Source organism: Ostrea edulis, chromosome 8 (genome assembly GCF_947568905.1).
Source record: "Ostrea edulis chromosome 8, xbOstEdul1.1, whole genome shotgun sequence".
Taxonomy (NCBI): Eukaryota; Metazoa; Mollusca; class Bivalvia; order Ostreida; family Ostreidae; genus Ostrea; species Ostrea edulis.
This window is the reverse complement of record NC_079171.1, coordinates 6,575,950-6,648,038: the sequence shown is the minus strand read 5'-3', so window position 1 is coordinate 6,648,038 and position 72,089 is coordinate 6,575,950. Positions and strand designations below refer to the sequence as shown.

At 34.7% G+C, this 72,089-nt stretch overlaps 1 protein-coding gene across 3 annotated transcripts; it reads left to right on the top strand.

The window, feature by feature from the left end:
• The first annotated feature begins 28,164 nt into the window (after window positions 1-28,164).
• LOC125661151 (tripartite motif-containing protein 45-like) lies at window positions 28,165-61,841 on the top strand. Of its 3 annotated transcripts, XR_007364691.2 has the most exons (5): window positions 28,173-28,241; window positions 32,199-32,357; window positions 55,017-55,095; window positions 57,440-57,550; window positions 61,781-61,841. XR_007364691.2 is itself a non-coding variant. In XM_056148060.1 (2 exons), exon 2 carries the CDS (start codon window positions 28,532-28,534, stop codon window positions 30,182-30,184), a length of 1,653 nt encoding a protein of 550 aa, XP_056004035.1. In that variant the 5' UTR covers window positions 28,165-28,241; window positions 28,502-28,531; the 3' UTR covers window positions 30,185-32,076. The 3 variants fall into 3 exon arrangements, 1 of the variants encoding a protein (XP_056004035.1); XR_007364692.2 differs by lacking the exon at window positions 32,199-32,357 and having other exon boundaries at window positions 28,180-28,241; XM_056148060.1 differs by lacking the exons at window positions 32,199-32,357; window positions 55,017-55,095; window positions 57,440-57,550; window positions 61,781-61,841 and adding an exon at window positions 28,502-32,076 and having other exon boundaries at window positions 28,165-28,241.
• Window positions 61,842-72,089: the final 10,248 nt, after the last annotated feature.

The window sequence follows — 72,089 nt, the reverse complement described above, 5'->3', positions numbered from 1 at the left end:
ATGATACTTACATTTCAATTATCATTTGTTATACATTTCAATGAACTTTCAGTATTAATTTAGTAACCTTTGAAGGATAATTCAGTCGTATTTCAGTCTACATTCAGTAACTATTCAGTCACATTTTAATTACCATTGAATGACCATTCAGTGACCATTCCGTCACATTCTAATGAATATTCAGTTACCTCGTAGTCGTCATTCAGTTTCTTTCAATGACCATTCAGTCACTTTCTGGTACATTCTAGTGAACTTAAGTATCATTCAGTTTCATTTAGTGATCACTCAGTCTCATTTAGTGACCACTCAGTTTCATTTAGTGACCACTCAGTTTCCGTTCAGTAATCATTCCGTCAGATTTTAATCATCACCTATTTCAATAACCATTCAACAATTTGAGTGACGTCACAGCATACACAAGACCATTAAGTAGCATGTCTAAAAACCGTTTTACAATTTATAAATGATAGTAGATGTGTTGCGATATCCCTACGATGTTTTTATTGTTTGATATTTAATTTATGTAGTAATTTACATCCTTGTAATTTACATTTCTTCGAATATTAGGAAAATTGATATCATTACTTATAGAAGTTATGAGATTGATCACAGTTCAATTAAGATTGTGTTTCAGGGTCTGTGTGTTCTACTGATCTTCTATATTATTGTCAACATCCCCTTTTCATCACAAGAAATAAACCGCAATAAACATTATCATCCTTGTTATCCCCCAACGCATTTCACATGTATTCATATTTTCATTTCATTACGAAGGGGCCTCCGTGGCCGAGTGGTTAGAGCATCGCACTCAAAGTCACACGGCCTCTCACCTCTGTCGGCGTGGGTTCAAATCCTGCTCGCGGCGGTAAGTGAGAAAATTTCCCAGTTTACTTTCGGAAGGTCGGTGGTCTCTTCCCAGGTACGTTGTATCTGGGTTCTCTCTTCCAGCAATAAAAGCTGGGCGCCACCAAATAACTAAAAAATTGTTGAGTGTGGCGGAAAACACCAATCAATCAATCAATCATTACGAACTCAAGTGATGCACGCTCTCTGATAATCTTATAACAAAGTTCATGATGTACACGTTTTACGAAACAAAATATGTTGATGTTACAAATTAAAAACATAACTTAATTAACATTGACAACCTAAATTTGGACTTTCTGAATGCAAGGAAAAGAACAATGTTTTAGCTTTATTTTTGTGTTATGTAAACAAAAACTTGGATCTCTTTATGTAAACAATCAAATCAGTAAAATGTTCATTTTATAATGTAACGAATTTTAATCCTCCATTGTCACACATTTCACTTTATCATGACACATTTTACCTCAGTATAATGTGATAATGTGATATATATATAAGCTTGCATCAATGTCCATTGATTTTGAAAACTTCGTAAACAATAACACACCTCAATCTTTGTTTTGAAAACAAATTCACTATCTATAACAACCTTATGTCGTGATATATAACCTTCATTTTTGTGAAACCTTTTAAACCTATTAGACTGTAGATTTTCACCATTTAAAGTAAAAACAAATTTGGAAGAAAATCGTGAATCAGTGCCTTAAAGGTGCTCTGTTGCTAATCATGTCAGGCTCACACACATCATATTTTTACATGACGTATGCCATTAAGGTGCTCTATTGCTAAGTATGTCAGGTTGACACACAGCAGATATTTATCTGATGTACATCATTAAGATGATTTATTGCTAAGTATGTCAGGTTCACACACAGTATACTTTTTACCTGACCGATATCATTATGAAGCGCTATTACTAAGTATGTCAGGTTCATACAAAGAAATGTGTAGTCTCCCAGACTCAACAGTTACGACAATTAACCGGGAATGTTTACTCTTCATGGATATCTGTTTTCACTCCTGAAGTTTTAAGGAATCCGTGGTTGCTCTACTCCGAATGCCGTGTTCTTTGTGGAAATTATAAGATATATCACCGTTCGTTATCTTGAAATTATATTCATCACATCCCCTATCAAACATACACACAGATAAATTGAAATACTTATGAACCGTTTATACCGGGACACTATTTTGTATAATTCTATACCATACAAGGTCAAGAAACTTTACAATACGTATAGTCTTGTCTACAGCAAATCTTTAAGAGTTATTGTTCTTGGAGTTTAGAGTTTATACATGTTTACACTGATTTGCCTCGATTAAACTGTGTATGCTTTTTATGAAGAGTGGTCTATCAAATACGTTACTGTAGATATGGTTTTAGGATAGAAAACCCAGAAAAGGCGATATTGTATTGTTAAATCATAACATTCTTCAATAGCAACAAGTCCCTCCCTTTTTCGATAGTCTTCCTGTATATCATATATACATATAAAACCAAATATGTACCTTGAGATAACTAAGAAATTTTCAATCCAGTTCTTAAATATTACCATACCTGTTATATAACATTGTGAATCCGCAAATTATCCATCCATATAACCGATCAATAAGATCGTACGGGAATTTTCTTTATCGCATCGAGTAACTTTATTTTGTTTTCCTTCAAATAATCATGTCCTTAGAAGCAATATGAAACAATTAACAATGAAGTAGATACTCAAAACCACTTGATACGTAAGTCATCACACTACACTTGTAGTTATAATTGAGTGAGAACTCTTCAGATTTCTACACCAAGTATCCGTTGTTCTTTATTATTAGGATGGCTGTACAATACGTTTATACGGTCACTTTAAGTCTTGTGTGTTTAGAAGTATTGTTGTTCTAGTGGTGAAGCTCAAGACATTACAGTACTGTGCTGGCCATCATAATAAGCACCGATAAGAAGCATTTCGCTGCGTGAATATTTCATGCCGTATCAGCTTTACCATATAGGGAGTATTTTCTTTGGAATTCTTCTCAGATTATAAAAAACAATTTCACCCTTCAATAAACACCGTGAATATGTCAAACAAAAATACCAATGTAATTAAATACCAGTTTAAGTGTAAATGTACTCTACAGAGTTCTACATCTATTTCCGGTTGTTATTAAGATGAATACGTTTATTCGGCCAATTAAGTATAGTGTGTTGTATTTTAGAAGCACTGTTTTTTCTAGTTGTCCAGCTCAATGATACAATAGTGATATGCGTCTGGCTGCGTGACCAGTTTCCTTTCGTCTGAATAGATTAAGAAGAAGAAAAAAGTTATACTTCCATGAACACCGTATAGCTGTCGTACATAATGTGATTGTATTCGACTGGCATACCTGTTTATTGAATTAAGAAAACTTTAGAAAAACAAATGTTTTTGTAATGTCCTTATGATAATAATTTATTCACTCTGAAACTTCAGCAGTATACAAATATATAGAAAGGTAAAAGGTTTTGGGTTGTAACAGTGAACATTCTTCGTTTTCATATTGGAAATAACAATAACTTTACCCGAGTGCTTAACGATGGATCTATAAATATATATTTCTACGTATATTTTTTTTTATTTCTATCCATAATCGCGAAGGGTGTGTCTATTGACGAAATATGTTCAAAAGAAACCGCAATACATTATCGTATAATAACACAAATACAACTGATTTAGGAGTTAGATACCAAGAAATCATCCCATCTTGTAAATTTTACTTCATTTCCTCTTCTTATTATTGTTATGGGTTTATGAAAAACAGTTGTTATATTTTTTTATTACTGTAGCATAGACACAAGTTAGATTGGTAAGGCGTGCTTGCCTTCAAGATTTAGATGATATATTACATTAAAACCACTTTAGCGATAGGTAACTAGAGGAATATATGATAAGATCTCCGGACATTATTTTCCTCCTCCTGCCTCCTTCTTATGAAAGGTGGAGATAACGAACAGTGATCAATCTCATAAATCCTACAAGCAATACAAAATAGATAGTTTGTCAAACACGGACCCCTGGATACACCAGAGGTGGGATCAGGTGCCTAGGAGGAGTAAGCATCACCTGTCGACCAGTCATATAAATTACATTCACTCATTCCCAAGAAATATGAAACGTCTAGAAAGTGACTGTCCAAAAACACGCACAGAAGAGACATGACGATTTTATTTACAAAGCGTCTTTAATTCCGAACATGTTCCGTACCCACTTCCCCTATGTAACTATGAAAGGCGAAGATAACGAACAGTGATCAATCCCATAACGTCTATAATCAATACAAAATAAGGATGGGATCAGGTGCCTAGGAGGAGTAGGCATCCCCTGTTTACCGGTTACACCCGCCGTGAGTCCTATATCCTGATCAGGTAAACGGAGTTATCCGTAGTCAAAATCAGTGTGCCAGGAACGGCCTAACAGTAGGTATGAAATTATAGGTTGTATAGATGAACTAGATCGTTTTAACAACCATATAATTTAATTGAGACTGCTGAAACCCATCACCATCGACCTCTTTGTCATTAGCTTGCATTGGTTTTAAAACTTACCTTAAGCAGAACAAGCTCTAGCGTATCGAATCATTTAAGATATATAAACACCATATGTAGTTAATAATGGATTATTGCTACATAAATATGAGAAGTTGACGATGGAGAGGCTGAAATCACCCCCTTTCTGATAAAGTAGATTTGTTTGTATCGATTTATAATCAATATCTAATAATATAATTGCAGTGCAATGAAGAAGACAACAAATTGGTTTGTTTTAAACAAACAAAGGTAAATGATTTAACCGAGTCCGTATTTCAAAATAATGAGCAATATTCATATAGCATCAAGCTTCCAAAAGTATGCTATTCTATCTATAAAAGATACATACTATTCTATCAAAGAGATTAATAAAAAGGGGCACCTGTAAATAAATGAATAGGCCGAGTCCGCGATGGGTTGACTTTGTTAAAATCCGAATTTGTTATAATCCTACTCCAGTACCCTTTGAAACTTGTTTGTAGAAACCTTTTTTAATGGATTATGCTTATTGGTATGATGCTTATTGTTCACCGTTCCGTATCTTCACCTTTTATTAAAGAACCGATGGAATACCTATTGTATAAACACTTACTCTTCGTTTATGTATTGGCTTTCTGTTCAATCCTCAACTGTGACCACACATACATACTATGTACCAAAAAAGAAAGCATATTGTCATCATAGGAAAAGTGTAATTCCATCAATGAATATACATAATAAATCAATATAACACTCACGGAGTGCGTGGGGATTAAACATATCTGCCATTGATAAAATGACAGATACAGATTCTCAATTAACTGACTTTAAACTTTGTGTAATTTGATCTTCCTGGTTATGATTGTGTACTTTGAATGATAGATGCGGATAACGAACATAATTCCTACAATTTATTTGGATTTTCACCATCTAATTAACTCAAAATAAGACTCGTTTAGTGATTAGAGTTAAACAAATCGGGCAGAGGCAGATCACTCGATTTAACAGTTGATTCAAGTGCAATTTAATTTTTTTTTTTGCAGAAACAGGATCTTACTTTCGATGTATAATCTGAGGACTGATGGGATAGCGTAATACATAATACATACACACTGTTTCAGAGTTACCTCTCTTTGTTTATGAATTCACTTTATGTGCAGTCTTCAACTGTGACCACACATTAATGATATGCACCAATAAAGGAAAGATATTGTAATCATAAGAAATGTGTTAATTCATCAGCTAATATTATTTGTCGAAATGCGCATCTGGTGCATCAAAATTGGTACTGTATAAGTTTTACATTATGACCCCTGGGTCGAGGCCTCTGCTGGTGGACTGTTAGTCCTTGGGGATCTCTACAGCCCAGTAGCTAAGTGCTTTGTTACTAGTTTCAAAATACGAATGTATATTTAATTGCTGTTATAAAATTTAGAAATTATTTTCAAAATTAAGGATTATCTCCCTCATGCATAGCTCTTATCCTTGGACGAATTTGACTCCACTATTTGGCACACTGTGTTTTGGCTATAATATCTCTAAAACTTCATTGTTATTTCGGATTTCAAACATTTCGGTTGAGCACCACTGAAGAGACATTATTTGTCGAAATGCGCATCTGGTGCATCAAAATTGGTACTGTATACGTTTTACTAATACACATAATAAATTAAACCAGGACTCACATAGTGAGTGGGTGTTAAACAAATCGGCCTTTAAATATAAAAAGTCAGATACAGGTTCTCAATTTACATACTTTAAACTATGTGTAATTCGATTTACCTGTTTGTGAGTGTGGACTTTGGGCATTGCTTTTATCATGTACTTAACAATATCTGTAAAACTATATCAGAATTACTTATTAGTGCTACCAAGTACTTTAACATTGTCATTGAATTTTCACTTGGCATACTTGATTCTAAAGATCCAGCGCCCCTAATTAATGACCGGCGACAAGCTTGATTGTGTGCTGGAATTGCGCACGTATCCCGCCGGATGCGCAGATCGAGCCGGAAAATAATGATGGAGGAAGGCGGCTTCAAGATGGCGTTATTGGAAACAGTAGCAATCGGAACTCCTCGAATGTCTCACGCACTCGACATAGATATCGGATGTAATACAATGCATCGAATTCACTCATGGATGCCGCCGTATTACATCCGAGATCTATGTCGAGTGCGCGAGACATTCGAGGAGTTCCGATTGGAAACAGTAGTATTGAGAGTTACTTATTCATAGACAGAAATGTTTTTGATTCTAGATTTGTAAATATGTTGGTCATTTCTATGCCGAATAATGTTTATATAATAGAAGGTCAACAATTCCATTACTGTACAGTAGCCGGGTCGCTTGATTCATAGCGCGTCACCGTGTATACCCGGTTTGGTTAATTTGGGTGGATTTTATCAGAATCAAGAATGCTAACTGTCCAGTTTTTCTCCCAGACAATATGCTAATTCTCAACAGGTTTTAATTTAAAAACTTGTTTCGATCGGATTCTCTCTCTCAACAGGTTTCAATTCAATGCTAACTATCTAGTTTTTCTCTCAGACAACATGAGAATTCGCATTGACGAATTTAGATTTAACAACGCATGGGATTTTAGCGCTCAAATAGTACGTTTGAAAACTTCTTCCATCGGATTGCCTGTAACGGCAGGTCTTATTTATATTCCATATCAAATAGAATTATCTTACTGTTCCATGAAGAAATGGAAAGGACAGTCAGTAACTAATTAAGGTAGCTCATTACATTATTTTTTTAATAGCTCGTTAAATCATCTCTTATGTAAAATTTATACGGTACCAATTTTGATGCACAAGATGCGCATTTCGACAAATAATGTTTCTTCAGTGATGCTCAACCGCAATGTTTGAATTCCAAAAAAAACTATGAAGTTTTAGAGCTAAATATAGCCAAAAACAGCGTGCCAAAAAAGTGTGATTTCAACATCGAATTAGTGATGTAAGCTCTCAGATATTTTCTATTAATTTCTGTGATTTATCCCGGAATGATAACAAATGTACTTTGTTTGTAAATAAGATACTCTAGAGTCCTGATTTTGCTGTGATTTGGTTCCACTTTCCATATAATGTTAACAATGGAAATATGTAATTATCTGTTAAGAAAATTTAGATTTATAAACGTCGGCTTATTTCTGATAATGATAACTACACGTTTATATAACTAGATAAATTCATCAAAATTGAGTTCATTGGTTGATTAACTACATATGTATTTATACTGTATATATCACAGGCACTTGGGACATGGGTCATGATCATCCCAACTCCCTCCCCCACATACAGAGAAGTGAATACATCCCAGATCAAAAAAAAAACAATATGTGTTGGGTGGAATGATCTGTTTCAAGTACATGACGATAAAGGTTTTCTTTGTGTTCCTAAAACAGCGGACAAAACACCCGAATCACGTGATATCGTCTTTTGTACAGAGCGTTCTACTCCGGGTAGGTCATTGAATTCTAAAAGGTGTCCATAATGGCGAGGCTTCTGCTAGATTTTTTGCTGATCTTCTTTTTAAAATATCGACGACGTGGGCTACATTCATCGTAATACGAATTTTAAAAGTTCTTTAATAACATAAATCCATATTCTCTCCATATCCCAAATTATCTAACTGTACCTACTATGGTCTATACATGTATATACCCAGATCTGTAAAAGCATGGGCGGGGCCAAATGTCTATGGACATCTGATATAATGAGAAAGCTACAAGCTTAGACGCAGAATTGTATATCGTTTGTGGCGAATTCATGGGTCGTGTAACATCTAAATTATAAAATTGCAAATGTTATAATAATTAGTTGAACCATATACATTTTGATATGAAGCAAGAACATTTGTTTTTATAAAAATGTTAGGGACCATTTCATCACTTTTATTAGGAATTTTAATTCTATATAAACCTGGTTAGGACCGTAACGTGTTTAGACGTGATTATTTAAACCAGTCTGGGACAGGAATGTTTATTGATCAATGGACAGGAAAATAAACAGGAACCTGTAAAATGAAAAGCGAATTCTTAATTATGTTAATCAAAAATAGTATATCACACCACAAAGAAATCAAATTCTCCCTCCACTTCCCTTAAATTTTCAGGTTGAGTGATACAAACATTTAAAAGTTGGAAGGAAGTGAGTAAGTGCAAAGTACAAATCCAAAGTTTATTAGATTATTAATATCATGTGCAATTATTTTCGGATCCAGAAATTTCAGAACGGAGGGTTACCGTTCCTTAGTTGAGAGTTTCAATATATTTTACTTTAAAGTGTGGACATTGTGTGCTTGTATGAAATATATCAAACCGTAACTCTTCCTGATCTCCGTAATCCATGCTTCCCTTTTTCATAAGCCTTTTGATTTATATGCATGTCCAATGCCGAGACAGATACTTGTCTAATATGTTCGTCCTATACCCAGACAGATACATGTCTAATATGTGTGTTTTATACCCAGACAGATACGTGTCTAATATGTGTGTCTTATACCCAGACAGATACGTGTCTAATATGTATGTCCTATACCCAGACAGATACGTGTCTAATATGTATGTTCTATACCCAGACAGATACATGTCTAATATGTATGTTCTATACCCAGACATATACCTGTCTAATGTGTATGTTTTATACCCAGACAGATACGTGTCTAATATGTATGTTCTATACCCAGACATATACCTGTCTAATGTGTATGTTTTATACCCAGACAGATACGTGTCTAAGAACACGGCACGGTATTGGCCGTATATGGCCGAGAAAATTGACGATTTTTCAACTACGGTATTTTTACGTTTATCCCTTATGTTTTGTTTATACGGGGGCCAAAGCTACATGTAACATCAACTGGTATTAAAATGACGTAATATTTGATAGTGACGTCACAAAAATCACGCCAAACAGAGGGTATTTGGTGAAATTCGCTTATTTTCAATGTTATATCTGTAAACTTTGATTAAATTAAAAAAATGCACATATATATATACTAACCGCTTTCAAAATTTGCATACATAATGATAACATACACATCTTCCTCCATTATCAAATTTGTGGGGGTTATTGCGTGTGAAAGTTATTTATTTCTATAAACAATGAGTCCGGAAATGAAATTGCAACATGATCGTTTACGCGTTTACGTTATATTTACGAAGGAAGCTAACACAGAACAGCTTTTGATCATATGGAGGAGAAATTGTATATGTTAGGGAAAGGATCTTGTTTTGATTTTTTTAAAGGGGGGGGGGGGTCCTGATTCTACTTGCTTGTTAAAACAATATTGATAGAACATCCGGTTATTTTTCATGTTTTTTTTTTCTTTAATGTCTCTAATATTGGAGCCCAACACTTATGTATACGATGCACAGTACCGGCCATGATTATTCCCCGAAAAACATGGAGCCCCGTGCACCACGCTTTAGCGTGAGTCTAAAAAACGTTGGTGCCTTTGAAATTGCTGTCTATGTGCCATGGCAACCTTGCATCCGAGAGTCCTCCGTGTAGCGCAGTGTTTCACGGTGTGTTTTAACCGTGTCATGCGGAGGATAAAATTTCGTTCTTCAATATAATATGTTTACATAATACTAATATAATGTTGATGCTTTAAACTATCAGAATCTATATTCCACGTCCGATTGTAATTGTTCGAATGAAGTGATTTCGTTGTCAAATTAGTATTGTTGTAGATTGTCAATTGTGTATGCATGTGTTTTATTATTATATATTTATCTTTAAAATTGAAGGGAATCAATACCAATGTTTCAAAAGTTCCTAACTACCGATTAAACGGGTTTTTGACCTCATACGGTTACCTGTGAAAAGGGCGCATAATTGACCTTACATTTACCTGGAGTACTCTTACTACTAGACGAAAAGAGTACCGGACCGAGTGTTCATTGTTATTGTGTTGTTGATACTGCTAAGTTCTGGTGTTCACTGATATTTTTACTCTCGGAACTGATAATATTTGTTGGTGTTGAGAAATGCTGACATTTACTGTGGTTTGTATTGAGGACTCTGGTATTTACTGTGGTTTGTATTGAGAACTCTGACATTTACTGTGGTTTGTATTGAGGACTCTGATATTTACTGTGGTTTGTATTGAGGACCCTGATATTTACTGTGATTTGTATTGAGGACTCTGGCATTTACTGTGGTTTGTATTGAGGCACCTGACATTTACTGTGGTTTGTATTGAGGACTCTGATATGTACTGTGGTTTGTATTGAGGACTATGACATTTACTGTGGTTTGTATTGAGGACTCTGACATTTATTGTGGTTTGTATTGAGGACTCTGACATTTACTGTGGTTTGTATTGAGGCATATGACATTTACTGTGGTTTGTATTGAAGCATCTGATATTTACTGTGGTTTGTATTGAGGCATCTGACATTTACTGTGGTTTGTATTGAGGACTCTGATATTTACTGTGGTTTGTATTGAGAACTCTGACATTTACTGTGGTTTGTATTGAGGACTCTGACATTTACTGTGGTTTGTATTGAGGACTCTGATGTTTACTATAGTTTGTATTGAGGCATCTGATATTTACTGTGGTTTGTATTGAGGACTCTGATATTTATTGTGGTTTGTATTGAGGACTCTGATATTTACTGTGGTTTGTATTGAAGACTCTGATATTTACTGTGGTTTGTATTGAGGACTATGACATTTACTGTGGTTTGTATTGAGGACTCTGACATTTATCGTTGTTTGTATTGAGGACTCTGACATTTACTGTGGTTTGTATTGAGGCATATGACATTTACTGTGGTTTGTATTGAAGCATCTGATATTTACGGTGGTTTGTATTGAGGTATCTGACATTTACTGTGGTTTGTATTGAGGACTCTGATATTTACTGTGGTTTGTATTGAGTACTCTGGTATTTACTGTGGTTTGTATTGAGGACTCTAACATTTACTGTGGTTTGTATTGAGGACTCTAACATTTACGGTGGTTTGTATTGAGGACTCTGACATTTACTGTGGTTTGTATTGAGGCATATGACATTTACTGTGGTTTGTATTGAGGCATATGACATTTACTGTGGTTTATATTGAGGCATCTGATATTTACTGTGGTTTGTATTGAGGACTCTGATATTTACTTTGGTTTGCATTGAGGACTCTAACATTTACTGTGGTTTGTATTGAGGACTCTGACATTTACTGTGGTTTGTATTGAGGCATATGACATTTACTGTGGTTTATATTGAGGCATCTGATATTTACTGTGATTTGTATTGAGGACTCTGATATTTACTTTGGTTTGTATTGAGGACTCTGATATTTATTGTGGTTTGTATTGAGGATTCTGATATTTACTGTGGTTTGTATTGAGGACTCTGACATTTACTGTGGTTTGTATTGAGGTATATGACATTTACTGATAGCTGTACACTGTATGTGTTTAGGTGTTACATGGATGTTATTTTTTTATTTCTGTAATAATTGGTGTAGGCCTAGCTTAGAGTATAGCATTATTTCAGTAGATACAAGAGGTACATGTTGGTTTCCTTGCAGGAGGTGTATCAATCACTACTATACTTTTACAAGAACTCGCTTTCGTATATTTCTATTATAATTCTACTTCTTAAAACTTTCATTAAAATAGTCTTAGATTCACTCTTTCATAAAAAGGTAATGATAAATCAACTCTCTCTCTCTCTCTCTCTCTCTCTCTCTCTCTCTCTCTCTCTCTCTCTCTCTCTCTCTCTCTCTCTCTCTCTCTCTCTCTCTCGCTTTCTGGCAATTGCGGTTTTTTTACGAACAGTACTGGTTTCATTATACAGAAAGTAGTCCAGATTGAAACTCGGAATCAGTTGGTAATTACCAAATCAAAGTTATTCAATAACGACCGAAACTGACATTATATATAAAAATAAAACAATCTTGTATGCATTTTAGTCATAAAATGTTTCTCAAAAAAGCTAAAAGAATTGTTAGCAAAGAATGGCAATTTGAAAGGTAAAGACGACAGCCACCCCACCCCCACCCACCCTCTGATTTCAGGAAGTTTCGGGGGAGGGGGTAAATCGAAACACAGTCATGGGTGAAGACTCCAACCCAACTCAACCCCATCCCCCCACCCCCTGAGAATTTTATAATTCGGGCTAAACACCGGGGCGTGATTTTGTTTCTTGTCAAGACTTTTGAAATGTCAACTCCCCCCCCCCCGACACACTCACTTTGAAAAATGATGATGCGTGTCTGGGGCCCGTTTTACAAAATAATTTATGACAAAGTCGCAAGTCTTAGATTGTATTACACTGTTATTAGGTTGGATAAAGGAATTAAAATGTTTCTGAAACTTAATTTTCAACATCATTTCTTCATTACTTTACATTGGAGTGAATCATCTGAAAATGAGCGGAGTAATTCCATTAGGCAGAGTTGGTAGTAAGTCGTAAGTTCTTTTGTAAAATGCACCCCAGAATCAAATAATCACTTTTTGGTAACATCCTGGTACTGCAACTACAAAATGGGATTGCGAGTTGTAAATTGTTCTGCCCTAGTGGCGATTTGCCATACGGTAGACACCAACACAAACCTTTGCTGGGCGTTCGTGACTGGGTCGTGCATTTAGAGGATGTCGCTTGTGCCTAATAGTGACGAGGGAATCGGAACAGAAGAAAGACATAAATTCGTTGCGAATTTGTTTCATATTTCTTTTATTTATACATTCATTTGCGGGTGGGGGTGGGGTGACGAAATTACAATTCATTCGCTTCGTTTGATAAACTTGTACATGAATAATGCATTTAATGAACTCCGATACCTTTTTGAGTAAATACGTCGCAGCAGTGTATGCATTCTTTATTTTGATAAATAATTTTGATACTGTTACTCTGACCAGATCTCTCACAATTATGACGCTTTGTTTCATATTTATTAACAAAATCAAACGTGCATGTTCGCTTATGAAAAAAATGAAAATGCAAACCTCAATGACATGTATTTCAGTTATGTTTATATGATATATACACTATATTTGAACATATTTCATTGTATGAATATACAAAAGGATTGGTTACAAGTTCTAGCAACTTAGACAACCTCTCCCGTATACAAAATATATTATGCTATACATGTACAAATAGAGATTGTCGTACCACAGACAATATAATATTAGTTATAATGTACAATTATGATAATATACAATATATAACAACAATATGGTATTATTTTTACGGGGTTAATAGTTTGAAAGGAAAAACAACTGTACTACTAATATACTTTTTAGAAAAGTTCATAGACATAGCCTACATTCAGGATGTATGTAATTTAGGATCAGTATTTAATAACTACACATAATATGAAATACAAGTATTGACATGAAAAGGAAATATGATTTCTCATTAGTCTGTCATAATCTGAGTTTCATGTATATCCCTACCCACATGTGTTAGGACCAAGGAAAGTGCTCTGCCCATTAGGAAGAGTAAATATTCCCTTTTGACCGGCCACACACCACCATTGTAGTGTGTGAGTGTCCTAGTATTATGTGTGTCATAATAGAAGCACCTGTTCAATATTATCTACATGTATATGTAACTTAACTTCATAGTTATTTCGGATTTCAAACATTTCAGTTGAGCATCACTGAAGAGACATTATTTGTCGAAATGCGCATCTGGTGCATCAAAATTGGTACCGTATAAGTTTTACATTATGACTCTTGGGTCGAGGCCTCTGCTGGTGGACTGTTAGTCCCCGAGGATCTCTACAGCCCAGTAGCTAAGTACTTCGTTACTAGCTTGAAAATACGGATGTATATTTAATTGCTGTTATAAAATTTAGAAATTCATTTCAAAATTAAGGATTATCTCCCTCATGCATAGCTCTTATCCTTGGACCAATTTGGCTCCACTTTTTTGGCACGCTATTTATGGCTATATTTAGCTCTAAAACTTCATAGTTATTTTGGATTTCAAACATTTCGGTTGAGCATCACTGAAGAGACATTATTTGTCGAAATGCGCATCTGGTGCATCAAAATTGGTACCGTATAAGTTTTACATGTATATATAACTAGTGTATGTACTCCAATAGAAGCACCTGTTCAATATTATCTATATATAACTAGTGCGTCAATCCTAATAGAAGTATACGTTCAATATCGTTTTTCCTATACACCTATTTGCCATGTACTTCTGTGTTCTTATGTGACGAAGCTGGACCGTATTCTGCCAGCATACCATGTTTATTTTCTAAGTTGTCACCTACCGTGGAAATAATATAAATTGATTACAGAACCCTTTGTTGACTCGCGGCATTCGAGTTCTCGAGCCGGACGTTAAACAAAACAATATACAACTCTCTCTCTCTCTCTTTCTCTCTCTCTCTCTCTCTCTCTCTCTCTCTCTCTCTCTCTCTCTCTCTCTCTTTTAGATTTAGTAGTGCCTCTATTATCGTGATGCCAATATCATTTTAAAATAATTCATTGCAGAAATTAGAAAAAAATATTGATAATCGAGAGCGTATGTGGATATAAGCATATACAATGCAAACCATTAAATTGTTTTTAAACTTTAAAATAATCTTTTTTTATATATTTCAACTAGTTGTATTTGAGGCTGCTTCCCTAGCATTATTTTTGACTACGATTAATATTAAAGATATATTGCCCTCCACCCTGCCCACCCCACTTATTTTTTATAGTGGTGGTGATTGAGTGTGAGAAGAATGTACATTTGATATTCAAGCTTGAAGGTTAGAAATTAAATCCATGTAGAGACTCATCCACCTATCGATTTGAGAAATTAAAGTCATGAGGAGGTGGGGGATGGGGTGGGACGAGGCTTTTGATTTGATGAAGACTTTACCCCCCCCCCCCCGCCCCCAAACACACACACACGCGTACACTATTTAGGGTTTTTAAGTTCGGACAAAAGGACTAGTTTTCTTTATTGTCATCTTATTTTCTTTTTTCGTTGTGCTTTTCAAGAATTTCGGACAAGTCAACATGCAACTTTGAAAATTACTTGTTAGGACGGGGCTTTAAAAAGTTCGATCTGGAGTTAGGTTATGTTGCCTCATGCAATGGCCTTTTTGAATAAAAAAAATCGCGTTATGGGGATGTCTTGATAAACAAAAGTATATGTATAATTTGTATATTTCGTGCAGATTCAAAGGGTTTTGTCCGCCACGATAGAACTAGAGGGGCTCAGCTAAGCCAGCTATTTGAAATTAACACAAGTATTTGATTTCTAGCAATAGGTGTGAAATATATTGGGTCGGTGTAATCATATTTCTCTTGCGCCGACCCAATTTCACACTTTTCGCAAGAAGTCAAACACTTCTGGTTATTTCAAATACCCGGACTAGCTAACCGTGATTTAGTTCTATTGTCGCAAAGACCATCAGTATTTGCACGTAATACTTGTTATACACAGATTATTGTATTTTCCAGACACTCCCGATGAACAATTTTTAATAACAATATCTACCAAATTATATCACTTCCGGTCGAATGTAAATCATTCATAATTAATAATTTTTAAATGACGTGTGGATTTTTACTTCTATTGATATGTGTTATAAATATAATTCCAATTTGTTGATCATCTATATCACTCTTAAGTTATATTTTGAATCAAGTTAATTTGATTAGATACATATCAAAATATTATAATGGAGAAATATCCTAATTTAAACACTGTTAGAGAGAGAGAGAGAGAGAGAGAGAGAGAGAGAGAGAGAGAGAGAGAGAGAGAGAGAGAGAGAGAGAGAGAACATCGGTAATTATTGAATATCCCTATTCCGTTACAGTCCCTGAATACTAATTCATATCTAAAACATGAATTGTCCGCATTAATCATTATTATCATTATTAAATAGTGGATTTAAAGATATCGTAATTGAAGAAATTCAAGAAAGGGGTTAAAATGAAAATTTTCAACACCGTGTATTCTCATAAACATATGCGATAGTTGATATCGTTGTAGCTGTCTCAATACGCTGTAAAATACTGTCCATCTCTCCAAAAACTGATTTAGGAGAAAATCACCACCTTTTTGACATTTACTTTGCTCATGGCCAATTTCCTGTAAGCATTTACATCGGCAGTATACGGAACAGACTTAGAGCTTTTGGAAAATTAGTATTGATTTTAAATAAAAATTAAAATAGGTCTTTACTCGATATTTCATAACTTTAGACATATTGGTATTGATACCCTTCATTAAATATACAAATTATAATGACAACGATAATTAATATGAATAAGAATTACCCAACAAACTATTTAAATTTCGACAAATTTGATAATCTGAAGACAAAATAACCTGATGTAACCAATTTTAAATCGCCCGTGGAATGTAGATTTTGATGGTGTAAATTATCCATCTTTAATTAATATTTTGTAAGGAAATATTATGAACGGAGTTTTATACTCCTTGTGACACCGTTGGAACGCTCCTTGGACACACCGTGCTACGCGGAGGAATCTCGAATGCAATACTGGTGCAGAAATCGCAACTTCAAAGACACCATTTTCCCCCTAGACCCACGCTAAACGCGTGGACTCTTCGTCTTCGGGGTCTCGCGCTTTTCGCGGAATATTACAGTTGAACAACACACACAATATGCATCTTGTATCAAATGAATGAATTCTAAAGATATAGAATCAACAATTTACTTTTATTTTGTCACCGTTTAAATATAATTCTTTTTTATTCGGATTTTTCAAACTGTAAATCTTTATCTTATAAAAAAGAATGAAAACGAAAACCAAACAAATAAGGTTTAGTTAAGCATTTGAAATCACAGCCTAACAGTTTCTAACTTCACGGAAATTATATAATCGTTTACGCACTGCAAAACCATACAGAAAACGTCAACATGAGGTTTCCGAACGGTTTAAATGTGGTTCACTGCTCAATGTCCGTAGGCGGCGGGCAAATGTTTAAATTTGGAGCCCTTCACTGGTCTTGTTTACGTCTCCATATGAGAGAAAAATTATCGAGTGAGACGTTAATGGTACCTTCACATTCACGGATTTTTCTTACGGATCCTTACGTATTCCACAAATCCGTAAAAGTAAACGGATTGTTACGATTTAGACACTTTAAAGAACTAGTTAAGAATATTTACGAGTATTTACTGGTCATTTACGGTTTATTACGAGTTCTTGCGATGCATTTCCCGCAAACATTTACGATTTGTTCCGAGTGAACACGGATAAATACGATCAATTTACGAGCTTTTTAGGGATTGTTACGAGTATATTACGGAAAATTACTATTTAGCTTAGTTTTTACGTGTAAATCACGACCTGTTAACGTGTTGATAACGTACTGTTACGAATAGTTAGGAGTTAGTTACGATTGTTTACGTTTTTGAGTCAAAAGTGTTTCCAATTGGCTTTGTATCATCATTCGACAACTGACATTAATGTGTAACTTCCTTAATGTGTAACTTCCTTAATGTCTTGATAACAACTGAAAGAAACTGTCAGATTTTGCGTCTTTTTTTATACCTTTCCTTAATCGTAAAGTTTAAGTATATACTCATAAAGTAATCGTGGCTATACGTAAAGCGCTCGTAATTACTCTGAACAATCCGTAAAACGATTGTAACCTGACGTGAATGAAATCGTAAATATCACTTAGGCATTCGGAATAATCCATAAACAACTCGTAAACTATCCGTAACATATCGTAAACTAACCGCAAAGATTCGTAAAAAAAACTTTTTACGAGTGTTTTACGGATTCTTACGAGCAGTTTATTTGTTCTTGGGACCAATTGACGATACTTACGGATTGTTACAAGATAGCTATGGGTTATTTACGGAAAATGAAATACGTGGACAATTGTGAAAAAAATGGCATGTCAGGCTAGTTCAGATGAACATCGGAAGGCCTTGGGAACCAGACTAATTCAGATGAACATCGGAAGGCCTCGGGGAACAGGATACTTCAGATTACGTGTTCGTTCAATTATATGTGGCTCTTACCTTTTTTCATAACAATTATAGGTACCCGTTGTGTTGATAACAATTATAGATGGCTCTTACTTGTGTTGATAACAATTATAGGTGGTTCTTATTTGTGTTGATAATAATTATAGGTGGTTCTTAATTGTGTTGATATCAATTATTAGCTGGTTGTTACTTGTGTTGATAACAATTATGGGTGGTTCTTACTTGTGTTGATAACAATTATAGGTGGTTCTTACTTGTGTTGGTAACAATTATAGGTGGTTCTTATTTGTGTTGATAACAATTATAGGTGGTTCGTATTTGTGTTGGTTACAATTATAGGTGGTTCTTACTTGTGTTGATAACAATTATAGGTGGTTCTTGTGTTGATAACAATTATAGGTTGTTCTTACTTGTGGTGATAACAATTATATGTGACTTTTGTGTTGATAACAACTATATGCCGTTACAATTATAGGGGGTTCTTATTTATGTTAATAACAATTATAGGTAGTTCTTACTTGTGTTGGTAACCATTATAGGTGGTTCTTACTTGTGTTGATAACAATGATCGGTGGTGCTGAAAGACGAACTTGACAATAAAGCGCGTCGAGTTGCTGTATGTAACTTGACGGCAAAATAATGTCGACTTCAGTGTTATAATGCCATGCTTTTACAAACAATATACATTATTTTTCTCAATATGTTCAGTTTAGAGATGTAAAACGTTTTCTAACAATAAAACAGGCCAGGTTGTTTTCCGAGGGAAGGGCACGCTATACATACCGCAATCAAACAAAGCTTTGTATATATTTATTCTTAAATGTCGGATATAAAATAACAAGGTACATTAAGCTATATAGGTTAGGTCCTTCTATATACACTAACTATGACTACGGATTACTCCGTTTAGCTGATCAAGAAATAAGACTCAAGGTGGGTGTGGCTGGTCGACAGGGGATGCCTACTCCTCCTGGGCACCTGATCTCATCTTTTGTACAGCACACGAGTTTTAACCCTGTTCCGCGCAACGTGGTGAAAAAAATTGACCAATACACGGTGAAACAGAAGGCTGACAGACATATTCATAGAAAATATGAAAAAGCCCTGCCTGTTGCCGTGTTGGAACGTGTATTGACGTAAGTATTCTATTTGATTTAGAATCCAAATTCTAAAGCAAAGGCTGAATAAAAAGTATCAGAAAATTTGGCTTTTAGTAAACATATGAGAACCCCAATTTATTTTATACTGCCAGCCAGGCTAGTCAGCTATAGTGGTATACATGTAGACTGAACATTGTAAGTAGTCCTGTCATTTACTGCATGGGTGTACAATATAGAATACTACTTAAGGTAGCTCCATCCTCATGTGACTTATCAATACTAATGGTTAAAAGTGGAAAAACTGTATTAATTTCCATTCAATATAGTTTAATTTAATTAATAACCAAAGAAAATATATATGTTGCCACCTTTTAAAAGATGTCAGACATACAAAAACAGTAATATTCATCAACATCAGAAAATCACACGTTTTCGTTAAACAGAATAAAAAAAAATAGATAAAAACTTCTGTCTAAATGTTTGTTGATCATAGTAAGTAGTATTTATTCTCTCTCTCTCTCTCTCTCTCTCTCTCTCTCTCTCTCTCTCTCTCTCTCTGACTGTCAAGTTTACAATAAAAACAAACATGTGAATGCCTGTGTGCATTCTAGATAAAGATTGTTAAAATCATATATATTGGTGAGCCAGGCTACTTTCAAGTTTGTTTACCTGTGGTAACCCCCACTAATATGTGATGGTTATAATCTACATAAGAAATCACACAAATACTATTATGATTTAAAGTTTTCTCATCTCTGTAATTATGAACTTTAGGACACTTGATTTGGAAAAATTAAATGATGAAAAATTGATGATTTTGAATTGGGTCCTGTAACTGGGCCCTCAAATTTTAATACATGTAGGCCCTGTCAACTGAAGTAAATCAAAAAATATTAAATGTAAATTGTAAATATTCAAATACTTTTGAATTCTTACTTTTTCATCCAATAATCACATATTTTGGCCAAAGTACATGACCACTATTTTATGTAATTAATGTGTGCTTTTCTGTGTTTCAGCTGTATGAGCATCATACTGTGCAAATCACCTAAAGATGGAGTTGACCAAGTTGCTGACTTTGAGGAGGTAAATATTCAGCATTAATACATACACATTGAATACATAATTTGAAATTCAAATTTGAATCCCAGTATTATAAATCCTAAAACAAATTAATAGATGTGGGGAATGTGGTACATTGGGTTTAGTTTCTTGGTTATATAGCCTGCATGGAAACTGAATTCTCTAGAATAATCACAGGGGACCATCCATTTTTTATGCGACATGATGACTTGAAACGTTTTCATCACAACTTCCTAAAAAAAATTATTACTTCACTTAATTAGGATACTCAAAAAGACTAGTTGTTTTGTTGTCAATGACGCACATATATATGTACACATGTGTATGAGCTCAGTATCAATTGTAAAAATGATTAATTCTAATTAGGTCAATGTTGAGAATCACTCAAGTGACCTACATGTTGCTATTTGTGTGCGTCAGTCATCATAAGACGTTAATTGAACATTAATATTTTTTCTTGATAACCACCCTTCCAATTCTTTTCAAATTTCTTTGAAGCATCTTTGGGACAAGGGGAATTAACATAGATTGTAAATCTAAGGACTCTGGATTGACGGTACTTTTAAAAATGCTCTATACCAAAATTGAAAATTTTGTTTTAGAACCAGGGTTTGATTTCTTCAATTTTATGGAGAAAACTTTTTCAGATATACACTTCGTTAAATTGTAGAGTTGGGGAAGGGGAGTATAAGTGTATTTGACATTTATTTGTGTCCAAATTATGTAATTAATACTGAGGATTTCAGTAGTAGTCTGTTTTTAAAACAACAGAAACCTACTAGAATTAAGAGCACAATGAAAGCATACATGTGAGGGGGGGGGGGGGGGGGGGGGTTTGACTTCATAACAATGCCTGAAAATTCTTAACAATTAAATTTTAACAAAAATTTTACACTAGAGATGCCAATTCAAGATAATTAACATGCTTTGTTTATTGGCATCTGGTGTACATTTAGCAACAAGTAATGTTGTTCATTGTAAAACGATAAATTGATAATGTTCATGTATGCGTTGGTTGTACATGTGTTTTAGGCATATCTTATTGCATGTTTTGTTGTGTTTGGTTGTTGAAAATATTGATAGAAATTAATAATGAAGAATTGCTGATATACTAAGGACATCATGATTCTGATCTAAAGAAATTGAGGACTAGTTAATATTTACATACTTTGTTACATCATGACCATACATTGATTGCAAGAAAAACACACATGGGCCACATACATGTAATCAGTGACTAAGACATTTTGTTCAGTTATACTGTTTTCAAGCCATTACACTTAATTCTTAGAAAAATTCCTTAACTGGCAATTGATTGCAATCAGAAATTGCAAATGTTCTATTTATTCCTTACTTGACACCATCGAATGACAGTAATGTGATGCGCGCTCCCTGTAATCAGGGGGAAATAACTCGTATAGCATTGTGAAAAATGTAGCTCATTGATTATATTCATATACGTTTGAAATATTTTATGGTTATACAAGATTTTTTACAATAACTATTGAAAAAGACTCGAACACAATTTATGTTCATGTTATGCATAAATCTTATTAAATCATTGACTCCGCAAAATATTATGACATAACAGGAGGGTGGAACTACCTTAAATAAAGCTGAATGCTTATGAAGGAAAAACAGAAAGGGGTACCAAAATTGCGAATTTCGAAAACACAGAGTTGTGAATGTGGGTCCAAAAGAGTCATATAGTGTATAACATGGATTTTGTAGCCCTTAGAGCTATAGTGATACTTTGATTTTTTTTTAATTTGATTAATACTCAGGTAACCAATAAGGTTACTATTCTAGCATCATGGATGATCTTGTACATGTAAATTTAGTTTAATCAAATTGAATTAGGTGTGTACTGTATGAAAATGTGAAAAATAAGATGAACTTTTCAATATTTGTTCAACACATTTTTTAGAACTTGAAGAGCAGAATATGCATTCCATGACTCTTATGTGACATAGAAGACAAAGAAGAGCTCTTGAGAATGGAAAAAAAACTGCGAGTTTACAGTCAATGAACACACCTCACGACACAAATCCATCCTGATTCAGTAAACTGTTCTTCTAAGGAAACACCATGACTTAGTTAAGATCAAGTTTTGGTGTCAGAAGACTAATGTAACTAAAACATTGCAAAATTAACCTGCAAGTGTCTTATGTGAGCCTATTGAATAAGGATTCATTACTGAACAGTTGAAGGAAAATCACTATTATAATGATTTTTAAAAAAAGATGATTGTGTTGTTTGGATAACATTGTGATCCATGTTTGTTGAATAAACAACTTTGCAAAAATGAGTTGTTCTGTGTTAATATTATAAATTTACTAATTACTGGTATGTCAACATAGATTACAGTAACACTGAACAAACTTCAATAAATTTTAAAGTTTCATGCAGTTTCTGCAGTAGAAAATGACACCTATTGATTTTCTGGTCCAAAGGGCACCAGGTGCAATACAATACTCTGTACAATTGATGTCTGACCAGTTTCTTCAGAACCCTTTGATTGATAGTGATATTTCATACAGGGGTTGGTCACTGGTAGTATATGACCCCCATTGATTTTCAGGTCAAAAGATTAAAAATGGCAGGGGCCTCCGTGGCCGAGTGGTTGGAGCATAGCGTTCAAAATGACACGGCCTCAGTCGGCGCGGGTTCGAATCCCGCTCGCGCTGGTATTAAGTGAAAAAGTTTCCCAATTTACTTTCGGAAGGTCGGTGGTCTCTTCCCAGGTACATTGTATCTGGTTTCTCACTTTCACCAATAAACACTGGGCACCATCAGAAAACTGAAAAATTGTTGAGTGTGGCGGAAAATATCAATAAATCAATCAATTAAAAATGACTAGGTGCAATGTAGCTAGTACTCTATGTAATGGTGTCCCCCCAATATCTTGGGCCTGTTGTTCAATTATGATATTTCATATGTTGGTTGGTTATGAATAGTCGATGACCCTAATGATTTCCAGGTCAAAGGTCAACAAATACAAGGCAGTACAATGAACAATTTATTGGTATCTACCCAATATCTTGAGAAGACTTTTTATAGTTATTGATAATAGTTTACATCACAATGCAGTACATGTAATATAGCTCGTTTATGGAAATGATTGCAAAATCTACTTGGTGTTTGGGGAGGGGGGGTCCTACTGGATTACAGTTTATGTTTACATGTTTTTTTTTAATCACTCCAACTAATTCTTATTAATATGTTAAACTTCTCCATGTCAATTTTTGAAATATCAATTGCTCATATTGTTCATTTTAACTGAAAATGGTGTAGGTTGTATTATTTGTCATTAGTATGAATTTTTGGCAAAATGCCCAAATCTACAGATTTCGCACTACAATAGATCAATTGTATTACATTTCACCATTAATCTTTTTATATAAATTAGGAGTCTTTGATTTGGACACCCTTTCATAACAGTTGATTATGCTGTATGTATTTTCCAAATTATCTAAATTCATCAACGAAATCCAACAAAAAATCCCGTTTTGGCAAAATGCACAAATCTACAGTTTTCTTACTACAATAGATCTATTGCACTACGTTTCACCATTAATCTTTTTATATACATTAAGAGTCTTTGATATGGACATCCTTTGATGACAGTTGATTTTGCTGTATGTATTTTCCAAATTATCTAAATTCATCAACGAAATCCAACAAAAACTCCCGTTTTGGCAAAATGCCCAAATCTACAGTTTTCGTGCTACAATAGATCTATTGCACTACGTTTCACCATTAATCTTTTTTATATATATTAAGAGTCTTTGATATGGACATCCTTTGATGACAGTTGATTATACTGTATGTATTTTCCAAATTATCTAAATTCATCAACGAAATCCAACAAAAAATCCCGTTTTGGCAAAATGCCCAAATCAACAGTTTTCATGCTACTACAGATCAATTGCACTACGTTTCACCATTAATCTTTTTATATATATTAAGAGTCTTTGATATGGACATCCTTTGATGGCAGTTGATTATGCTGTATGTATTTTCCAAATTATCTAAATTCATCAATGAAATCCAACAAAAAATCACTTTGCCAAATTATAATACATTGGTACAGCGGTCAGTAACACACTCTTTACCATAGGTGGATATAGATATCATAAATAAGGAGGGAATTTTAAGGGGAATCGAGATTTATGGAGAAAAATAGTTGTCTTTTTCAATTTTTTATATACCACAAGGACAAAACATGGGCAAAACGGGCTGAATTTTGCAGTTCAATTAGCCCTCATAGACTGATGTCGGTTTCCATGGCAACGGATGGTAGAAATTCGGTGGTGGGGTTGAAATTATGTAAGATGGTGCAAGTAAATTTAATACTGTGAAAATCAAAGAAATCTGTGACATTGAGTGGCCAGACCCTATCTGATTTCTTTGATTTTTACATAGAATTGATCTTAAGTACCATTTTTGTTATCTTTTTGTTTGTCAACAAATTTGAACAAATTAACCGGCTACATGCCACTTCCGATACATTGAAAAAAAAATGTATAAATGTTGGCACGGGCCTCTATAAAGTTCAATCTGCAGTTTGGTTATATTTCGTCCTTCAATAACTTTCTTTTAAATTATTATTGTTTTGTCATGATCTTTGACTATAACAATGGCCTGTGTATAACTTGTATATTCCATGCAAATTCAAAGGATCTTTCGCCTTCATAGAACAATTGGGGGTGAGCTAATCCATGTATTTGAAATTAACAGACGTGCTTAGCTTCTTACAAAAAGTGTGAACTATATTGGGTGACGCAAGAAACCCATTATCTTAGACTAGATCTGATATCGCACGAACCGAAAATAATTCACACTTTTCATAAGAAGTCAAAAACTTCTGTTAATTTCAAATACCCAAAGTAGCTACCGTAATTTAGTTCCATTGTGACAACGACCCTAGGAATTCGCATGGAATATACTTGTTATACAAAAATCATAACTTTATCCAGACGCTCCTGATGAACATTTTTAATGAAAATCTCTAGTTACATTGGACATACTCCGGATTTCAAAAAAATAATGCAATGGTTTGTATCTTCGCTTCTAACAATATAATGTAATAAACTAATTCCACTTTGTTAATTATCGACATTGCTCTAATTTCTATATTGAATCAAGATATATTTGACAAGATGCATATTAGAACAATTTGATAGAAGCAATTATATACCTTAAACGCCACTTACAATAGAGAAAAAAAGTGAACGAGAGAGAGAGAGAGAGAGAGAGAGAGAGAGAGAGAGAGAGAGAGAGAGATTGAATCTCCTTATTGCATGTATGCTTTTCATTTACTGAATATACTAATTGCCATTCAAAACAGGAATTGCCTGCAGTACACATTGATATTGAACATAAAATATAAAAATACTTTAATGAAGAAAGGAATTAAAAGATTAAAGAAAAAAAAATTCCAATTCAGATTTCCTTAAAGACAAAATATATATCGTTGGAATTGTCTCGAAATGTTGAAAACAAATATTAGGAAGGGGCGTGAAATATTGACTCTTTTCTTAAAATCCCACCTTTATCATGTTTATTTAGCCTGCGACACGTTTTCACACCTACAATGTGCCCATGGCCACATCAAAGCTCCTAGAAGTTGTGTGTATTCGTAAATAACACACACCTTGGAACACGGAGGACACAGCGGATTTCCCACCGCGGTCCCTCCACTGTGGGGTGTATAACACTAAAGCCGTGAACTGTATACCCAGGGATCCGTGTTTGCAAAACTCTTTTGTATGAGGTGTTCTTAGATTGATCACTATGCCTTATCATCATTTCATACTAGCTATTTGCCGTCTTGAACAGACGTTGACACTAGGCTACTGACTAGGGGGTCATTTCGTGGGAGGAAACCAGAGTACATTGAGGACACCTGCAACTCCAAACACAAATTGTGTACGTCTTAGATCAGAGGATTGTGTGTAAACCTCCATAACACAAACAGCATATCACTGGAAGAAAGTCAATTTATTTAATTTCTAATTCACTAGTTCAAGAAAATATTCAGGAAGTAAGACTCGAACACGTAATATAGGGAAATATCGCATGTATGAGTGCAGCACAAGTTTAATCATACAAATGTGAATGTACATAGATATCTGGATGTTCATTATTCCACTCAACTTAATCTACAACCGAAAAAAATAATCATATGAATACACAAATCATTCGTAACGTTATTTCATGCCATTATCTCACCAGAGGGCGCATTACGCAAGCTTCACTTGCACTTCCGAAAAAAAAGCGACAAAATATGATCGATTGTTTACCTGTACACAGGTGAGTAAATTACAGTAAATATATAACAGGTAGCATCGTTTTTCAAAGTGTAGGAACAGCCGGGGAAAAATTGTCTTCTACAATTGTTGTTCTGTCACAAACAGAAAAGGAACTAAAATGTCTCTTTTTTCCAAAACTTCGTACTCCTAAATTGGAGGGGGATCCGTTCGTCCTTCAATCTACCAGTTCATTTATTATTACATTTTACTTATTCATTACTACCACTAAAAGAGTGGAGTGGGGCCAATCCGCCAATCAATCCTATTTCACATGTGAATAAAACTTAGTTGGCATATGAAAATAACAGAAATGAATGTCATCAAAAATGTTGAGGGTCAGCCCCCTGGTTTTACCTGCCTAATACGTTGGTATATTAAGTACATATGAAGATTTGGTCTAGTGCGAATCAGTTGAAATTTAATATCATGAGCATTTATATAACTTTGTTAATCAACAACACAATTAAAAACAGCAATGCTCTTAATTGTATATCACATACATATCATTAAGTATTGACGAGGGAGATTACAGGGATAGCACCCCTTTCATTTTGAGAAAGAGAGAGAGAAGAGTTGAATAAATGGCGGCCGCCATAAAAATAAGTGGTGGCCGCAATATAAATCAAGTGGCGGCTACCAGTTAAACAAAGTGGAGTTCACCAGTTAATTTATCTGGAGACTGCCACATAAATTAACTGGAGACCGCAACATAAATTAACTGGTGCGCCGCCAATTAATGAATGACAGCCGTCGGTAAATGAATATTAATATTTTACCCTGACACCTATCACTTTCCGTAGTGTAGTGCTTCCGGTAAAATTGCTGAGTGTTTATGGCCAAAACAAAAGACAAAAGTTAACCGAAATAAATGTAGATCCAATAAATTTTATCTATTAATTGGAGAGCTGAGATTATATATTCCACACCCCCCCCCCCCACCCCCCACCACCACCACCACCAACAGCTCTTTGCATAGTAGAATTCTCAATTTATTTATTGATTCACCAAACATGTTTGGCATGCAATCAAGTTACACAATATGATATATATACTAACAAAAAAGTAATAAATAGTGCCAATATTGCAGGTTGAATGTCCCCGCAACCTAAGATTATTCGTGACCCACATGGTGAAATTTCAATATAAACGGCGTACAATAAAAAATGTTCATTCTATACATATTATATACATATTCGATTTGATTTTATTTTGATGGAAGGAAATTCAGTCTTCTGACGTAAATGTTGACATAGCTACCCGACATGAACTAGGACAAACAAACTTTAAACAGGCGAAAACACATACATAGTGTATACAGGACGACGTGCCGCACAGGTATTTAATCACGGGACTAGACGGAAGGTCGAAAGAACAGGGAGGCCATGTTGGATTTTCAGGTTAGACAAAATTAGATATACACATTCTGACATTGTAGTGTCAATACTATCGATATTTCTGTGATCAATGAGGTACGATTGATCAGTTATAATTCGAGGGGGGTGGGGGTGGAGGGGTATAGCGATGCCTTGTACTTTAAATTCCACTTGAAATATTAAAATTAATGACCGCACTGTTTTATATCGTACAGTAATTCTACCTGGTAAATTGTTTTGACCTGTTGGAATATTGTTTTCAAGATCCCACTTTCTATTGACAGTAAAGTGTTTGTGTGATCCTGGCGTCAGAAATGCATCCCCGGCGCAGTGCTCAAGAAGTCCTACTGTGTAACCTCTGTGGAACTGTCCCCCTAGAGAGTCGTTGTGAAGTTTATAATATAAATCTATGCAAAGCCTGTGTTGGGGAGCACTTCTCCGATTCCTCTAAACAACATTATGTTATGCCCTATTTACAAAGAAAGTCTACTCCTAACTACCCGAAATGTCCGAAACACGCCAATGAACTCTGTAAACATCACTGTGAGAAATGTGGCATTCCTGTCTGTATTACCTGCATCTCCTCCGGTAAACACAAAGGTCACAAAATATCAGAATTTCTGGAAAAACTCAGCTCCAAAACACAAAGTTTGCATAAAGATTTAGAGGAACTCGAGACCAGAATTTACCCGCGATATGAAGAAATGGCGTCCGACGTTCAAACTGAAAAAGCCGAAATAGAAACAAATTACGGGAAATTGACCACATTTGCCGAGCAACGAGGTGAAATCTTACACAGGGAGATCACCGCCATTCTCAATCAGCGGAAATCTGCCATTCAGGAGATGAAAAACAAACACCTATCTACCCTGAATAAAAATACAGAAGAAATCACACAGAAAATGGCGGAACTCAAACAGATCATTTCCGACTTGAAATCAATCCTAAAATCAAATGACGTCTCCTTAACCTCTACTTACAAATCTAGGAATTCCGAATTTAGAACATTACCGCCTAAAGTTCGAGCTACATTACCGAGTTTTACTCCTCAGAAAATAAACAAAGATCAGCTCAATGAAATGTTTGGTTGTCTGTCACCATTATCCATTAACACACAACATGGCGACACAATGAAGTCAGCAGAAGCTGTATCGTCTCCTCCAGTTAAACCACTGCTTGATGACCCGTGCCTCACCGCCGCCATAGACACTGGGTATTGCAATCTATTCAGTGTTAGCTGTCTGAGTGAAGATCAAGTCTGGGCACGCGGGGAGAACAAAACCATGAAGCTGCTCAACCCCCAGAGTAAACTACTGACATCAATACAAACCAAGTCAGGGAACTATCCAACAGACATAGCAGTGACACGTGACGGATATCTTGTTTATACTGACTATAGTAATAACACCGTGAACTTAATTAAGAATAAAAAGATACGGACCGTGATCACACTTCAGGGGTGGAGACCTCTCTATGTCTGCTGTACCGCGGGTAACGACCTCCTGGTTACCATGGACAGTTATGATGGAGAACAATCCAAAGTCGTGCGTTACTCCGGCTCCACAGAGAAACAAAGCATTCAGTTTGATGACCAGGGTCGTCCTCTCTATTCATCTGGTGGTTACATTAGTGAGAATAGGAACCTGGATATATGTGTGGCTGACTGTGTAGCTAGTGCAGTAGTGGTGGTCAATCAGTCAGGAAAACTCCGATTTAGATACACTGGGCATCCCTCTAATACCTGGCAATCATTTAATCCATTCGGCATCACCACAGACAGCCAGAGTCACATCCTGACAGCAGAGTTTAACAATGACTGTATCCACATCCTAGATCAGGACGGACAGTTCCTTCGTTACATTCACTGTGATTTACACGCTCCGTGGGGTTTATGTGTGGACATCAGAGACAACCTCTTTGTGGCTGAGTGTGTCACTGCTAAAGTGAAGAAAATCCAATATCTGTAAACACAGCGTTAATGACACAGCTCTACAGTGTTAATTACACAGCTCTACAGTGTTAATTACACATCTCTACAGTGTTAATTACACATCTCTACAGTGTTAATTACACATCTCTACAGTGTTATTTACATCAGTGTGTTGATTACAACTGCTTGTTAATTACGGTCCTGTGTTAATTACAGCCCGTTGTACATTACAGCCCTGTGTTAATTACAGCCTTGTGTCTGTGATGTGTAATGTACCTGTGTTTCTGAGTTTAGTGGAACAGTATTAATATTAGTACATTAATTACTAGTTTGACTGTGTTACTAGTTATCTATATATAATCTTTTGTGGACTAATTTGACTGTGTTACTAGTTATCTATATGCAATTTTTTGTGGACTAATTTGTCTGTGTCACTAGTTGTAAATTTATATATAGTATTTTGTGGACTAATTTGACTGCGTTACTAGTTATATATCTCTATATAATCTTTTGTGTACTAATTTGACTGTGTTACTAGTTATCTATCTCTATACAATCTTTTGTGGACTAATTTGACTGTGTTACTAGTTATCTCTATACAATCTTTTGTGGACTAATTTGACTGTGTTACTAGTTATCTATATATAATTTTTTGTGGACTAATTTGACTGTGTTACTAGTTATCTATATGCAATTTTTTGTGGACTAATTTGTCTGTGTCACTAATTATAAATTCATATAGAGTATTTTGTGGACTAATTTCACTGCGTTACTAGTTATCTATCTCTATATAATCTTTTGTGTACTAATTTGACTGTGTTACTACTTTTTTATCTCTATACAATCTTTTGTGGACTAATTTGAATGTGTTACTAGTTATCTCTATACAATATTTTGTGGACTAATTTGACTGTGTTACTAGTTATCTCTATACAGTACTTTGTGGACTAATTTGACTGTGTTACTAGTTATCTATGTATAATCTTTTGTGGACTATTTGACTGTATTACTAGTTATCTATATACAATGTTCTGTGAACTAATTTGACTGTGTTACTAGTTATCTATCTCTATACAATATTTTGTGGACTAATTTGACTGTGTTACTAGTTATCTATATACAGTATTTCGTGGACGAATTTGACTGGGTTACTAGTTATCTATCTATATACAATCTTTTGTGACTAAATTGACTGCGTTACTAATTATCTTTCTCTATACAATCTTTTGTGGACTTATTTGACTGTGTTACTAGTTATCTATATACAATTTTTTGTGGACTGATTTGACTGTGTTACTAGTTATCGATATATATAATCTTTTGTGGACTAATTTGACTGTGTTACTAGTTATCTATATGCAATCTTTTGTGGACTAATTTGTCTGTGTCACTAGTTGTAAATTGATATATAGTCTTTTGTGGACTAATTTGACCGTGTTACTAGTTTTCTATATACAATCTTTTGTGGACTAATTCGGCTGTGTTACTAGTTGTCGATCTATATACAATGTTTTGTGGACTATTTGACTGTGTTACTAATTATATATATGTAATTTTTTGTGGTCTAATTTGACTGTGTTACTAGTTATCTCGATACAATCTTTTGTGGACTAATTTGACTGAGTTACTAATTATCTATATACAATCTGTTGTTGTCTAATTTGACTGTGTTACTAGTTGTCAACCTATAAAAATGTTGTGTGGACTAATTTGACTGTGTTACTAGTACTTGAATAGTATTTGGGCTGTTTATATTATCTTTCAATATGCATATATGTTATTGATGTGTATATTAGATAAACATGATGTAGAGTTCAGTCATACATTATTACTGAGTGCTTACTTAGATTTGTAGTACTTTAACAGAGAGTGACCCCAAACGTCCAGTCTTTATTATGTCTCCGAACACAAAGTGTCGGAGACATATTGTTTTTGCTCCGTTTCTTATTATTCTTATTATGTCTCCGAACACAATGTGTCGGACACATATTGTTTTTGCTCCGTTTCTTATTTATTCTTATTATTTTCTTCTTATTTTTCCTCTTCTTTAGTGAGAAATTTGTCCGCGGGATTTTATGAACATGCTTCGACTGATCCACTTCAAACTTTGTGAACTGATAGAGGGTCATTAGAAGGGGTGCAATCAACTTTTCAAATTTTCAAAATGGCCGCCGTTTCAAGATGGCAGCCAAAAAACGTCAACAACTCAAGTATGTCGGATTTCAACCAAATTCTATTTCTAGGGTAATTTAGTGACCCCGAGTCCATTTCCACCATCAATTTTCTTTTTAAGCCGCCATTTTCAAAATGGCCGCCATATACCGAAATATTTGAAAGTGTTAAAATCTCTACAACATTTGGGTTCTTGGGTAAATGGAGGGTCTACAATTCATTTCCAGCATCAGTATTTCCTTCCAATCAATTTTCAAATGTTTCAAAATGGCCGCCATTGAAGAAAATGGCGGCCTAAAATCAAGTCCGTCGGATTTCAACTAAATTCAGTTTTTAGGTTTTTTTGAGAATCTTGAGTGCATATCTGGCATCAAAAAGCATTTCTGACATGGGGAGGTGTTCGGAGACATTTGTGTTGGCATCCCAACACAGTTATAGCTCGTTATTATTATTAGGGTCTTCCGTCTTCAGCGGAAGACCCTTCTATTATTCTATTGTTGATTTTTCACTTTTCTTCTTCTTATTATTATTATTCTTTTTTTTTCTCCTTACCGATTTTTGTGCAGAAGATTTCTCGGAGATGGCTGAATCGATTTGCTTCAAATTTTCAGGATTGATGCGTTGCCATTTGAAGTTTGTACCGCCGTTTCAATTTTTGAAAAATCACTTCCGGTTGGAAGTTATCCCCCTTTTCTCGATTTTCAGATGACCATTTTGTCCAGACAAAAACTCGAAAACGGTAAAAGCTAGAGTGCTGAAATTTTCAGTGATGTTAGACGACATGTTGTAGTTGTGCACCTGGGTTTTAAAAATTTCCGGAAGTGCCTAGTATGGAAGCTCGGTATGGGTCGAAAATGGAATTTAAAAAAGTGTCCAATTTTTTTCCACGTTTTAAATCAGAACTTTTTACTCGTAAATATTTTGTTTAGATATATATAACAAAAGTTGTACAGTTTATTGAGATCTTTCGTGTCATATCAAGAAATAGGCCCATGGGCCTCATGGCTCGCCTGAACCATTGAATTTCTGTTACAATGATTAACTTTTTTCTCACGAAACTTTTGGTAAGACATGTAGAATAAAAGTTGTTCAGTTTTGCAAGATCTATTTCATGATATCTTAAAAAAGGCTCCCGGGCGTCATGGCTCGCCTGAACAGTCGAATTTGTATCGCAATTAATAACATTGATAACTTTTTTCTCGAGAAACTTTTGACAAGACATGTAGAACAAAAGTTGTTCAGTTTCGCAAGCGTTAACTAACGATGTTAAGAAATAGGCCCGCGGGTCTCATCGCTCACCTGAACAGTTGGGTTATTGTTGCAATCTATAACATTTTTGTCAAGAAACTTTTAATAAGACATCTAGAACAAAAGTTGTTCAGTTTTGCAAGATCTTTCGAACAACATCATGAAAAAGGCCAACGGGCCTCATGGCTCGCCTGAACAGATTGATCAGTGTCACAATTACTAACTTTTTTCTCGAGAATCTTTTGATAAGACATGTAGAACAAATGTTCTTCAGTTTCGCAAGCGTTAACTAACGATGTTAAGAAATAGGCCTGCGGGTCTCATGGCTCACCTGAACAGTTGGGTTATTGTTCCAATCTATAACATTTTCGTCAAGAAACTTTTAATGAGACATCTAGAGCGAAAGTTGTTCAGTTTTGCAAGATCTTTCGAACAACATCATGAAAAAGGCCAACTGGCCTCATGGCTCGCCTGAACAGTTTGATTAGTGTCACAATAACTTTTTTCTGGAGAAACTTTTGATAAGACATGTAGAACAAATGTTGTTCAGTTTCGCAAGCGTTAACTAACGATGTTAAGAAATAGGCCTGCGGGTCTCATGGCTCACCTGAACAGTTGGGTTATTGTTGCAAGCTATAACATTTTTGTCAATAAACTTTTAATAAGACATCTAGAACAAAAATTCTTCAGTTTTGAAAGATCTTTCGAACAACATCATGAAAAAGGCGAACGGGCCTCATGGTTCGCTTGAACAGTTTGATTTGTGTCACAATCAATAACTTTTTTCTGGAGAAACTTTTGATAAGACATGTAGAACAAAAGTTGTTCAGTTTTGCAAGATCTTTCAAATGATATCAAGAAAAAGGCCCACGGGCCTTATGACTCGCCTTAACAATCTGATAAATGTTGCAATCAATAACTTTTTTCTCAAGAAAATTTTGATAGGACATGTAGAACAAAATTAGTTCAGTTTTACGAGATATATCTAGAATGATATTTTAAAAAAATAGGCCTCCGGGCGACATGACTCGCCTGATCAGTCGAATTTGTATCGCAGTATATATAACATTATTAACTTGTTTGTCGAAGAAAAGTCTGACCCCTTCAATTAGTGGCCGAGAGCGACAGAGAGTCTTTAATTCATAGCACTTAAATGATCAATATTTGTAAAACATTACCGAAGCTAAATTGTACGTCTAGACAATATATTTGTATCATTATTCATGAACGAAAATCTCATTCGAATTCTTATCTCATCACATCTAAAATTGGACGGAAGACCCACTCGTTGCTCGCAACGAGATCGCATCTAGTTTTCTTCTTATTATTCTTTTTATTCCTCTTCTTTAGTGAGAAATTTGTCCGACCGATTTTGTGAAAGTGTTTCGACAGATCCACTTCAAACTTTGTGAGCTGATAGGGGGTCACTAGGAGGGGTGCATTCAAGTTTTCAAATTTTCAAAATGGCCGCCGTTTCAAAATGGCGGCCAACAAACGTCAACAACTCAAGGTTGTCGGATTTCAACCAAATTCTATTTCTAGGGTAATTTAGTGACCCCAAGTCCATTTCCACCATCAATTTTTTTTTTTTGAGCCGCCATTTTCAAAATGGCCGCCATATACCGAAATATTTGAAAGTGTTAAAATCTCTACAACATTTGGGTTCTTGGGTAAATGGAGGGTCCACAATTCATTTCTAGCATCAGTATTTCCTTCCAATCAATTTTCAAATATTTCAAAATGGCCGCCATTGAAGAAAATGGCGGCCAAAAATGAAGTCCGTCGGATTTCAACCAAATTCAGTTTTTAGGGTTTTTTGAGAATCCTGAGTGCATATCTGGCATTAAAAAGCATTTCTGACATGTGGAGGTGTTCGGAGACATTTGTGTTGGCATCCCAACACAGTTATAGCTCGTTACATATCTTCAGATCCAAGGTCACAGTCTTCTGTTTACAATTAATAACTTCGAAGCAGATATTTAAATTTCCACCGTCCTACAAAACAAACACAGATAAGTGTTATCATTCAAACTGAATTATCAAGAATAGTATGTGATATAAACATGAAAATATGATGGGAAGGAGAAAAGTTATTACTTAACCGGGAATCAAACCAGACAACCCTGTATTAGTAGTCAGGTTTTCTAACCACTGGACTATCCAGGCTAACATCCATTGATTGGACCAGGAATCAAACACGAGGTCCCTGGATAAGAAGTCAACAGTTCTAAATAGCTACCTGGGCTGATATTCATGGTTTGACTGGACCAGGAGTCAAACTCGACGCCCTTTTTGGCCGAGTGGATAGAGCATCGCGCTCAAAATCACACGGCCTCTCACCTCTGTCAGTGCAGGTTCAAATTCCGCTCGCGTCAGTAGGTGAGAAAGTTTCCTAGTTTACTTTTGGAAGGTCGGTGGTCTCTTCCCAGGTACAGTATATTGTATCTGAGTTATCTCTTCCACCAATACAAACTGGGCGCCTCCAGATAACTGAAAAATTGTTGAGTGTGGCGGAAAACATCAATCGATCAATCAATATATTACATGTTTGCAGTTACTGCTCTTATACCAGAAGTAGGGGTGTGCTTATCGATGCAATCCCAAGGTTCAGATAAAATAGCATCAACAGTGTATAGAAAAGCTTATGGCACAGACTTTATTATGCTGATTTTTTAACAAGTGGCTTCATATATTTAACGATACAGAGGTGTAGTTCCTTTGATGTAATGGAGAACGCATTTGACGTTTAATTCTGTCTAAGTTATAGTACCAACAATTCCAGAAGTAATCTGTTAAATATTAACAGACACCTGGGAATATAAGAGGACCATGGGCCACATCGCTCAACTGAGTCACATTGGACCATATCTGAAGATTTTCCATATATATTTGCATGTAAAACCTTAGTCCCTGTTATGGCCCAAACTACCCCTGGAGGCCACGCTTTTTGCAAACTTGAATCTACACTACGTCAAAAAGCTTTCATGTCAATGTCAACTTCTTTGGCCCAATGGTTCTTGAGAAGAAGATTTTTAAAGATTTTCCCTATATTTGTATGTAAAACTCTGATCCCCCCTTGTGAATCCATCGTACGCCCCGGGGCCATGATTTGAACAATCGTGAATTTGCAATATGTCAGGAAGCTTTCAGTTAAATTCCAGCTCTTCTGGCCCAGTGGTTCTTGAGAAGAAGATTTTTAAATGACCCAATCCTATTCTTGCATTTTTGTGATTATCCCCCCTTTGAAAGGGACATGTCCCTTCATTTGAACACACTTGAAAGCTCTTCACCCAAGGATGCTTTTTTTGCCAAGTTTGGGTGAAATTTGCCCAGTGGTTCTGGAGAAGAAGTCAAAAATGTGAAAAGTTTACAGACGGACAGACAGACGGACGACGGACAAAATGTGATCAAAAAAGCTCACTTGATCCTTCGGTTAAGGTGAGCTAAAAAGCACATGACAATACCAATTAAATCAGGTATGAAACACCATTTCTCGAAAATGAGGTAAGGAGCAGTCGGAGAAGTTGTTTTCCTAATTATATAAAATTCAAGAAAATAAATAAAATGACAAAACCCTAAGCTCTAAATCCTAAATTTCTGGGGAGGAAGGGGCGGCACAAGAGGTCGACATTCCATTTCAATTAATCAATTCCTTAAATGCTACAACTCCAATATGATTCAATGCTACTATTTAAACAGGAGGTTCATGGGTCATATCGCTCATCTGGGTCACCTTGGTCCATATTTGAAGATCTTTCCTACATATGCAAGGTGAAGATAACGAACAGTGATCAATCTCATAACTCCTACAAGCAATACAAAATAGATAGTTGGGCAAACACGGACCCCTGGACACACCAGAGGTGGGATCAGGTGCCTAGGAGGAGTAAGCATCCCCTGTTTGTTTGTAAATCTTTGATCCCCTATTGTGGGCTAATCTTACCACCATGATTTTAACAAACTTGAATTTAAACTATATCAGGGAGCTTTCATGTAAATTATTACTTTCCTAGCCCAGTGGTTCTTGAGACGAAGATTTTAGAACATTTTACGTATGTATTGTATGTAAAACTGTGATCCCCTATTGTGGTCTTATCCTACCCCCGATGCCATAATTTTAACAAATTTGAATCTGCACTTTGTCCGTTAGCTTTCATGTAAATTTCAGGCTCTTTTGGCCAAGTGGTTCTTCAGAAGAAGCCTTTTAGATGACCCCACCCAATTTCTGCATTTTTTTTTTTTTTGATTATTTCTCCTTTAAAAGGGACATGTCCCTTCATTTGAACACACTTCAATTACCTTCACACAAGAATGTTTTGTACCAAGATTGGTCGAAATTGACATCGTTATTCTGCAGAAGAATATGTTTAAATGTTGTCAATGTATTTTCATTATTTTGCTATTATCAGGCATTGGGGGGAATGTGTGATCCTTCATGTTGATACTTTGTGTCAATTGTTGTTGAAATTGGCTCAGTGATTCTGGAGAAGAAGATTCCTAAATGTCAGGAATGTATTTTCACAACTTCGTCATCATATCCTCTCTGATAAGAGTACAGTCCTTCATTTGAAGAAAAACCTAGCTTCCCCTCACTCACGGATGCTTTGTGCCAAGTTTGGTTGAAAGTGGCACAGTGGTTCTGGAGACGATTTTTAAAATTCAATAATATATTTTCACTATTTTTGTATTATCTCCCCTTGGAGAGGAACATGACCCTTCATATGAATAAACTTGAATCCCCTTCACCAAAGGAAGCTCTGCGCCAAGTTTGGTTAAAATTGACCCAGTGGGTCTGGAGAAGAATATTTTTAGTGTTGTCAATATATTTTCACTATTTTGTTATTGTCCCCCTAGCAAAGGGGAACGACCCTTCATTTGAGCAAACTTGAAATCCCTTCATCTATAAATGTTTGTGCCAAGTGTGGTTGAAATTGGCCCAGTGGTTTTAGGATGAAGATTTTTAAAAGTTGTCAATGTATTTTCACGGTTTCACTATTAACTTCCCTAGGAAAAGGACGTGGTCGTTACTCGGAATAATCATGAATCCCCCTTTATCTAGGGATGCTTTGTGTCAAGTTTGGTAGAAATTGGACTAATAGTTCTGAAGAAGAGTTTGGTCCCACCCTGTGGTCAGAACCCTTACATTGGCGATTATCAAATTTACAATTTTGGTAAAAGACTACCTGCTCAATCCATTTAGTTTTAATTTATTCTAAATAGCACTAAAGAAAATGTTATTCAAGTGTTTTACACATTAACATTATATAACAAGTTGTGATGTTAAAAATTGAAAATATAGCTAATTTAATGTTGTGAACGAAAATTTGGACTGTCTGAATGTAAGGATAAGAGCAATAGTTTAGCTTTGATTCTGTGTTATGTAAACAAAGACTCGAGTTTTATTATGTAAACAAACAAACCAGTGAAACGTTAATTTTGTAATTCAAAGCATCTGTATTTTGTACAATTACAATTTTTAACTTTTAAATGACACATTTTACCTAAAGCATACTTGAGATGTTATAAATATGATAAACTTGGTTCAATATCCATTTATTTTGAAAACTCGTAAACAATAACACACCTCAATCTTTGTTTTCAAAACAAATAATAAACTCTCTATAATGAGCTTCCGTCATGATGAATGACGTTAATTTTTTGTGAAACCTTGTACAACATATTAGACTGTAAATTTTGATTTTTTAAAGTGAAATACAAAATTTGGAGGAAAATCGTGAATCTGTCCCTTTAAAAACTAAGGTAAATACTGAACAATGCAATTTTAATATAATTGTAAGTTTTCCCCTCTATATACCTGTATCATAAATTACACAATCAGAAATCAAAGAATAATTTACACAATAATTTCTAAAACTTTTAACTTACTGAAATAATTTATGTCATCAATTTATGATACCTCTATATTTATAACAGAAATTATTCATTGAGTCAATGACAGAGAAAGAGAAAGAGGGGGTGGTTGTAGAATGTGTGTCAGCTACCCTTAGGAATACAACCATAATTCAAACACTATGGCCACAGAAACTCTGCAGAGGTCCCTGAGACAGGTCCCGTGTATATCAAAACTATAAAAACAAAAACATGGACAGGTAGATTTCTATCATGTTCTCTCTCTGTGTATTTCTTCGAGTGTCATGGGCTATAGCAATTAACACCATGGTAGACCCTGGCCACTCCAGGTAAATAACATCTGTTTAGATTAGGCACCGCCTACATTTTCACTGACCGTGCGGTCATGAGATGGGTCTTTAACGTAACCTTTCATACAGCTAATTCATATATTGATTTTACGATGTATTATAATCATACATACATCTAACTCATGCATTGATTTTACAATGTATTTTTACATATTTTCCCAATTTCGACATATTTCTTATCAGCTGATGAAAAGGGGCCATTTAATTCCATTTACTATTAGTTATGTGGACACTTATAGGGATGATCAGGAAAATATGGTGTCCTTAAAAAAATCAACAGATCGGGTGAGATAAAAGGTAAAAAATAACGAGGAGTAATCAATTTCGCAAATCCCATAAGGAATACACAATAGACAAATGATCAATGTTATAAATTCTGAAATTGACAAAGTCATACCTGGTCTTCTTTTGCAAGTGTGCTTGGTGTAACACATTCCGTGCCCATTATATGAAGCTCTTAATTACACATTCATTATCTTCACCTTTCACCTTACATTTCTATCGATGAACCTGAATGGCTAATTGTGATAAAACAACGCCATAGTCATAATATTTTAGAGATTTTCGACCACTTAAATATTTTTTTCTAAAAATACAGATCGTTTACACACGCGTAATTATGTGTATGTACGTCCTCTCCTAAATATATCCAGACACTAGAGAAAGGCACACTTCTGTTGATATCTTATTGTATATGGACAAGCCACTGGACGATGTGACTATCAGATTACAGAGCAGTTAAACCATCGTGCTGATCTTCTAACAACAATTATATATGCGATGGATAAATGTCATTCTTAAGGACTAACACCATAAGCTACCAAATACAACCATGCCAGTTATAAAAAGAGCAAAACGCAAAAATCAATGATCAAACCTTTGTCCAATAACACTTTCATCGCTGTAGTTTTGAAATTTCTAAATAAAATTTTGTTGAAAAATCATTTCGAGAACAGTTGTAAATGCCAACACCTGGTATTGTTTATTCAATTGTCTTCGTTTGAACTTGAAATTTATATACCTATCATACCTTCCTAGAAAAATGGTGGAAAAAGAATCCGTATCATAATGCGAATTCAATTCATTGATTTTTGTGGGGGGTGCAAGATGATACCACGCTTAAATTGTGCAAATGCCATTTGTTTGATGTAGAATAATGTTATTTCAGTAATACTACATACAAAAGATCAAGTTAAGCTTGAATGAAGCTGTCATTGGACCGACGTGTCGTTGGACTGAAATGTCACTGGGCCGAAGTGTCACTTTACTATAATGTTGTGGAAACGCAATAATGTGGGTGATGTTAGCAAAATGAAAAATATGGGCCGAAGTGTCTCATACCAGAAAAATGAGGGCCGAAATGTCTTTGGGCCGAAATGTCTGACATTCGTATTTTATGTATGAAAATAATGCATTGTAAAATCAATATATGAATTAAACGTATGAATGAATATAATACGTTGTAAAATCAATATATGAATTAGCTGTATGTATGAATGTAAAACTTATACGGTACCAATGTTGATGCAACAGATGTGTATTTCGACAAATAATGTCTCGCCAGTGATGCTAAAGCCGAAAGGACAAAGGCCATGGTTAGCAAAATTCGGCCTAACTTCCAAAGTGAATAATTTCTTGTTAAAAATATCTTTAACATTTTTTTCATTGTAATGTAATGGGGTTTTTTTTAATGTTGAGTTGGTGAAAGAACACCCTGTTTAGGTTTATATTACAAGTATAAAACCTGCAATTTGCGCTACTTTTAAGATTACGTCATACAACGTCTCTATATATCATTGGAAGTGACGACGTATTGTAAAATATAAATATGCAATGACTTAATATTATAACAATATCTTGAAAAAAAAATTACCTCTCCCCATACGCAAAACATTATTGTACTTATAACCTGAATGGCACACCATATTTTCAATCCATGTGATCATTTGTACACGCTGTTTGCGAAGTTCGTGGAAGTTGCAGAAGATGTGTTCATCAAATTTCAACATAAATATATTTCACCTTTACTCGTTAACCTGTATAACAAAATGGGTGTACTAATTGGTCTTTAAAATAATAAATAAGTCGCATGGAACGTATAGTATGGTGGGCATGTGGTGTGTTCACATAAACTCATAATATTCACGTATTGCGATGTTGCAAATCCCACAACAAATCTATGAACGTAACTATTATCAACATATATTTATTGTTTATCTATTATAATTATAGATTGTGAAGATTTAAAATTATATATATATCAGCTGATCATATAAATCAGCTGTTCAAAGAACACGATCACGCCATTTCCAATTCTGGGCCGAGTGCATGAACTTTTCGGGTTTATTTGCATTTTCTTACATGATGTTTGACTCTCTTGTTGCACTGAACTTCATGTATAGTCTAAAAGTATTCGCATAGGTTAAAGAGACATGTAATTGTATATAATGTATATTTCCATAATGGTATATGTTTCTGGGGTAACATTTACGCGGAAAAATGGGTTCGGAAAAGTCGGAATAATTTTTACATTCATTTTGTTTTTTAGATATTTAAAATCACCATTAAGCTAAGAAAATCGTAAGAACCCTGTTCGGTTCTATAATTTGAAAATGCCTTATTTCAAGATAAATTGTAAACATGTCGAACTTAATCTTCAACAATTAAGTACTGTACATGCCTGCATTGGGATTAACAGTTCTTGAAAAGATATAGGATCACTCAGATAATGTTGAATTTCATGGGCAATAACATGATTTAAGCATATAATATTTTGTTAGCTTATCTCATATATATCATTCAACATTTGATTTTTCCATACATCTACCACGAGAAAGAGAATGAAAGATAAACATATTTTGTGAATTTGCTGAGAAATGTGAAGTAACTTACTAGTAAGATAATATTCAATATTAGCTACAATACAAATTATTAGATAGCTGTGGGGGAGTCGAATTGAAATGAAATGCGTGTGTATAGATTTATTTATGCAGTCTAAATGTACATATAGATAAGCTCTCCTATTGTTTAGTTTAAGACATGTCTCCCACCGAATACATAAATGTATTTTTTCTTAATTTTATATCAATCAAAAAATACATGAGTGCATGAAAGTACAACCTTATTAATGTTATAATATATTTATAATATAGTTCTGATAATGATATGATACTGGAACAATTTGAATTTCAGGATGATATAACATGTGCAACAAAAAATGATGGCAACGGTGACATGAATCAGAATGACAAGGATGCATATTCCTACTCATCAAATATTCTATCATCACTGCCATGAGATCCATCAATGATAGTGGCATCAGTGACACATGCGCATCAGTGTTGAACATCACTACAGGAATAGCTCCCTTGTTGTACCTGCCAATAGCAAGGTAGCAGATCATACAGCAGCTATGTGGAAACATATGCCCACAATACAGGCAGCAAACTGGACACCTACAGTATCAGGCAGTTAAGTCAGAATTGGAAAAACTGGATCCAAACAAGACTATTGCTTGGAAGAAACGTACATGTTGTTTCTGAAGTTTAACCCTTAATAACCCAAGGAACTTCCAAGAGAAATTCTGATACCATGGTTCTGTGTGTTTATGTCATTTGAAATATAGCTGTGGAGGTTTTCAAAGTTTTTTAGAATTTGTTAATTGAAAGAATTCATATTTGATGGTTCAAATGAAAATCCGCATGTTGAATTGTGAATGTCATAATTTGTGTAACATTTTGAATGAGTTCAAGAATGGCAGCCCTGATGACAAGTGTAGAGTCAAAAGTTAACAAATTATCCAAAACACCAGGTCTGAATTCATCATATTTGAACCACATGAATTGGATACTTTGCAGTTGGAATTATGATCGAAGAAATACTGAAAATCTTGCAAAAGAGGAAACAACAAGTGTCGGTCCAAGGCACTTGCAGATATGCATGAGAAGGTGTTATATCCAGTTCTGGGATGCATTACCTAGAAAATTTCACATTGCCATTGTCATTACTCCTATTTTGAAATGTAATGCATTACATTACCGGAGAGTGCATTACATTACTCATTTACACAAAATACTGATACGCGGGTATGTTAAGGCAGGTCATGCTTCATTTATGCACGTAAACTGCATAATTTTTAAAATATGTCTGACATAGAGAGAGGGAGCTACTAACTTTTAAAAACTATTTTGGTTGTTTACATGAGAACATTTTGTATCATCACAACATGACAAACATGCGCTTCCGTGTGACGTCATTGTATGACTGTTATAAATAGATCATGGAGGTACCTTAATAGAAAATGTAAAAGTAGCACATTATCCCAAGATTTAAATATTGGTCTAACTGGCGACAATGACGGTAAAATACCCATAGTATATCAGAATTACTGATAGAATCCTACCACTTTCAATAAGAAATAATTATTGAATATTTAAACACGAAACCATCTAGTTTATGTTTTACATTTTGCATGATGCTATGTAGATTTCTTTCAAAGTTTTCTTAACAGACGATTCTATCAGTAATTGCCGTGTACATTAGTTTATGATCTTTCAAACCGTGTATAAAAAGTCTTTAAAAGTATGCGGGCTAATGTGTTACTTTTGCAGTTTTATTTCAGTCTGTGACAGAGGAAAATATGATCGACATGCTAAATGGAGTGTTTTCTCCGTTAAACAAAGTTGTCAATGAATGGTATCAACATACCTTCTTAATATCAATAAATTCTCAGCGTTTCACATATATATTCCATATAGCCCATGTTATATATTTCAAACACTCTACATTTTGTCGATATCTGCATGGCACACATTAAACAAATTCCTTGCATGTGTTAACGTCACTCGATGTATAGTCATGACGTCATCAGTTTACTTTCATATCGATCAGACAGAAATTACACAACAGCAATATAGCATTTCGAATTTCGTTGGATCTTAGTAGCTGCATGGTTTATTTTATGCATAAATAAAACTTAAATAAAAAATAAAATCGGAATTTAATATATACTTAGTGATATACTTATTTCAATTATGACGTCACATTGTTTCGTGGATTTTATCCCAGTAAAATTTTCATAACCTGCCTTAACGTACCCGCGTATTAAAGAAATGGTAGAAAAAATATTTCTTTATAATGATTTAGGATTTTTAATCAAGTGACATAAGCACACAAAATATCCATCAATGTTAAGAATCACATCTAAGTTATTAATAGCATTTGATTGTCATTAATGTTTCGAATGTTTCAGTCAATCATTAGTTAATATACGCTAATGAATTAATCCAAATCTTCAAAATATCATCAAATACTTGAATTAATGTAAATGTAAAACTTATACGGTACCAATATAATAGAATATAATATGCAGTGCAGTATATGTTCTACAAGTAATGCATTACATTATCATTACTTGTAATGCATAAATGGTCATTTAGACCATTACATCCCATTACATTGAAACTGACTGTCATTTAGTTACCATTACCCTAGACCTGCTTCCATCGAGAGATTATTGACATTGTCTGAGGAGGTTTTGTCTCAAGAAGTGGCCGAGATTGATCGTGACATTTTTGTTGGATGTGATACACATTTCTGCACTTGCTACACGATATATTCTTGCTCAGGAAATCACAAATATCTATGGATTCACATTTTTTCTTACTTTACATACTGTACATTACATTGGAAAAACTTTTTACTTTCCATTATCTTTTACTGGTTCATACTTTGCAATAAAATCAACTCTGAAAATGGAGTATTTTGTTGGGTTTTTTTTATATGAATTTAAAGAAATATAATCTGTAACCCTTGCATATTTTCTAGGTGTTTAAGATGTGATTGCGTCTTAATGTATTTATATTCAGGTACATAATTTCATGTTGAGTGTCCTGAAAGAAATGGATTTTTCAATAATGCAAAAAAATGTAGTTAACATTATAATAAAAAAATGTTTAATTTAAAAAAAATGATACGGGTAGGATTTGAACCCGGATCTCCCACTTGAAAGACTGGCTCTCTACCACTACACCATGACTCGCTCAAAATTCTCATTGCATGGAGGCCTACTTGCATTATCTGGGCTACCAGGCCTAGTTAACGTTATACGTCCGATGTATCGGAAATATTTTTAGTATACCATGTTCTAGTAATTCTTTTCATTTTGATCTTAGTATGATTGGTGTCGTGTAAAATAAAAAAAAATAACTTTTTATAGCATTGAAGGTCCGATTTGTTGGACTGCAGATTCGTTTGTTTACGTATTAAAATTCTACAATTTTTCAAATTTCGGCACAAACTAGTAATATAAACACCACATAGGGGTGTATTCTGCATGGAAACGATATTGACTCCACATAAGTACTTTGTTTTAATTTTTCATGTCGTGTTTTATGTGAATTATACAATTAAATTTAATAAAAGTGAAGATTTCTGCAGAAAACCAGACCGATGAGGGGTTTGTCTTGTATAGAATTCCACAAGCTGACGTTTTGGCGGGGAAATCTTGGCACGTCGCGATGGTATACAGATTATATCATCAAATGATAACAATTTCAGTTCAATATTCTTTCTACTTTATTTTTAACACACCACAGGGACGATGTAGCTATACATGGTCTTAGTCCTTTTGGAAATTCGAAATGACAATAAACTTCTGAGAACTAAAAGGAAAACTAAAGTGTCAAAAACCGGAGGCAAATTCGTCCAAGGATCGCCGCTATGCATGGGGGAGATATACTCCTTAATTTTGAAACGAGTTTGTAAATCTTATACCAGCAATTAAATATACATCCGTATTTTCAAGTTAGTAACAAAGTACTTACCTACTGGGCAGTAGATACCTTTGGAGACTAACAGTCCACCAGCAAAGGCCTCGACACAGGGGTCATAATGTAAAACTTATACGGTACCAATTTTGATGCACCAGATGCGCATTTCGACTATAACATTATATGAATATATTACTTTGTAAAATCAATATATTAGTTAGGTGTATGTATGGAAATGATACAGTGTAAAATCCATAGATGAATTAACCGTATATATGAATATAGTACATTGTAAGATCACTATAGGAGTTAGATGTATGTGGGACAATAAAACATTGTAAAATGTATGTGTGAATCGTATCACTGGGAATCATAACTCTGATAAAAAATAATTCTTGTTAACTGTTTACTGATCAAGATCTGGAACTCACACTGTGTATAGTCAACAGACCTTATCCACTCTTCACAAGCATCCGATCTCACCTCTAGTATGTATGCTTGTTCGTGTGACCTTCATGCAAGGTGAAGATAACGAACAGTGATCAATCTCATAACTATCACAAGCAATACAAAATAGATAGTTGGGCAAACACGGACCCCTGGACACACCAGAGGTGGGATCAGGTGCCTAGGAGGAGTAAGCACCCCCTGTTGACCGGTCACACCCGCCGTGAGCCCCATATCCTGATCAGGTAAACGGAGTTATCCGCAGTCAAAATCAGTGTGCCAAGAACGGCTTAACAATCGGTATAAAACATGTCAGACAGGATTAATGATACTTGTGAGTGTTAATTACCCTCACTTCTTCACACATCATATGCAATAAATCGGTCTCATTTCTAAAACCGTTCATCCCACTGTACTCTATAATACAGAATTACAGAAACATCTTCCAATTATCTTCATATGAGTGAAAAATTCTAGGGAAGGACGTTAAACAATATTTAACACAACGATCTTCCAATCAAGAAGCTTAACAATGATTTCATAACAGTATACAGAGGACGTGACTTATGTTCAAGTAATAGACTACTCAAAAATCATAAAAAAAATTCCAATCATGAACAATCACATGTTACTGACAAGCAAGTTGATCTTACAAGGGGTTTCAACACTGATTTGCGTTTAAAATATGTCTGCTGCAAATTCCATGCCTCTTATGATTATCTAGCTTGCCATTGCAACCTGTCATTTGGTAAAGTGCTTCCTGACGCGTTTCATAGGAAGTAACATAGGCATTCTTTACACATTCTTTACACACTTCTTTTACAACGGATATCTCCATTTAACTGATGAAGCTGTAGGGCTTAAGACAGATGTGACCGGTCAACAGGGGGTGCTTACTCTCTCGAAACACCTGGTCTGACCTCTGGTATGTTTAACTCTCTATTTTGCATTCCCTATATGAGTTATGAAATTGTTCACTGTTCGTTATCGTCACCTTTCACTCAATAAAAGGGTCCGCGGGAAACTGGGTGAGAATAGGTCATCGGTACCCCTTGCATGTCGTCTAGATGGCTATTCAGATGAAAACGAGACCCCGTGTCACATCAGGTGTAGTATGAAAAAGATCCCTTCCTGTTGAAAGTTCATAAGCGCCAATCATATTGCAGCCCTGTAGAGGTTACAGTGGGCTATCGATCTGAGTGACATATTATCGACAGGGGCGTTAAACAACATACAATCAAATAATCAATGTTGAGTGTCGTAAACTACCTCAAGAGAAATAGATTTAAGGTTAGTGTTATTTTAGAACTATCTTAGATTAATGGAGATGATCTCTGTTTTATGTTACATTACTGAGTGGAACATATCGGCCGAACATCGTTTTGTTAGAAAATGGTGGATTTGTAAAGAAAGTATAGAATTTGAAGATAACGAACAGTGATCATTTGGTAATATGCCTACCCCACACAAAAGCAAATGTATATTTAAACCGATTTAACAAATGTTGTCATTTTTTTAAGCAACCATATAAAATATACCGGTAGAGAAAGGTTTAAATTACAATGAAGTCTACTGATGAAAATACGAATATAACGAACATGAATACGTCCTAGGCACATGGCCCCACTTCTGGTGTATCTAGGGATCCGTGCTTGTCTACATCTTTATTTCGTATTGCTTTAATTAAGGAGTTATGTGATTGATCAATGCTTGTTATTTTAATCTTTCATAATAGAGAGTTAGGCAAACACTGACCGTTGGCTATACTGGAGGTGGGGGTATGTGTTTATATAAAAATCAAAAAAGAGAAGCATGATTTTTTATCAGCCTTTCACAATCCGACTTTGATCGATATAAACACACGTCCTCATAACGCCCATTTCGAGTTTATCTTTATTACAACGTGAAGAAAATACCTCAAATTATGATAACAAATTCCGTTACTACGATACTATGTGTTTTCCTAACAATTTCTGTTTCCTTTCATAGAAAGATGGGTTTGTGATCAAGATATAAAACTCTTGAAATAAGGATGTCGGACAAGGAGAGATCGATCGATGTCGGATATGTTCAGCTTTTAATAAACAATTGTTTCTTGTATACTTTGTTTAGATACCATAACATATAAGTCTTCTCTTTCTTTTTTAAAAGAAAATGCATGACATACAATCGTCATTTTAATGGCATGGCAAAACCACAACGGTTTTTCGGGCACATTTTTTCTAGTCAGCATATACGACTACAGTACACCAACTCGTCATTCACATTGAATGCTGGATTGAGGGGTCATCACCAGATGTATTCTGCATCAGGACATCAAGAGCATGAATTTCATCTAACGATTTCAGGTCGTTTTCAAGTTGTGAAGTCAAGCCTGTATAGCGTTGTTTTCATTGAAACAGAAGCATGTAATGTCGTTGTTCATTTTCACAAAACCACGCGCTCTGGATCCCGGAACAAAAGTATATTGGTAGAGGAAAATTGGTATTACATGCACACATGCCTCAACGATTTTATATAGCTTTGAAAAGTTTTATCGTGTTTTCTTATTTGATGTTTGTTTGAAATGTTCTCTACAGATGCCGCCTTCCCGTCATGAAAGCCTAATTTTGTAATGATTTGGGTTTTTTCTTCGATTTAATGTATGGAAAATGAAGAGAATACCAGATCGATTATTTGTTGTTGTGCATGAAGGAATAGTTTTGCCAATAGAGTTCAATACATTTAGATTTTATTACGTTACCGTGCAATGCGTGTATATCGGTTTCAACGACATCGTGTCACTAGATTGAAAACAAAGCGCACAGCAAGTCTCAATTCCAAATTCATCGTAAAAATAAATACTACCAACAACAATAACATAAATAAGAGCTCATCAAATATGAAATAAAATTGCAGATTTTAATTGAAACGGTTGAAGCCTTGTAGCTTTAAATTATTTGTCAGTGGTCTATCTAGGTGTAAAACTGATTATGCGTAGGTCATTCCATAACAGAACAATTAAGAGACATAGACACCATGTGGAACTGAAAAAAAGAACAATTAAGAGACATTGACACCATGTGGAACTGAACATTGAATACAGTGTTTAGATGTCACATGAGGAAGCTGCAGTCGTCTACTTTGTTAAAGATTTGCTAATTCGCCGTTACTAAATATAATCATGGAAACATGCAAATATGAACATATGTGGGGGTATTTGGGATGTCTTTTAACTAAAGTTCACTGAAGTTTTTATTTTTTATTTATTTCAATTACAAACAAATAGTCACTCACATACACACATTTACATCATGGCTGGAATATATGGCAACAAACTATTGATATTTTATTACCTACATGTATCTTGAGATGAACATTTCCAGTTCAATAATCTTGTTTTGAACAAATCAGCTTCGTTCTTCGTTTTATACATGTTTTCTTTATATTTATAATGTTTTCAAGTACTTGATTACATTCTGAAATAGTAATTTTTCACTGAAACTTATGAAATCGACATGTGAACGACAGTGGTTATTACAGCTTTAATTTTCATTCAATGGTTAATTGTCATGTAATACAAAAAATCAGGATTAACTAACAGGGCGAATTACAAACATAATTTTAAAATTTGACAAAACATACAGCAATCATATGTTATCATAATCAACATTAATTCCTGTGAAAGAGACAATATCTCCGACATACAGAGTTAATGAGTTTACAATTTCCAAAGAAAGTTAATTGTCAAAAGATTCCTATTATCATAGTCTTTCTCACAAATATGCCAAACAAGTGAATGTCGCAATACAACGTAAGAAAATGTGCATTTTTCCAAGGGGAGATGTAGTGAATTTTATTTTGGTCAAAGTTAGGTGCATCATCTACTCTCTGCCATTTTAATCTCAATATAATTAAGCATTCTGTTTTAAAAAAAAAAACGATTCAGGGCTACAGGTATTGACTTTTTTGCAAAAATGAATGATTTTAAGGATCGGGTATTCTAAAAGTTTTGTTTCTTTGCGATATAACCAATTATTTTCTATTGAAAGCTAACCTACTAATGCAGTACCATGTTGCATGTTAATTTTTCTTTTACCTTTTTGCAGTTTCAATAGATCTTCATCGCCAACTTCCCATATCTATATAGTAATATTCATTTTCTCCTCCGGTATATTCAGGAGTAAGTGTTGCCCAACTCTTTATTTTGTATCCGTTATAGGAGTTATGAGATTGATCACAATTCGTTATCCTCACCTCCCATGGTGTTTTTATCTCTCAATCGATGCAATACATCAGGGCTTGATCTGCGTATGACCAGTTTCATATCGCGGCAGATTACTGACAAACAAGTTAATGTTACTGGGTTTTCAACAGTTTCATTGAAAGTCAACATTTTGCAAATTATATGGTCGTTATAACGATCTAGCTTGTCAATACAATTTACCATTGGGTGAAGTGTTGTCTGTAGTGTTTCATAATGACTGTTTAACCTGATCAGGACAAAAGGCTCACAATAAGTGTGACCGTTCAACTTTCATATATTCACCATACTAGTATATTATTGTTCTCCTTACACAAGAATATATATGAAAGGTGAAGATAACGAACAGTGATCAATCTCATTATTACTATAAGCAATACAAAATAGATAGTTGAGCAAACACGGACCTCTGGACACACCAGAGGTGGGATCAGGTGCCTAGGAGGAGTAGTTTAACGTAAGGCTTCCCGAAGATCACTGTTCGTTATCTTCACCTTGCATTGCATTGCGAAGTCGGTTTGGGTTTTAAGTTGTAATTGATATACTTAAGTACAACCGTTAGCGAGTTGTCACTTAAAAGTAGGCGATGTATGTATATATCTTACGTGATAAGGTATCAATCGCTTCATCCAATCAGAGATCTTCAATTCCAGCTAAAGAGTATAAATAAGAACGAAACACTATGCTGCTATACAGTGTATTTGGGGATCAATACATCATGCTCTTGCTAAAGGTAAGTCGACTTTAATGAAGAATGAACTTGTAAGGGTAGATTGGTTATTATTGTAAAAGAATTAGTTGTCATGAGCACTATGACCTGATGAGTCTTCAACAATGCTAACAAACTAACAAAAGGTTTATGTCATTCTAGGATGTTAATGGCTCTGAAAAGCGACCTCCTTGACTGAGAATTGATTAGCATTACACCATGTTTATCAAGTATACAGATGAACTTTCTTTCTGAATATTTGATCTAAGTCAAGGATGAAATGGCAATGAAATTTGCAAAGGAAATGGAGAGAAAAAACTTTAAACGCTCCATCCCATTGATCTGTTAATTAGCTCGGGTTTGAGACCGGTATCTGTGTTATATTACAATGTAGTCCATAGCTACAACACCACTGCCTACCACAATATACGACGCGCATGTAGTTCATTAGACTTTGGCGTCATAACTACTGAAGAAAAGACACATACTATTATGGACATGGAATCTCTGACTTAAGACTTTTGAATCTTAATCTGGTTTAAAGTCAACGTTTCGCAAATTCTATGGTCGTTATAATGATCTAGTTTGCTAGTGCAATCTATCATTGAGCCAAATGTTGTTTGCTACGAATTACACCGTATACTTAATCAAGATATATAAAGTTGCACAATATACCATTTTGTTTGTTTGTTTGTTTGTTTTATGTTTTCCGCCACACTCAACAATTTTTCAGTTATATGATGGCGCCATTTTTTTTATTGGTGGAAGAGAGAACCCAGGTACAATGTACCTGGGAAGGGACCACCGACCTTCCGAAAGTAAACTGGGAAACTTTCTCACTTACCGGCACGAGTGGGATTAGAACCCGCGCCGACAGAGGTGAGAGGCCGTGTGATTTTGAGCGCGATGCTCTAACCACTCGGCCACGGAGGCCCCTATACCATTTTGTGACAACATTTTATTGTTAACAAAATAAATGAAATATTCAAACTCAGAAGGAAATGATTATTTTTCAAACGATAAGTAGGTAAAGAGGCGCATGCGAGTCTCGTTTTAATTATTTCAAATTACACTGAAAGCCATAAAAACTAATATACACATATGTCAAAATAAAGTCTTATAGTATGTGTCATATATTTGAACAAATTTAAGGCTTTTAATAAGAATTGCTTTTTCCATAGTTTTATTTTGGAAAATATAAACCACATTTTTGCCTGTGTGTCATTTTAGTCCCGGAATTAAAGCTGTTACATGAATGTTAATAAGATTAATTCTTGAAGAATGATACACCGGTTCAATCGCATGTAAAAATATATAAATTGAATGGTGGGAAAATTTGTGTTTTACTTCTGAACCAGTCATAATACAGAATTTCTCCAAATATGCCATGTTCGTCCCAAATGAGGAAATTCGGAATTTTCGGAAAGGAGCAAATCGGGGTAACAAAAGAAAAAAATGGTATGGGAGAACAGTTTCTAAAAGAGAAAATACATCCTTTTTTCAACGTTCATTGTTTTGGGATTATTTTTTTTACCATATATAGAAATACCAGAAAATAAGGAACCTACATTCTGACAAACAGCTTCATACTCATACCTTTATTTCTTATATTAGTGTAGGTCGGTAAGATATGTCCCTGTGTGCTGATATTTTTGTAATGGTTCGTTCCTCAAATATTCGAGGTGAATTCCATGTCCATTCTTCATTGAAAAGGCATTTGAATGAACACAAATTTTCAATTCCCTGCACACAAAATGCATTCAGCTTAAACTGTATCTCTAGGTAGCAGACTTTGTTCTGATGACAATATGCATTCATTCTATGTAACTCAGCTCAACTACAGGATAGACATATACAATCATACAAAGATATAAATGATTTAGGAAGTCATGATTTCAGTAAGGATGAATAAAATAGTAGAAGAGTCATTATATATTCTGTTTATTTTTCAATATCATAACTGAGTGTATATCATACCAATACCATAACCTAACCAGAGACAAGTATAGACAATATTTCCATGTTTATTTGATTCTCTCTCTCTCTCTCTCTCTCTCTCTCTCTCTCTCTCTCTCTCTCTCTCTCTCTCTCTCTCTCAGGTAGCCTCTGTCTAATTTCCCCCGGGGTTCTGAAAATGTCCGTCTCCCTTTCCCACGTTTGAACATAGTTAAATGAAACCTGGTCTAGTCACTATATTAATTATTGTTAATATTAATATGACATGCGTTCTTTATTTTCTGTCAACAACCCACTTACTACTTTATCAACACAAATGTTGCGTCACAATTAAATGTACTGGGATTATCATACTTGAATAGGGTGACATAAGCGAACCTGAGACCTACGTTAACATTGATAATCAGCACTGATAAAATATTTGATTATATTAACATCAATGATAACCTGTATTCCTGAGACTAGTCTATGATTTATTGTAATCGATGTAAGTTACTGATACAGGGTTTTTTAGTTTATAATAATACTAACATTCATGTTTACTAGCTTTTGATTATATCAACATTGTCAATTAACAAGTATACAGTCATATTGACTGATAATTAGTACTAAACAGATTAGTAGGTTTTCATGTTATCAACACTTTTTTTTTATCCTAAGGGCAAATTACAAGTATATAATCGTATTGGCGTTAATATTTAGCAGTTATACAAATTCCGTAAAATTGGTACCGTATAACTTTTACATTATGACCTCTGTGTTGAGGCCTCTTCTGGTGAACTCTAGCATAGCTTTATCATTGGACGAATCTGACTCCAGTTTTTGTCACTCTAGTATTTCTTTTAGCTCTTACAAGTTTATTTTATTTCGAATTTCCAAAATTTCGGCTTGAGCGTCACTGAAGAGACATTATTTGTTGAAATGCTCATCTGGTGCATCAAAATTAGTACCATACAACTATTACACTATTAAAATATATTATCTTAACATTTATAAGTACCTAAATGTACATGTATGATACAGATTGTTACTATATAACTATATCAACATTGTTGATCACCCGTGTAGCAATTAACTACTAATTATTTTTTGTGTTTTATTAGATTTGCATTCTAAGTGCCATGGTTCATCCCAGTCTTACCGCTGTTGACGCGTGGTGGTATTATGATAACTGGAATAACGGTAGAGTATTTTGCACAAACACGAAAGAAAGAGACAGTGGGGTAAAGGATATAATCTTATCTGAAAGGAGTTGTAATTATATGTCTGTGTGCTTACAACAATGACACTAGTGATGCTGTTTGTATGTATACACTACAATAGTACTAGTGATGTTGTTTGTATGTGTACACTACATTAGCACTAGTTGTACATGTACATCACAATAGTACTAGTGGTGTTTTTTGTTGTTGTGTATACTACAATACTACTAGTGAAATTTAATTTGTGTATTACAATAAACAAATATAAAATACGTAGATGTAAAAGAGAATTTGTGTCGACACATTTAAGTGTTACTTATGTAATGACTACAGTTGTTCAAAGCCTCTAAGAGTGGTATCCCCTCTTCTCTATGTACATTAAGGTCAAATCCCTGAACAATAAAGTATTCAACGTTATGGAAAATAAGGGACATACTGGATAGGTATCTGCCCAGGGGTTAAAGAGGAAGACGAAGAATTGTAGTTAATGACAAAGAACCAAGTATTGTAGTTAATGGCAAAGAATCAAGTATTGCATTTAATGCAAAGAATCAACCACTGTCGTTAATGACAAAGAGTCAAATAATATAGTTAATGATTGATTAATTTGATGTTTTAACGTCACGTCGAAAAATGTTTATTCGCAATGGGACGTCATCAGCTGTAGGTGAAGTACCGCAAATTTAGACCTTTACCTAACAGCGAGGGTTCTTCATCGTGGCAAGGCCTCCTTTTTAAAGACCATATCCGAAAAACCCGTGATTTTCACTTCTGAATGACTCGATCTTTGAAATGGAGGAGCAATAATTGCCTATTCTAACGTCTTAGGTTTGACTCGGTTATGACACACGTGGGACACGAACTCACAACATCCAGGTTACGAAGCGAACGCTCTACCACTGAGTTACGGGTGTATAGTAAATGACAAAACATTGAATTATGTAGATAGTGACAAAAAATCAAGTATTGAAGCTAACAAACTGCGCAGCTATGTTAAGGCTTCCCGGAGTTTGAAATGCGTTCAAAACATACATTGGATTGAGAGGTCGGTTTCTGGCTTCCACTTGTAATTTATATACTTAAGTACAGACAATCTATATAGAAGGTTATCTCGGCTATATATTAGCATATCTGTAATGATATCATGATATCACATGACTTCGTTGGTCACTTGACGGTTATTTATAATTGTTTGAAGTATTTTACATAAAGTGCTTCAGCGCATCTCATTTAACAATTATTTCTAACTGTTTGTATGATAAATGAATTCACCGCATCCCTGCGTAACCGAAATGTGCTTGGAAAAATGGTAGCATTAGTGGTACTGTACCAGTTTTATATTATGACCCCTGTGTCGAGGCCTCTGCTGGTGGAGTGTTAGTCCCCGAGGGTCTCTACAGCCCAGTAGCTAAGTACTTCGTTACTAGCTGGAAAATACGGATGTAAATTTAATATCTGTTATAAAATTTAGAAATTCATTTCAAAATTAAGGTTTATCTCCCTCATGCATAGCTCTTATCCTTAGACGAATTTGACTCTACTTTTCGGCACGCTGTTTTTGGCTATAATAGCTCCAAGACCTCATTCTTATTTCGGATTTCAAACATTTCGGTTGAACATCACTGAAGATACATTATTTGTCGAAATGCGCATCTGGTGCATCAAAATTGGTACTGTACAAGTTTTACATTCCTTACAAAATACACATATTTCATGAATAGTTCAACTTACCGACACACTTACATATAGATTTGAGGGTAATCTGTATTCAAACAAAACCATCACACATTTAACCAAGCAAGATTAGGGTAGAGAACAAACTCCTCTTACGATTTCCGTAATATATCTCAAATGAATCCTCATCAATCCTCATAAATCACCTGCGCTAGACTCTTTTATCAACACATCATAAATTCTACCTTTTATCACTGGTATAAAACAGAGTACATTTCAAAAGTATATTTTTGAAAGCTGTGTAAACACGCTGAATTTCAATCAAGGGTAATTAAACAAACTATTTTAAAATATTCGGACATATAAGATCTTAAAATATAATTCATACACGTGAATTTTGCAATAGCATTCCCGCCAAATAATACGTCGTGCATTCAAAAACGGAATACCCCGATACAACAAAGAATACAGCAAATGCCCAACTATGTAAAACTTATACGGTACCAATTTTATGCACCAGATGCGCATTTCGACAAATAATGTCTCCTCAGTGATGCTCAACCGAAATGTTTGAAATATCTATTTTGTATTACTTGTATTAGATTGGTCGTTGTTCGTTATCTTCACCTTTGTAGTATTGTCATTCTCAGGTCCCGATCATTGCGCCTCTTTCCCGTGTCACAATGGGGGAACTTGTTCTTCTACACCGACCACTTTTACCTGTCTGTGTGATGCATATTTTAGTGGCGATAGGTGTCAAAGTAAGTATATTTTCTCTCATTTAGAATAATTAAAACAACACTATCCAAGGAATTGTATGCACTTGGTTGTAAAACACTATATTTCATTCATCGTTGCATAACCACAATAAAATTTAATTTTCGGTGTTACAATCGACATTGCTTTTGATAAGAAGAGTCTCAAAGACTTTATGCGTCACCTGAGTATTAGTTTAAAATATCACTAGTCCCAAGGGTTTTGGAATTTACAGCAATTTCCTGAGATGAATATCTAAGATAAATTTTAAAATTTATCAATAGTATAAAACAACATGTCTTCTTAAAAATTAAATACCACCGAAATGTGCCTATACGGATGAAAGGCTTAACATAGTAAGATATATATATCATTGCCACGTCAGCACGGCATACCTAATTCGGATCCGTCCTCAAGTCAACTTCCTGGGGTTACGAAATATACGTCCTTTTCTGCTTTTAGTTTTTATACTACATCAAACAAACTTACACACGTTATTCAAATGATAGAGACAATAATCACTATGATAATGTTGGCTCCACCCTGGAACCATTAAACACTTAAACCCTAGGATTATGAAATTTACTTTTTTTTTGTAAAATATTATCTACTCCTTCCACATATCCATTTTCTTTCATTATAGTATCAATAGCATTGCCCCCGTGGGGATCCGGGTTAGAATAGGTCCTCAGTACCCCTTGCTTGTCGTAAAAGGCGATTAAATGGGGTGGTCTATCGGATGAGACCACAAAAACCGAGGTCCCGTGTCACAGTAGGTGTAGTATGATAAAGGTCCCTCATTACTCATTTTCGTAAGCGCCGAGCATAAGTCTAAATGTTGCAGCCTTTCACCGCTAGTGGTGACGTCTCCATATGAGTGAAATATTCTCGAGAGGGATATTAAATAATATACAATCAATCAATAGCATAAAAACTCCATTACTTAAATGTTTTACATTTTCATATACCAAAATTTGTCCCACCCTGGAATCAGAACATCTTCCCCGGGGCAATGACATTTAGAAGTGTAGTGGAGACTTTTCTCTACTTCACTTGCATTTAGGTTCCCTTACACATGTGCAGTTGTAGAGAGGAATTACTCGTATGAAAATTGGCAATTTTTGGTAGTTTTGCCCCGCCCATAAGTCTCCAGGGGTAGTGGAGGACTAAAATGTACACTCGATTTATGCCCTTTGTACAAAAGATGCTTCACACCATTTTTAGTGTTTAGGAAATTGTTACATGAGTGGTTTGGAACTTTGTGATTATTCTAAAACTATGGATTATTGGATTTTGATATCGTATTACGCTGTCGTTAGTTAGTGTTGATAGGAAACTAAATGAAGAATATTTGAAATCACCTACATGTTTTGTGGTTATTTTCCATTTTTCAGACGAAGAAGCAACTAAATGAATAATGTTTAAAATGTTGAAAGCTCACAAACTTTTGACACGACCCCTGAGTATTTTTTCTCTCTGTTTGAAACTCTTCACATTCACAGTTTTCTCCAAAAAAGTCATTTGTTCCCTGTCTGTTATCAAAGTTAAATTCAGTGAAAATGTTGTCATTACACAAGCGTACAAAAATGACCCGAAAGTGGTGAAAGTCGAACTGCTTATTTTTAAAAAAAAATACAATGATAGTTATCAAGGAGTTTTTAACGCACAAGGGATGACGCCGGCTGCAGATCCACTGCAATAGGTCACCTGAATTTACCCAGGTTAATTAATAAGATCATTGTCAAGTTTTATGTTACTTAGTGATATGACTAACTTATCAAGTATCTGCAGACTTTGATTTTAATTTGATTTGATCGGAATATTTACCTGACAATGATATTGAAACGATTTTCCACTGAACCTCACATGAAAATATGTACTAAAATGTTGTTTAATATATCATATGCGGGAAAATAAACGCTGGTGAGGAAAATGCTCCCTTGGTTGTAAATTCCCGACCTGTGTTTTATTTATTATATTGCTTTGAAACGATTTGCTGTCAAGCATCACGTTTATACGTTTATAGAAAAAAAATAATATACATTTATATGTATATTAATTTCTTCTCCCAATGTGTTCTAGGTAAGGAATTACTAGTCAGTGAGTACAATGTTCCCTTCAAATATAGATGTCCCACCTTTAAATCTGAAAAAAGGCATAAATGTATCTAGCAACACATTTGTATGTAATGACAACGATAATGATCATGACAACGATTTGAAATAAAATTATGTTCTTCAGTGAAACAATGATGCTATAGAAAATGCTTTAGCATTTTTTGGGGTCGTTTTGAAGATGCTTTAACTATAGATGGCCTAATCAATTACGCAGTAGATCAAAACTAGTAACAAGGGGGTAATGTTCGATTCCAGCGCTTGGTCAAAGTTAAGCAATTAAATAGAATAAGCGAATATTTTACCATCAGGTTCATGACATTACAAGTGGGAATCGCGAGACTCTAGGGTATGGCCTTAATAACAACGACCCTGTGTTGCGACAGGCGTTGGCACGTTGAATAACAATATATGGTAATGCCCTGAACGACATACATATGTTTAGATTTGTAGTACGTCGCCTACAGCTGATGACGTCTCCAAAACATGTGAAATTTATTGAAAGGGTGTATGCCAAACAAAAATAAATCAAATACACTGCAGTGATGCCCCTTTAATTGAAAGAATGTACAGACCCGTGATGATAAACGTTTAGTCCTACCCGTTTTCATTACATTATCCATTATCACCTGCATATAGCGTTTATATATCTCAACTGATTCAATTTGCAGGGGCTTGTTCTCTGTATGACCAGTCTTAAAATCGAGATAGGTTTCTGGCAAACGGATTGATGGTACATTAATTTCAACAGTCCTATTTAAAGTCAACATTTCGCAAATCATATTGTCATTATATTGATATAGACTTACGAATACAACCTATCATTGTGTTTAAGGCTGTTGATGTGTTTTATACGTATCATGAGGTCGTTCTTGGTATACTGATTACAACCACGTATGACTCTGATTACCTGATCAAGACATAGGGCTCATGACGGATGTGACCGATCAACAAGAGATACGTACTCAGCTTAGGCCCCTGATCTCACCTGTAACATATCCATGGATCCGTGTTTCCCCAACTCTTTGTTTCGTATTCCTTATAAAAGTTGTGAGATTGATCACTGATTCATATATTAACCTTTCAATAATATTGATGAAAAGTTGAATATAAAATACAGTGATTAATCAATCATATACTTCCTGCAAAGAATTTGAAATTAAGAATGGGGTATATATGAATTCCTGGACATATCGGCTGTGGAATAAGATGCCTAGGAGTAGTAATCATCTTCGGTTGACCGTTGACACCACCACCCCCCCCCCCCATGAGTCTAATTATCGATCAGCTAAACATAGTAGTCCGTAGTCAAAATGTGTGCTCTGTTATATAAATGTGATCCGTTTCACTGATCAATGTTTCACGACATGCACTTTAGTAGATAAATGACGGACTTCATTAATACAGTTGTGGTATCAAGAAAACCTGGACGGCGAATGTATGTACAATGAAGGGTGAAGATAACAATGATCAATATCATAAGCAATACAAAATAGATAGTTGGGCAAACACAGGCCCCTGGACACGTCAGAGGTGGGATCAGGTGCCTAGGAGGAATAAACATCCCCTGTCGAGCGGTCACACTCGCCGTGAGTCCTATATCCTGATCAGGTAAACGGAGTTATCCGTAATCAAAATCAGTGTGCCAAGAACGGCCTACCAATCGGTATGAAACACGTCGGACATCATTTGACCCAATGATGGGTTGTATTGACAAACTATAACGACTATATAATTTGCGAAATGTTGATTTCAACCGAGATTGTTGAAACCCCTATACCATCAACGTGTTTGTCAGTAGCTTGTCTCGATTTAACAACGGATTATACGCAGAATAAGCCCTTGCATATCGAATCAGTTGCGAGATATAAACACCATACGCAGGTGATAATAGGATATTGCTACATAAATATGGGAAGTTGACGATGAAGAAGCTGAAATCATCCCGTTTGTCATAGAGTTGAGTTATCAGTTTGCAGTTAATGTCTGCTTTCAATAAAATATCTTAGTATGAAACAGAAGTGGACGACTCTGTGGTGTATTTTATTTTTATTTTGATCTCAAAGGGATAGATCCTGAATGCATTCTAGCAATAATAATATAATTTGTATCTAATTTTAGATGGAAGATAAAGAGGCAGATAAAAGAAAACTGTATCAAACGTAATAAAACATTAATGTGATTTGAGTTGTTGAGTTCAATACGCACAATTATTTACGATAATGCGGATTTGCTATCACAAATTATTAAATCAATGATAGATTAATGAAAACACAACTGACGATATAAAAAGATGTGACTGTTATTTATCCTTATATATCGTAGATGTGTTTGCCCATTTTCTAGTTTGTCTCTAGCAGTGTACATCTCGGATATTTTGATTTATTGCGAATGGAAAATGATCATAAGATTGATTGCTGTTCGTTATATTTGCCTTTCACGACTAATCATATATTATTGAGAAATGTGTTGTATATAGACCCCGAAGCGTGCTACTACACCTCCAAAGCGCTTCGTTTCGTTCAATGCAAACCGTTTACCGTTCCGTGCAAACCGTTCAGCGTTTCGTGCAAATCATTCAGCGTTCCGTGTAGACCGTTCAGCGTTTCCTGCAAACCGTTCATCGTTCCGTTCAAATTGTTTCGTGCAAGAAATCATTCCGTGGAGGATCAAGCCACGCCCATAGAAACGTGAAGATCGTTCAAACCACGCCGTTTGAAACGTACAGACCGTGCAAGTCATTTCGGCATGGGATGTAGGACAGGCAAACATTGTTGGGGATTTCAGCACTTCTTTCAAAATGTATCTAACATCGGCTTTCAACAGTGAAAATCTGCAAATAATCGAAAGAAAAAGTTTATTATAAAACCACCAGGCAGAGCAAGACTTGAGATCATTTTCTCACCCTTGGTAGTTTCTAGCAAGTGCAGATGAATGTATATATGTAAAACTTATACGGTACCAATTTTGATGCACCAGATGCGCATTTCGACAAATAATGTCTCTTCAGTGATGCTCAACCGAAATGTTTGAAATCCGAAATAACTATGAAGTTTTAGATCTAAATATAGCCAAAAACAGCCTGCCAAACAAGTGGAGCCAAATTCGTCCAAGGATAAGAGCTATACATGAGGGAGATAATCCTTAATTTTGAAATGAATTTCTAAATTTTATAATAGCAATTAAATATACATCCGTATTTTCAAGCTAGTAACAAAGCACTTAGCTACTGGGCTGTAGAGACCCTCGGGGACTAACACTCCACCAGCTGAGGCCTCGACCCAGGTGTCATAATGTAAAACTTATACGGTACCATTTTTGATGTACCAGATGCGCATTTCGACAAATAATGTCTCTTCAGTGATGTTCAACCGAAATGTTTGAAATGCGAAATAACTATGAAGTTTTAGATCTAAATATAGCCAAAAACAGCGTGTCAAACAAGTGGAGTCAAATTCGTCCAAGGATAATAGCTATGCATGAGGGAGATAATACTTAATTTTGAAATGAATTTCTAAATTTTATAATAGCAATTACATATACATCCGTATTTTCCAGCTAGTAACGAAGTACTTAGCTACAGGGTTGTAGAGACCCTCGGGGACTAACACTCCACCAGAAGAGGCCTCGACCCAGGGGTCATAATGTAAAACTGTCCTCGTTATATTTGTATTTATTTTTTCATTTAATTTATTTTTTTTTTTATTTCTATTTAGGAATAATTTATTTGTCTTGTTAAATTTGTATGATCAAGTTTCTCTTTTTAAATAAAAATATTTTCATCAAAATTGTTTATCGGAACTGTCTGCATAATGCAAAGACCGACCTGTGCATAACTTCTATAATATACGCAAATTCCAAGTTCCTTTTTTTTTTTTTACCTCAATAGAGGTCAGCTCAATCTAATTAAAATTAGATGTTGGATCCGCTCGCATACTCGTTACACAAACATCTAACAACATCCCGTAGAGGGTCACGTCAGAGGTCAAATTCGATTGACCAATGAAATCACCGCTGGCAAAATCATTGAATGTTTGTTGAAGCCGATAAGTCTAGAGTGATACCGAATTTGACCTCTGACGTAACCCTCTATGGGATGTTTTTAGATGTTTGTGTAGCGAGTATGCAAGCGGATCCAACATCTAATTTCAATTAGATTGAGGTCAGCTTATCCGTGTATTTGAAATTAACATTATACAGAAGGTGTAGAAATCGGCGGGGTCAATTGAAATATGAAAAAAGGGGTGTTTATATCTTTTGTCTCTCAAAAATGAATGCAGTTTTCTAGAGGTTTGAAATAGAGGCAAATGCAACAATCTAATTAAAATTAAATGTTAGATCCACTCGCATATCTTTTGATCATCACTGTAGTTAGTCATTACATGTATTTGTTTTATCTATTCATTTATTTCTCAATCTATTTCAATCAAATTTTGATTGTTTCCTTTTTGTTTTGTATTTTCTCTTCTTATCCAAGGTGACAGGTTCTTATCGACTGGCTAATTCTATGTCTAGATGCATCCCTCCTCCCGACCGAGATTATGTTCCAGGCTTACGAGAATTTTAAAAATAATTTTATTTGTTGTCATATATGTATGTAAAAATGTATAGGTTTCTTCAAGATATGTCTTTGAAGAGAGGCCTGGAAATGCAAATTGCACACGTGTTTTAACGGCACTCAGATTGAATGTACAAAACTAGCGATGCGGACGCGACTTTTTCAATGAATTTAATAGAGCATGGAATAAATAAAATTGAAAAATAAATATTCCACGACGATACAATTTATGCATCTTCTCCCTGTATTTCCGAAGTTAAAAATCATTCATTTCCTTGTATTCCAACGTGTTCGTAAGTCATTAAATTGTTCCTTGTTTTTACTAACACCAGAATGTAAAACTTATACGGTACCAATTTTGATGCACCAGATGCGCATTTCGACAAATAATGTCTCTTCTGTGATGCTCAACCGAAATGTTTGAAATCCGAAATAACTACGACGTTTTAGATCTAAATATAGACAAAAACAGCCTGCCAAACAAGTGGAGCCAAATTGGTCCAAGGATAAGAGCTATGCATGAGGGAGATAATCCTTAATTTTGAAATGAATTTCTAAATTTTATAACAGCAATTAAATATACATCCGTATTTTCAAGCTAGTAACGAATGAAACAAATAATGCCGGGGGAAAAAAACGTGCAGCTTTTCGTGCAGACCGTTCACAACCCCATCTTTCAGGACGAGAAATTTCTTTAAGTCCTTTTATCTTTTTTATTCACGTACACATATATATAAAATGTGTAGGTTAATTCAACATCCGTCTTTGGGAAAATGTCTGGAATATACAAGTTGCAAATGTACTTTAACGACACTCAGAATGAATGTACAAAAAATATCGAAACAGATGCGACCATTTCATATTCAGTTTCAATGAACTTAATAGAGCATTGGACCGATAAAATTTTATTAAACAATATTCTCCGACTATATAATCATTTCCGAAAAAAAATAATTCCCTTATTTTCATTCCAACGTGTTCATAATTTTTTTATGTAATAACCAAAAATGAAATTACAGCGTCGTACATAAGCAATAATTTAAAATGAATCATTATAATTTCTTTATTAACCCTTTTTTTTAAATATAGAGAAAACTACAATTATATTGAAACTATTTGAACCAAATATATAACGAAAAAATCAAAGCATGCAGACCATGCCTACCGTTTCGTGTAGACCGTTCACAAAGCGATGCCTACAAAGTGGTCAGCGTTTCGTGCAAAGCGTTTCGTGCAAAGCGTTCACTGTTCCGTGCAGACCGTTCAGCGTTTCGTGGAATTCGTTCATCGTTCGTGCAGATCGTTTAGCGTTTCGTGCAAACCGTTCACCGTTCCGTGCAAGAATCGTTTCGTACCGTTCCGTGCAAGTGGTGTAATAGTACGCTTCAGGGCCTGTAACCTTAAGTAGCAGTCCACGTAAGAATCATGCAGAAGGTGGCACATTGATATTCTTGGATTTTCATGAAACTTTCATAACTCTTCATAATAATGATATATGAAGATACCCAGAGTAAAAACATTGTGCATCAATGGTTGCTAAGGAAATTAAAGCATTTGTGTTTCCATAGCAACCACTATATTGGGTTTTGCAAAGTGCAGAAATACATATTTCTTAAAATTTGTGTGAAAATGAAAATATCAATTTTTCAAACTTAATGACAATTTATTTAGACGACGTAAAGGTTACTTCAATATAAAACTGTACAATACTAATGAAATACTATTATATGGTATCTGTAGAGGACTTTGGAATAAACATTGTTGTAATATTTATCAATTTTCTGTAAATTCGACAATTTTAGAATATTTTAAATACATATTACTTTAGTTATCCGAAAATGCCAAATTTTGATACATATTTTCTAAACAATCAATACTAAGTGTACTCAAAATAAAAATCAAAAGAGTCGAACATCCACATAGTAACGGTTGCTAGGTAACTCTTTCAGGCCCATTTCCAACACAATAAAACAAGAATATATGCAATATATGCATTAAAATGATTCTATTTACTGAAAATAAATACAAATCACCAGGGCTTACTTTAGTTTACAGACCAATTGGAGATATCAGACTTAAACCATATCACCATAGCAACGAACTATCCTTAGTAACGCACATAACATTTGAAGTTGTATGATTAAATTGCACTGGAATGAGAATCTAATGCAAATATACCAATATATGATTTTCTACTGATATGTTGAATCCAATGAAGACATCAGGTTTAAGTATATCACCATAGCAGCCAATTTTCTCTAGCAACAATCAAGACTTTCAAACTCTACAACTCCTATTACCTTCAAATGAGAATATAATACAAATATATCAACATGTAATTCTTTACTGACATGCCGGACCCATGGGAGACAATATGTTTACATATCACCATAGCAATCACTTTCCCTAGCAACACTTCAAACATTTATTTGTACAATGTCATTGCACTGAAACGAGTATATAATTGAAAAATATCACCATATGAATCATGATTCTCTATTGACATACCATACCCATTGAAGACAATGAGTTTAATTATATCACCATATAACTCTCTCTCTGTGTGTCTGTCTCTCTCTCTCTCTGTCTCTCTCTCTCTCTCTCTCTCTCTCTCTCTCTCTCTCTCTCTCTCTCTCTCTCTCTCCTGCCTCTTTTAAGTTATTCTACATTCATGCTTGAGTGAGCCTCTCTTTATGTACAATTTTGCTGCAAGTAAATTTTCCTGGTACTCCTCGAAGTATGAAACCTTGTCATTATGTGGTTTATAGGCCTCCATGCTTCTCAGAATTCCTATGAGGATTTAAAACCATGCAGTTCCATCTGTAGCCAGATTGTGAAGTCTTTTTAAGCTTGTGATGCATGGCAAGTAGTTAAAATACTAAATAACATGGCCCTTGAAAGAGGATGGGATAAGTTTATTCACAACAAGGCCGGTAAATTCAAATATGTCCAATGGTTGAATGGCAGGCAGTTCCAATTTCTTGTCGAAAGGTTATAAGTTATCTACTGTGAAGATGCATTTCTTTTGTACTCAATGATGTTACCTGAAAATAGTTTTGTCATTTATTTTAGTATACCATGTGATCAAATTTCTGAATGATGGATCAAAGACATTGTTTTTTAAAAAAAAAATTGCACAAAGTCAAAAATGCCTATTCATTGAAGCATATATTTTCCATAGATATATGTCAGTTGCTATTAACAATTTATTTTACATTGGGTAATCATGGATGTATTTTTTCAGAGTGCAGTGTGAGTTATTTCAATAAATGTTAATCATATTCATTGGATGAAAACATAATTTGGCATTGTTGATAATTTATTGTGTACCTGATAAAAAAAGCAGGATTTAAAGAAAACTAGTGCATGTTCCAATTTTTCTTTATCCGTCTTCCAACAAATACGCTTCTCCTTTTCCTGAAGTACAACACCTATTTGGAAGAAGAAAATATATAACATATTTTGAAATTAATTACAACTCATCAGTTGTTGTTAAACAAAGGGGTCTAAAGACATTGAACAATATTTCTAATATCATGATTGATTCGACCTTTGTCTTTGATTTTGTGGCCTCAAATACCAACAAGAGGCTCATGGGTTGCATTGCTCACCTGAGTCATCTTGATCCTGTTGTAGTGATTTTTAAAAGATTTGTTTCCAATCTTTATTTCCCTGAAAAAGTTAACATGAAACAAATCGTGTTCATCAATTTTCTTTGTATTTTTTTGTAATGTGTAATGTAATGCATTACTTTAGCAAAGTAATTGTAACTTAATTAAATATTTATATGAATGAAAGTAATGGTAATTGTAATGGTGAAAATTCTAATGTAAGTGTAAGTTAATGTATTACATTTTAAAGTAATTGACCCCAGGTCTGCCTCCCACTATCTATGCCTTTTGTTGATTACTATGAACATTAGCTTTCATGGGGATTCATTTTACACAATTTGTGGGGTACCTTTATCCCTCAACTTTGAAATGACAATGAAATACACAATTTATAAAATGGTTCAATCTACAGAAACTATATTTATGATATTAGATCCGAACTAAAATCTGGATAATCCACGAATTGGAATGATTCCATATTTCGTGATTATATCCCCTTTGAAGGGAGCACGGTCCTTCATTTAATTTGAACAATATTGAATCCCCTTTTCTCAAGGATGATTTTTGCAAGATTGACTGACAATGGCTCAGTGGTTGTAGAAAAAATTAAATTTTGAAAAGTTTATAAGCAGACCAACAGACGGACATAACCTCACTAAAATGTTTAACTCGGGTGAGGTAAATTGGATAATCTGCTCTGTGGTTTATCAGTGTGCCAACGTTTGTTGTCAACCAAGCAATCGGCGTGACTGATGGGTGCAAACTTACATATACAAGACAATATAACAACCTGAACAATACATACATTACACGTAAATATATGCATGGGTATATTTACAATGACAACGTTTTTCATTTTCATACATACAAAGCAGATATCATGCTGTAAATACCTTTAATATTGCTACATGACTTTGCATGCATTCAAGTCTGACCCATTCAAGTTATAATTCTAGGAATCATGGCTATAATCTGTTGTTTGTTGTATGGCAAGCAAGTCATGGAATCATCTTGGAATTTCAGTGAATAGATTCCTTGTATACTCGAATTTAAGTAAATATATTTCATTCAATGAAGCTGAACTACCAACTATTATTATTTTGGTGATGGCAATGATCTTGATACCTGCAGCGGTGTCAATAATTCAATTTTGAATCAAGTTCACAAATTACCAAATTATGTAGACAACAAGTATAACAGATATTATGATTACAGAAAAATTGTGATCAGGTAAGCTATACAAATTGTTGGTTAAAAAACCCGTGCTAAATCATAACTCCCCGATACATTTTTGCTGATAAGAAATATTCATTCGATTAATAATTATGTTTGAAATTGTTCATCTTACGCAAAATTAACTAAAATAGATTCTTGAGGTCTTCATATTTGCTGTGATAAAACATAACTAATGAGATAACATGAAAAAAAGAGCAATGATTCATTAGTTTTATTTTAGCTTGTATTTTGATTTTAACCTGTGGCTTACATTTTAAAGTATAATATTTTTACATACTTTTCACCCCCACCACACACTGATATCATTTATTCTCTAGTCGAGAGATTATTTATTGTCCAAAGCAAAAGAATGATTAAAATAATATATGGTGAAATTAGCTTAAGTAATCAATACACATTTATGATTTTTTAATATAAATTTACCTGCACCGCCACCCATACTGGCCATACAAGCATGTTCTTACCCCGACTGTTAATGATATGTGCCCATATCCGGTTCGTATATCCAATACAACTGACCGAGCGATCTGGGAAAACACAGGTAGTATTCCTCATCCACTCCAAAGAACTCTCATGATATGAAACAACCGAAAAATCCCAACGTGTGATTGTGAAAATAGACACAGGCCTTGCGTCATGCATTTCCCGCAATTTGTTTAAGATTTGTTTAAGGAGAATATATATTTAGCTACCAATTTCTTATAGTCATTCACATTAACTGACTTTGAAACCTCTTCACATGGAGAATTTTTCCTTAAAGACATGTTGCAAAATGGCATCATCTGTCTTCAAACCGCCAACTCGTATGACATGTTGCAATTTTCCCCAAACAATCGTATCTTTAGCACTAAAGAGTTAGCAAAGGGAGATAATAAAATCGTCAATCTGTTAGATCGTACGTAGTTTTTTATTTTTTTAAATTGTAACTAATCTATAAATATGTTTACAAATGATGTTTGTTATTTCTTTTACCGTCCATACTATTAACTTTATGTATCTATTCATCTTTAATGACAGAATGCCAGATAATTAACTTTCATGATTCTTTTTATTAGTGTTCTTTATAAAGAAATCAACGGGAAAATATTTTTTGAAACCGAATATCCTTTCAGAAGGATTCAAGGTGCAGTGTTTTATTAGATCAAGTACCAAACATGATTTTCTTCAAAATCATCCATTTTTCAAGAGATTTTAAATTTATAGCCGTGCCACTTATTTTTCATTCTGCATGATTCTTACATGGACTGCTATTTAACACAGTTATCATCGGTCCATTTGTGTTTTACCTTCTGTACACACTGATTTTGAGTATTGATTGTTTCGTTTGATCAAAATATAAGGATAACGGAGGGTGTGACCGGTCAACAGGGGGTGCTTACTACTCCTAGGGGTATAATCCCGCCTCTGGTATGTCCAGGGAGCTAGTGTTTGGACAACTCCATATTTTGTATCCTTTATAAGATTACGAAAGGATTCAACCCACAAACCACTAAATATGAAAGTTGCCGTCGAGAACCTGCTATTAAATAAATTTTAGCTCAAAGTTGACTAAATCGACAATTTTCCCGGAAATATGTAGCATTTTGTTCATTTTAGCACTTAGTGTACTGTTACCAGCATCCGGTCATGTTAAAACATTCATCGTTGAACGGTATCTGCCCTACACAGAAGAAATAAACACTCAGATTTATTAGAAATCAGTGGGCTTTTTTTCACATCCACTAGGCCATCAACAGCCAATGCCAGGTCAAATTCTTTACCATAATGTTATATTCATTTTGTCGTTATCGTGTTTAATTTAAAAAAAAAAAAAATAAAGTCACAGTCCTCTAGTCATCCATATGGAACACAGTTAGAAATGGAAGCAGTAGGCGGTGTGGTGATTTCAGTCCTCAAACATAAAACTGACGAAGATCGCTGAGCTGACTATTCACAAATGCATTCATAAAAACAAGGTTGTGTAGAACCAGTAATGACATTCTGCACATGATGTTTAGTACTTTGATATGTGAAAATGCAACATTAAGGTAGGCCATTTACCAAAACTGTATCTTATAGATTGTCAAAGCACCTCGTATGAAATATACCATCGAAGTAGTGATACAAGTTCTCTATTATTTTATATGAATTTGGATGATTTTCTGGAATGATAAAAAGGGTGTTTTGTTAGCAAATAATATATATTATATCCCACATGTCACTGCGATTTGATGCACGACGTGAATATCTAATAGAATCATGCATAAAATAATCGGACGTTCAATTCTCTTAAATAAAAAAAAAAATATGAGAATTGGAAATGTCATCTTTTTTATATTTTTAAACTCTATCACTGAAGTCATTATACTGTATTCCCTATTTCAGGAGAGACATCGTTTTGTACTTTCCGTTCTTCCGTCTGTCTGTAAAAAAAAACCTGTGAATGATTCTCCTCCTATGTGGCTTATGTGATAGATTTGAAACCGTGCACATAATTTCATTGCCATATGTAGATGTCCATATTTGTGGGATGAGATGATCCAATTTTATTTGTAAACGTTATAGTGGATCTAAAAGGGGTGGATGATGTGAAATAGCTTGTGAACATCTCTTGTCCTATATCGCTTACCTAATGGACTTGAAATGTTGTACAATACTTCAATGACATTTGCAGATGTGCATATCGTAGGGACAGGAAGGTCGAATTGTTTGCCTTAAAGTTGTAGTGGAGAGTGTAAAATATTTTGTGAACACTTCTTTTATATGATATGGTTCAAACCAACCCCGATCGGAAATATGGTAAAGTACTCATCGAGAACATTGCAATCATCAATCATCATGAATTATAAACAATCACAAAAAGTCACAAGAAGTTATTGAGAGCTTTTTTCATTCTTTCGATGTTGAAAGCATGTTTCATGGGAGTCGCTTAAACGAACAATTAGATGAAAGTAAATTAAGGATTATCTCCCTCACGCATACCTCTTATCCTTAGATGAATTTGACTCCACTTTTTTGGCACAGTTTTCCCCTATAATAGCTCTAA

Excerpts from the sequence above, each read along its gene's own strand:
- LOC125661151 (XM_056148060.1), top strand. The coding sequence starts at position 28,532 with ATGCATCCCCGGCGCAGTGCTCAAGAAGTCCTACTGTGTAACCTCTGT.